The 72,089-nt window shown below is 45.8% G+C and overlaps 2 pseudogenes; one reads left to right on the top strand and one right to left on the bottom strand.

The window, feature by feature from the left end:
• Positions 1 to 15,012: 15,012 nt before the first annotated feature.
• Positions 15,013 to 17,377, bottom strand: LOC106569566 (uncharacterized; annotated as a pseudogene).
• A 34,085-nt stretch (positions 17,378 to 51,462) lies between these two features.
• On the top strand, positions 51,463 to 51,581 carry LOC123726917 (uncharacterized; annotated as a pseudogene).
• The last annotated feature ends 20,508 nt before the right edge of the window (positions 51,582 to 72,089 follow it).

The raw sequence follows: 72,089 nt of genomic DNA, 5'->3' as shown, positions 1-72,089 counted from the left end.
GAATCATTCAGATGTTCATTGGCAAACTTCATATGGGCATATATATGTGCTTTCTTGAGCAGGGGGACCTTGCGTGTGCTGCAGGATTTCAGTCCTTCACGGCGTAGTGTGTTACCAATTGTTTTCTTGGTGACTATGGTCCCAGCTGCCTTGAGATCATTGACAAGATCCTCCCGTGTAGTTCTGGGCTAATTCCTCACCGTTCTCATGATCATTGCAACTCCACGAGGTGAGATCTTGCATGGAATCCCAGGCCGAGGGAGATTGACAGTTCTTTTGTGTTTCTTCCATTTGCGAATAATCGCACCAACTGTTGTCACCTTCTCACCAAGCTGCTTGGCGATGGTCTTGTAGCCCATTCCAGCCTTGTGTAGGTCTACAATCTTGTCCCTGACATCCTTGGAGAGCTCTTTGGTCTTAGCCATGGTGGAGAGTTTGGAATCTGATTGATTGCTTCTGTGGACAGGTGTCTTTTATACAGGTAACAAACTGAGATTAGGAGCACCCCCTTTAAGAGTGTGCTCCTAATCTCAGCTCGTTACCTGTATAAAAGACACCTGGGAGCCAGAAATCTTTCTGATTGAGAGGGGGTCAAATACTTATTTCCCTCATTAAAATGCTAATCAATTTATAACATTTTTGACATGGGTTTTTCTGGATGTTTTTGTTGTTATTCTGTCTCTCACTGTTCAAATAAACCTACCATTACAATTATAGACTGATCATTTCTTTGTCAGTGGGCAAACATACAAAATCAGCAGGGGATCAAATTCTTTTTTCCCTCACTGTATGCAAATTGGAGTCTAGGGTTTCTGGAATAATGGTGTTGATGTGAGCCATGACCAGCCTTTCAAAGCAATTCATGGCTACATACATGAGTGCTACGGGTCGGTTGTCATTTAGGCAGGTTACATTGGTGTTCTTGGGCATAGGGACTATTGTGGTCTGCTTGAAACATATAGGTATTACAGACTCTGTCAGGGAGAGGTTGAAAATGTCAGTGAAGACACTTTCCAGTTGGTCAGCGCATGCTCGTAGTACACGTCCTGGTAATCCGTCTGGCCCAGCGGACTAGTGAATGTTGACCTGTTTAACCTCTTCACTATAGGGGGCAGTATTTTCATGGCCGGATGAAAAACGTACCCAAATTAAACGGCCTACTTCTCGGACCCAGAGTCAATTATTTGCATATTATTAGTAGATTTGGATAGAAAACACTCTGAAGTTTGTAAAACTGTTTGAATGGTGTCTGTGAGTATAACAGAACTCATATACCAGGCAAAAACCTAAGAAAAGTCAACCAGGAAGTGAATGATCTGAGAAATGTAGTTCTTCTTCTGGACCCTTTCGAAACTACAGTATCTGTGCTGTCACGTTGCACTTTCTAAGGCTTCCATTGGCTGTCTAAAGCCTTCAGAAAGTGGATTGAGCCTTCTCCTGTCTCTGGGCAGATAATAGGAGCTCAGTTACTGAGTGGTCTGCCTGAGGACAAAGAGATTGGATATGCGTGTTCCCGTGAACACGCTGTTTTTTCTTTTCCTCCTTGAATGAATACACTATTGTCCGGTTGGAATAGTATCGCAATTTTACGTTAAAAATACCATCAAAATTGATTTTAAACAGCGTTTGACATGCTTCTAAGTACGGTAATGGCAATTTTTTACTTTAGTGACCTGAACGCTCGAACAAAACGGAGGTATTTGGACATAACTATGGATTATTTCGAACAAAAACAACATTTCTTGTGGAAGTAGCAGTCCTGGGAGTGCATTCTGACGAAGATCAGCAAAGGTAATACAATATTTCTAATACTAATTCTGAGTTTCGGTGACCCCGAAGTTGGCGGGTGTCAAAATAGCTAGCCGTGATGACTGAGCTATGTACTCAGAATATTGAAAAATGTGCTTTCTCCGTAAACCTTTTTTAAAATCTGACACAGCGGTTGCATAAAGGAGTAGTCTATCTATAATTCTTAAAATAATTGTTATGTATTTTGTCAACGTTTATGATGAGTATTTTTTGTAAATTCACCGGAAGTTTTTGGTAGGAAATACATTTTCTGCGCCAATATCAAGCGCCAATATAAAATGCTGTTTTGGGATATAAATATGAACTTTATCGAACAAAACATACATGTATTGTGTAACATAATGTCCTAGGAGTGTCATCTCATGAAGATCGTCAAAGGTTAGTGCATAATTTAGCTGTGTTTTCGGTTTCTTTGACATATACCCTTGCTTGGAAAATGGCTGTGTGATTATTTGTGTCTATGTACTCTCCTAACATAATCTAATGTTTTGCTTTTGCTGTAAAGCCTTTTTGAAATCGGACAATGTGGTTAGATTAACGAGAGTCTTATATTTAAAATGGTGTAAAATAGTTGATTGTTTGAGAAAATTGAATTGCGGTATTTTAGTTGTTTTTGTATTTCGCACCATGCGATCCCATTGGCTGTTGGCTATGGGTCCCCTAGATGTAAGAACTTAAATGTCTTACTCACATTGACTAGGGAGAGTGTGATCACACAGTCGTCCGGAAGAGCTGGTGCTCTCATGCATGCTTCTGTGTTGCTTTTCTTGAAGTGCGCATAGAAGTTCTTTAGCTCGTCTGGTAGGCTTGTGTCACTGGGCAGCTCGCTTCTGTTCATCCCTTTTGTAGTCTGTAATAGTTTACAAGCCCTGCCACATCTGACGAGAGTCAGTGTAGTAGGATTCGATCTTAGTCCTGTATTTACGCATTGACTGTTTGATTGTTCGCCGGAGGGCATAGCAGGTTTTCTTATAAGCGTCCAGGTTAGAGTCCCGCTCCTTGAAAGCGGAAGCTCTACTCTTTAGCTCAGTGCGGATGTTGCCTGTAATCCATGGCTTCTGGTTGAGGTATGTACGTACGGTCACTGTGGGGACGACATCGTCGATGCACTTCTTGATGAAGCCGGTGACTGATATGGTGTACTCCTCAATGCCATCGGATGAATCCCGGAACATATTCCAGTCTGTGCTTGCAAAACAGTCCTGTAGCTTAGCATCAGCCTCATTTGACCACTTCCGTATTGAGCGAGTCACTGGTACTTCCTGCTTTAGTTTTTGCTTCTAAGTAGGAATCAGGAGGATAGAGTTATGGTTAGATTTGCCAAATGGATGACGAGGGAGACCTCTGTACACGTCTCTGTGTGTAGAGTAAAGGTGGTCTAGTAGAAATGAGGTAAAACAGATATGTTTGCCTGCATTAAAGTCCCTGGCCACTAGGAGCGCCGATAATTTTCTTGTTTTCTTATACAGCTCGTTGAGTGCAGTCTTCGTGACAGCATCACTTTGTGGCGGTAAATAGACAGCTACAAAACATATAGATAATTCTCTTGGTAAATAGTGAGGTCTACAGCCAATACAATTTACATAATACTTAATACTTAGATGTTGACATACACTTGAGGTCGGAAGTTTACATACACTTACAGTTGAAGTCGGAAGTTTACATACATCTTAGCAAATTGAAAAATGAGTTTTAATGTCTCCAACCTAAGTGTATGTACACTTCTGACTTCAACTGTAGGTCGGAGTCAATTAAACTCATTTTTCAACCACTCCACATATTTCTTGTTAACAAACTATAGTTTTGGCAAGTTGGTTAGGACATCTACTTTGTGCATGACACAAGTCATTTTTCCAACAATTGTTTACAGACAGATTATTTCACTTCTAATTCACTGTGTCACAATTCCAGTGGGTCAGAAGTTTACATACACTAAGTTGACTGTGCCTTTAAACAGCTTGGATTTTTTTTTTTAAATGATGTAATGGCTTTAGAAGCTTCTGATAGGCTAATTGACACCATTTGAGTCAATTGGAGGTGTACCTGTGGATGTATCAAGGCCTACCTTCAAACTCAGTGCCTCTTTGCTTGACATCATGGGAAAATCAAAAGGAATGAGCCAAGACCTCAGGAAAAAAATTGTAGACTTCCACAAGTCTGGTTCACGGGGAAAGCACACATCGCAATAATCTGAGTACAGAGCTCAGAAAACAACATCAGGCAATACAGATACCCGCCATTTTGGAGTCATCTAAAATCATAAATAGCATTATAAATATTCACTTACCTTTGATGATCTTCATCAGAATGCACTCACAGGAATCCCAGTTCCACAATAAATGTTGTTTTGTTCGATAAAGTCCATGATTTATGTCCAAATACCTCCTTTTGTTAGCGCGTTCAGTAAGCTACTCCAAATGATGGAAGAGCGCGGAAAAATGGCACGACAAAAAGTCAAAAAAAGTTATATTTACATTTGTAGAAACATGTCAAATGATGTATAGCGTCAATCTTTAGGGTGTTTTTAACATAAATCTTCCATAATATTCCAACCGGATGATAACAATGACTTCAAAAAACAAACGAAACGCAGCTACCTCTCACGTGATCGCGCGCCACTGAACTCATGTCTTAATTTCAGTCATGTACTTCCAGGTCATGTTATTCTCTCACTATAAACAGTAGAAGCATGAAACAATGTTCTAAGGACTGTTGACATCTAGTGGAAGCCTTAGGAACTGCAAAATGTCCCCTAAGTCACTGTAGTTTGAATAGGGAATCAATTGAAAAAACTACAAGCCTCAGATTTTCAACTTCCTGGTTGGATTTTTCTCATGTTTTTGCCTGCAATATGAGTTCTGTTATACTCACAGACATCATTCAAACAGTTTTAGAAACTTCAGAGTGTTCTCTATCCAAATCTACTTATAATATGCATATCCTACCTTCTGGGCCCGAGTAGCAGGCAGTTTAATTTGGGCATGCTTTTCATCCAGAATTCCGAATGCTGCCCCCTACCCTAGTGAAGTTAAGGACAACAAAGTCAAGGTATTGGATTGGCCATCACAAAGCCCTGACTTCAATCCTATAGAAAATTTGTGGGCAGAACTGAAAAAGCGTTTGCGAGAAAGGAGGCCTACAAACCTGACTCAGTTACACCAACTCTGTCAGGAGGAATGGGCCAAGATTCACGCAACTTATTGTGGGAAGCTTGTGGAAGGCTACCCGAAACGTTTGACCAAGTTAAACAATTTAAAGGCAATGCTACCAAATACTAATTGAGTGTTTGTAAACTTCTGATCCACTGGGAATGTGATAAAATAAATAAAATCTGAAATAAATCATTCTCTCTACTATTATTCTGACATTTCACATTCTTAAAATAAAGTGGTGATCCTAACTGACCTAAGACAATTTTTATTAGGATTAAATGTCAGGAATTGTGAAAAACTGAGTTTAAATGTATTTGGCTAAGGTGTATGTAAACTTCCAACTTCAAATGAATATCAACATATACAAGCAATATAGACAGCATACATGGTTAATATTTGCCATTTACCTCTGCTTGATCACATTTACCAATAAAAGCACAATTCGTTTTTTGGAAACAAAAATCTATTATAATCAAGATATGGGTGAAATAAATCATGTTTATCTTGAACAAATATAAATTAAACAAGGTTTTCAACACTTGATGTTAATTGCTTTGAACTTAACAAATTGGAAGGACAAACATTTTACATATAGTATTTTATGGAAATAATAAATGGGCCCAATTGAACACAAATAAAGGCCTGTCTACACACCACATGAAGGAGAGAGTTTTGCTGTGTGTGTATTGCAAATGTATTTCTTGCACTTGATGCTTGTGTACTGTGTTTTCCTGTCCTTCTTGGGTCCACACACATTGCAGAGCTTCTTCTTGTTGCTACCGGCTGCATTCTAGAACGATGAAAACATTTTGCTAACATCTCACTTACTCACATATATAGTTACAGCAGGCCAAGGTAGGAGAGTCAGACACACACATGCAACAACATCACTCACACTTACTTCCAGTATTGGAGTTGTTGGTTCTGTGGGTCAGGCGGATGGGGCACCCACATCTTGATACCATATTTTGCGGGTTTGGACAGTATGTAGTGCCTGAAGGGGCAGCGGCCCCTAAATGGCATAAGCTGCTCGTCAACACTAACGTTGGGCCCAGGGTTGTAAAACAGGGGAAGGTGGTCCACCCACTTGTCCCACACTGACTTCATTGCAGCTAGCTTGTCTCTCTGCCGCCGATCTGGTCTGTTGTCTTGGATATTAAAGAGGATAATCCTGGAAATAATGTGGAAGTTTTCCAGGGACATTGTTTCACGGAAAAGTTATCTGACAGTTTCTGCATCCCACAGGGATTCTGTGGATTCCCCATTGGATCTGAAAATACCAGGAAGGATAAGAACCCTAAAGTATGCATGTAAATGAGTTTGGTCCATCTCCTTCCATCGCTCTCCAAAAACACGCATTCCCTCCAAATTAGTGCAGTCTAGAATGATTTTCTGGATGGTGTCTGGGATAAACGGTTCAAAAGAAGACTATGTCCTGCACATGAGTAACCGCCATCCGCGTCGGTCCTGGTTGCATCCTTATCACATTGGCAGCCATGCGGGGTGACTCATTCCTTTGGCAAGAAGACCATTCAATTTCACAATTTTTTGACATCCATATTTCTCCTGCAGGCTGCTGATGAGCTGGTTGCTGACGGACTAGTCCTGGGGCTGGCTGCTGATGGCCTGGCCCTGATGGGCTGTCCTCTTCTTCCAACTCACTGTCAGATCTTCATATAATTCTTCATCTTCTAAAGTGGAAGATGCTCCTTCCACACTAGCTTCTCTCTCTGCAATAATTATTTCTAAGGCCCTCTGAGCAGAGATTGTTTTTGCCATACTGATTGTGGTAAAGAGCCACACATGCAAAGCTATTCATTGGGTTAGAATGTGGGAAAATACCTAATTTTTTACAATTCATCAAAAGAATGTATCAAAAGAATGTATTGTAATTACATTGTACAGGTTCCCGCAAGACATTGTGTAGTTTAACACACTACGAAGGGTAAAGAGTGCGAGAAAAGCGAGAGACAGCACCAATAACCGGTCTATGTTGAAACAGCAAGCCCAGGGAGGAGAAAGACAGAGTGAAGGCACACAGCAAACCTTTTTGTTTCATTTTTTTCTTGTTTTCATCTACACACACTTTTCTACACTTTTATTACCCTCGGGTCCAGTGGACCCGAACGCCACCTATGTAATATAAATGTGTAGGGGGTGCACAGTGTGCACTCAATGAAAATGTGTTATTTTACTTGTTCTTCACAGAAAGGCCAATGAGTCTCAGGCATTCCAGGTGAAGCTGGTTGAGAGAATTCCAAGAGTGTGCAAAGCTGTCATCAAGGCAAAGGGTGGCTACCTTCAATAATCTCAAATATAAAATAGATTTTGATTTGTTTAACACTTTCTTGGTTACTACATAATTCCATATGTTACAGTATTTCATAGTTTTGATGTCTTCACTATTCTACAATGGAGAAAATAGTAAAAATAAAGAAACTCTGTAATGAGTAGGTGTCAACATTTGATTGGTGCTGTGTATATATATTTTTTGTTGTTGCATATGTTCATTTTTTACCACAATTAACTAATAATATGCATAATAATGTAGGTCCTTACTACAAAGGATTGTTACCTATAACCAGGACTGACATTCCAAAAATTACATTTTCGGCAAGCAATTATTATTTTGGCAAACAATTATTGTGATTCATCCTATACTGTCCCTAACATCATTACCCCATAGCAACAGTTGTGGGATACATACACACACTCTCCCCACCCCTCCCCCACAAGCAACCACAAGCTCAGTTGTTCAACAGTTGTTCCAACCCCGAGCCCAACTCAAGAGAAGACTTGATGTGTGAATGCGTGTACAGTTGTAGCTGTTTGAGAAGGCATGCCAAACTGAGCAAGAATGGGGAGATTTGATTAACCACTGTCTAGTCCTAGCTGATGGAGCTCAGATACACCCCCCTACCCTGAAACACACACACGCTGGTCCCCTATTGTGACCAGTTTCCCAAGCACCTCAGTGCAGTCAGAATATTAGATTATTTTGTGCCACCTGGGCCACAATAATTTGCCCTCTCTCTGATTGTCTGAGTGTGACCCCCTCCCCATGGGTTACTGCAGCTAGTGTTGCCAGCACTGCCACTACCTGGGTGGGGGTACTCCACTGGAATTCCCACCAGCTAGGTACCTGGTCGTCAAAGTTCTCATTCACAGCTTTGAGAGATTTCTTGTATATTATGCTCGCCTATCAGGAAGCTTTGGCTTTGTTGGACCAACCCTGCCAGGCAGCCTCAGACTCTTGTGGGATGCATAGAGAATGTTTGTATATAAGCACATTTTATTTTCTAAAAGAAAAGGAAGAATGTAAGATTAAGAATGTCACATTCGGTATCCCAGGGGAAAAGTAGATGAGGAAGGCTCTAGGTTGGTTAAGTATCACTGCAGTTCTTCGGTAAAGTAGATGCTTACCTTGGCATAAAAAGTGTGGCTGTAAAAATATTACAGGTAACATTTTGGTATGATATTACATGATCTGTTGAAGTTATTCAGAAAAGTTTGGCCGCCGAGCGCCGCCCGAACAGGGAGAGGAGCCACCTTCGGTGGAAGTCACGGGGATACCAGCAACACTTCAGTTGCCAGTTCACATCCACGAGAGCCAGGATTCAAACCAGCAACCCCAAGATGTTTGCCTCCCCTCCAACCTCTAGGCTACAGTACATACAGCCCCATACTTCAACAAGGTAACAAGAGACCAAGGGTTGAACTAACAACCTTCCAGTTACTGACCTGTCTCTTTAGATTACTTAACACACAGAACCACCTTCGTTATGCTCCACCACCCATTTCACCACACAGATACCTATCCAGTTCACTTGCACCAATTGGACAGACTGGTTTCTAGCCTAGGTCTCCTGCTGGCCACAAGACTGTGTTACCCTGCTGAGCTTAAGCGTAGGCATTAGCTTAGGTAGCTCATATAAGACTTCAGGTCTCAAACAAGTTTAACCACACCTACATCACTTTTCAGTTGCCATCCCATACTGCCTTGGTAGGGGGATTTGCAATTGGGTTCAAATTGTATTTGAAATTAATAACATACTTCAAGCATTTGTTTGAGCCTGACCGGAATGCCAGACTGATGGGTTTTACACTTATGGGACTATTCCATAGTTTCCATTGTGCCAGGCAAGCTCAATCATCAAGTACAGCTTGTTAGAGTATTTAAAATATACTATTTACACAAGGTCTGGTTCCAACCCCTACTGCCATTGTGGTGTTTTACAAATGTTCCATCCTATTTCTCCCGGATAACCTGGTATTTCCCTCCAAAACCGTGCCATTCAAAAGCATTATAAAGCATATACAATGCCTTTGGAAAGTATTCAGAAATTTGACTTTTTCCACATTTGATTAGGTTAGAGCCTTATTCTAAAATGTATTAAATTGTTTTTTTTTCTTCTCATCAATCTGCACACAATACCCCATAATGACAAAGCAAAAACAGGTTTTAGAAATGTAAAAAATGTAAAAAATAGCCTTAGGTCTTCTTGAGTATGACGCTACAAGCTTGTCACACCTGTATTTGGGGAGTTTCTCCCATTTTTTTCTCGGTAGATCCTCTCAAGCTCTGTCAGGTTGGATGGGGAGCGTTGCTGCACAGCTATTTTCAGGTCTCTCCAGAGACGTTCGATGGGGTTCAAGTCCGGCTCTGGCTGGGCCACTCAAGGACATTCAGACCTATCCCGAAGCCATTCCTGCATTGTCTTGGCTGTGAGCTTAGGGGCGTTGTCCTGTTGGAAGGTGAACGTTCGCCCCAGTCTGAGGTCCTGAGTGCTCTGGGGCAGGTTTTCATCATGTCTCTGTACTTTGCTCCGTTCATCTTTCCCTCGATCCTGACTAGTGTCCCAGTCCCTGCCGCTAAAAAATGCTGCTGCTGCCACCACCATGCTTCACCGTAGGGATGGTGCCAGGTTTCCTCCATACGTGGTGCTTGGTATTCAGGCCAAATAGTTTAATCTTGGTTTCATCAGACCAGAGAATCTTGCTTTCATGGTCTGAGAGTCCGTTAGGTGCCTTTTGGCTAACTCCAAACTGGCTGTCATGTGCCAATTCATGAGAAGTGGCTTCCGTCTGGCCACTCTACCATAAAGGACTGATTGGTAGAGTGCTGCAGAGATGGTTTCGCATCTGGAAGGTTCTCCCAACTCCACAGAGGAACTCTAGAGCTCTGTCAGAGTTACAATCTGGTTTTTGGTCACCTCCCTGACCAAGGCCCTTCTCCCCCGATCGCTCAGTTTTGCCAGGCTGCCAGCTCTAGGAAGAGTCTTGGTGGTTCTGATGTAGGCCACTGTGTTCTTGGGGACCTTCAATGCTGCATAATTTTTTTTGTACCCTTCTCCAGATCTGAGCCTCAACACAATCCTGTCTTGGAGCTTGGATGTTGCTCTGACGTGCACTGTCAACTGTGGGACCTTATTTAGAAAGGTGTGTACCTTTCCAAATAATGTCCAATCAATTGAATTTACCACAGGTGGACTCCAATCCAGTTTTAGAAAAATCTCAAGGATTATCAATAGAAACAGGATGCACCTGAACTCAATTTCGAGTCTCATAGCAAAGGGTCTGAATACTTATGTAAAAAAAAAATTCTCAACTGTTTTATTTTTGTCATTATGTGCACCGATACCTTGAATTGCTCAGTTTTCTGTCACTTATGGGCACGATACAAGGAGAGCTCGAAAATTCTAACCCCTTGGGTGCTGCCAGAGTTACATTAGATGTGCCCATCCAAGAAGGCTCAAGGTCATTGGCCACAGATAAAATGACGTCAAATCACGTTATATCTACCGTAGCTTTGATTGGACTGATCATGTCAACATCATACTTTCAAAATTTTAGCTAGCAATCTAGCAGTCATCATCATGAATCAAGTCAACTATCAACTGGCAAATCCTTTTCAAGCCTTGTCATTTGAAGAGAATATTATGAAGAGAAATTATAGATACAAGGTATCGGTGGTCATCGGCCATTGGACATTAACCTCCCTGGGCTGGGTGAGATGTTTGCGTCCCACCCTAGTCAACAGCCAGTGGAATCGCGTGGCGCGAAATACCTCAAAAATGCTATAACTACAATTTCTCAAAGATATGACTATTTTACACCATTTTAAAGATAAGACTCTCGTTAATCTAACCACGTTGTCCGATTTCAAAAAGGCTTTACAGCGAAAGCAAAACATTAGATTGTTAGGAGAGTACCCTGCCAAAAATAATCACACAGCCATTTTCAAAGCAAGCATATATGTTACAAAAACCAAAACCACAGCTAAATGCAGCACTAACCTTTGATCTTCATCAGATGACACTCCTAGGACATTATGTTATACAATACATGCATGTTTTGTTCAATGAAGTTCATATTTATATCAAAAAACAGCTTTTTACATTAGCATGTGATGTTCAGAACCAGCATAGCCACCGAAAACTTCCGGTGAATTTACTAAATTACTCATGATTAACGTTCACAAAATACATAACAATTATTTTAAGAATTATAGATACAGAACTCCTTTATGCAATCGCGGTGTCAGATTTAAAATAGCTTTTCGGCGAAAGCACATTTTGCAATATTCTGAGTACTTAGCTCGGCCATCACGGCTAGCTATTTTGACACCCACCAAGTTTGGGACTCACTAAACTCAGAATTAGTATTAGAAAAATTGGATAACCTTTGCTGTTCTTCATCAGAATGCACTCCCAGGACTTCTACTTCAACAACAAATGTTGTTTTGGTTCCAAATAATCCCTAGTTATATTCAAATAGCTCCGTTTTGTTAGTGCGTTCAGGTCACTATCCGAAGGGTGACGCGCGAGCGCATTTCGTGACAAAATATTTCTAAATATTCCATTACCGTACCGTACTGTTTAAAATCAAGTTTTATGATATTTTTCTCGTGAAATAGCGATAATATTCCAATGGGGCAACGTTGTATTCATTCAAAGGCTGAAAGAAAAAAAATGGAGTAGTCTCATGAACGCGCATCTCAGTGTCACTGTCCCCAGGCTGACCACTCACAAACAGAGTTGCTGTTCTTTGCCCAGAGACAGCAGACACCCCATTCCACTTTGGCGGCTTTAGAGAGCTAATGGAAGCCTTAGAAAATGTCACGTTACAGCACAGATGCTGTATTTTCGATAGAGATGCAACAGAAGGACAACAAATTGTCAGACAGGGCACTTCCTGTATGGAATCTTCTCAGGTTTTGGCCTGCCATATGAGTTCTGTTATACTCACAGACACCATTCAAACAGTTTTAGAAACTTTAGAGTGTTTTCTATCCAAATCTACTAATTATATGCATATTCTCGTTTCTGGGCAAGAGTAGTAACCAGTTTAAATCAGGTACGTTTTTTATCCGGCCGTGCAAATACTGCTGTTAACATTACAGAACAAGTTGGAAATTGCAAATGAGTGGTTTGGAAGAAATCAGTGGCTAACTGCAAGAATTGCAAAGCAATCCCTAGCCTGCTATTCAGTGGAGTGGGTGTGTGGTCCAAGGGTCTCTTTTCCAAACTTAAAAGGATGAACCCTCAAAATTGGCCATGCTGTCAATCCAGCATGACTTTTGCCGTGTTCAAAACAACTGGAAACACGGAACTGGGAAATCTGAGTTTAAGACAACTAGGAATTAAAAAAAAAAAAACAAGCACCGACTAAGAAAATACGTTTTGAACGGTCATCCAACTCGGAATTCCAACTTGGGAACTCTGGCCTCTTTCTAGAGCTCCGACCTGATGATCACTGACGTCATGATACAACCTTGTTTTTTTTCCGAATTCCCAGTTGTCTTGAAAGCACCATAAATCCAGAGCATGCCAGACTTTGATGACCAAGTTTGATGACAAAATTTTCCCACTGTCACGGTTGTCGTAAGGAGTGGACCAAAATGCAGCGGGAATGTGTATGCTCATCTTCCTTTTTTATTTAGGAAAAAATGTGAACACAATAACAAAACAACGACGAAACAGTCTCTACGCTATACAAAGAACAACTACCCACAAATCCCATGACAAAACACCCCTACTAAATAGGACCTTCAATTAGAAGCAATGAGGAGCAGCTGCTTCCAATTGAAGCTCAACCCAATTAACTAAACATAGAAATAGACCAACTAGAATAACATAGAAATAGACTAACATAGAACATTGCCCAACAAACCCCGAAACACTCTAAACAAACACCCCCTGCCACACCCTGACCAAACTACAATAACAAACAGCCCCTTTACTGGTCAGGACATGACAGTACCCCCCCCCAAAGGTGCAGACCCCGGATGCACCTTAAACAAAAAAAAGAATACTAATAATAACCCCAACACAAAAATAATCCCCTAACTAAAGGGAGGGAAGGGAGGGTGGCCACCGTCACCGACGGTTCTTGTGCTACACCCCCCTCTACCCAACCTCCTACTACGGAGGTGGCTCAGGCTCCGGCCTTACTCCCCAACCTAACCTGTCCACCCCCGCTAAATACTTATTACATTTTACCCCTCCTGAAGTCTCTGGGCTATGGCGCATCGCTGAAGCCCTCGGGCTGATGTGCATTGCTGGAGACCTCGGGCTGATGTGCGTTGCTGGAGACCTCGGGCTGATGCGCTGCGCCGTTTCCGGACTGTAGGGCGACTCTGGCTGCGCCGATTCCGGACTGTAGGGCGACTCTGGCTGCGCCGATTCCGGACTGTAGGGCGATTCTCTCGGTTCCGGACTGTAGGGCCGACTCTCTCGGTTCCGGACTGTGGGCCGACTCTCTCGGTTCCGGACTGTGGGCCGACTCTCTCGGTTCCGGACTGTGGGCCGACTCTCTCGGTTCCGGACTGTGGGCCGACTCTCTCGGTTCCGGACTGTGGGCCGACTCTCTCGGTTCAGGACTGTGGGCCGACTCTCTCGGTTCCGGACTGTGGGCCGTCTCTGCTGGCTCTGGACTGTGGGCCGTCTCTCTATGGGGCACTGTCGCCGGACACTCTGGACGGGGAACTGTCGCCGGACGCTCTGGACGGGGGAACTGTCGCCGGACGCTCTGGACGGGGACTACGAAAGGCCTGATGCGTGGGGCTGGCTTAGGAGGCGCCAGACTAGGGACACGCACCACAGGGCTAGTGCGAGGAGCAGGAGCAGGACGAGCTGGACTGGGCTGACGCACTGGAGGCCTGGTGCGTGGGGCTGGTACTGGAGGTACCAGACTGGAGACACGCACCTCAGGGCTAGTGCGGGGAGCGGGAACAGGATACACTGGGCCGTGGAGGCGCACTGGCGGTCTCGAGCGCAGGACTGGCACCACCCGTACTGGCTGGGTGCCCGCTTCCCCCCAGCAAATGCGGGACGCTGGCACCGAGCACACCGGCCTGTGGATGCTCGGCCTCGACGCCGTGTGCATCACCCCATAGCACGGGGCCTGACCAGTACCACGCTGCCTCCGGTAAGCACAGGGAGTTGGCTTAGGGCTCAACCCTGGCCCAGCCAAACTACCCGTGTGCCCCCCCTAAAAAAATTGGGGGCTTCCTCTCAGGCTCCCTTAACTCCTCCATAGCCCTGGATATGCTCATCCTCATCTCCGCCCATGTCCATCCTTCTTCATCATGCTCCTTACCCCGCTGCTTGGTCCTTTGTTGGTGGTGGGTAGTTCTGTCACAGTTGTCGTAAGGATTAGACCAAAACGCAGCGGGAATGTGTATACTCATCATCTTTCTATTCGGCAGAAAGAAGGAAAACCGAAACAAAACACACATATACAAAAACAACGACGAAACAGTCCTGTAAGACAACTAGGCTATACAAAGAACAACTCCCCACAAATCCCATAGAAAAAACACCCCTCTTAAATAAGACCTTCAATTAGAAGCAACGAGGAGCAGCTGCTTCCAATTGAAGGTCAACCCCATTAACTAAACATAGAAATAGAAAGACTAGAACTAACATAGAAATAAACTAACAAGAACATAGCCCAACAAACCCCGAAACACTCTAAACAAACACCCCTCTTAAAACAGAACATAGCCCAACAACCCCGAAACACTCTAATTAAACACACCCCTGCCAATCCTGACCAAACTACAATAACAAATAACCCCTTAACTGGTCAGGACGTGACACCAGCCCATGACAAATCAAGATTTAAAAAAAAATACATTTTAAAATATCATGTACTGAATGATTTGTCATGAGGACAGGTCAAGCCACCCAACCACACCAACAGCCTGTAGTCATCCCCTCAAAATAGCAAAGAAAGAGGAACAGAAGGGATTTTTGGGAACAGATTCTCTTTTACACTTCACACAGATGAACAATTAAAATGAATGTAATTGAAAAGCAGAGTACATAAATGTTAAACATTGACAAAAGCAGTTACACAAACAATTAAAAATGAGAATATCAACATCATATATCATGTTATCAGGTGAGCTCACCCCTGGACAAATCTCTCCCAGGGTGGAGTGAGTGCCTTTTCACCCCCAGATTTCTCCAGTATGAATCTGGCCTGGACCCCAGGAGACATGGTCATACTAGACTCATACACATAGACATCATACCCAGGTATATCTGCCCAATCAGAGCGGCTTTCCTCAGAGAACTTTACAGCCCATTGCCAGGTGTTATGATCCAGGGTGCATTCAGAAGAGTAGAACCCAACCCAGGAGTTATTAAACGTTTTCTTCCAGTCAGTGAAGGACCTCTTTACGTACAGACGAGCGCAGGCCTTTCCATCCTTTACGAAGAGCTGCAGACTGGCGTCATAGCCATTAATATAAGCAGGAATCTCTGTTGGCATCATGAAACTCAGAACTCCTACATATCTTCGTCCCCAATAGTGGCAAATACACACAAGATCATTACCTTCTTGTGGAGCCTGACCTGGAGACCAGGGTTGAGGGGTACTGAGGTGTTATAACTCCCAGAGGCTTTGCCCCTGACCGAGGCCCTGTCTAGTTTGCTTTCACTTCCATTGTTTTTATAAAGCACCACCATTACACCCTGGTCCAATAGCCTCTTGGGGATACCACTCCAGATGATCCTGGCTTTTCCTCTATCTGTGGTTTTCACCTCAAGCTTAATCAATGATTTATCGTCATCCACTCTGGGGTTGTCCATGCCACTCTGGGGTTGAGATGTTGAACAAAGATCTTGCTCCTTAAATAAGATTTTGGGACGTGTAAAGTGAAATACAAGAGCCAGAAGAAGTACCAGACCAGGTGTGTCTCCCCAGGTGTTTTTCAGTCTCTCCAGAATGTTGTGGTTGATCTCTGCATGATATGTTTGTGGAATATCATTTAGGTTATTGTTTGATAGTCTTTGGATTTGTCTAAGGAGGCTGACATTGACACGCTATGTATTGGCTGGATCATAGCCAGTTCCTCTATTTCCATTTGGTGGATAGTGCTGTGTGACATAGACCTTGTCCACAATGTGCTGATTGGTTAGGAACCCTTCGTTCCTAACTCTGAGTATGACCCTGTCCCTATTGTTCTCAGGTAGCTCTGAGTTGTTGAATCCTCGAGTTACATAATAAGGAAGTGCCATAGCGCCATTGTTGTTCTTGCGAACAAGATTCCCTAGTGAGTAGTACCTTCCACATTGACGGGACAGAATAGGTAACAGAGGGGGATTATCAGCATTTCCATTGAAATGAAAGCCATAGTCTCCCCTGGTTGTGTTGAAATTGAGTCTCATGTTGTCGTTGTCGTCAATTTGAATATTGTTGGCTAGCCAGTGAAACAGCATCAGGCCGTGTCGAGGTAGAGGGCGGCCAAATTCTATGTTCCTGAGATCGCTTATTGAAAATAACAATTTTGGGATAACACATACTGAGGTCAGGGACAGAAAAATGATGAAACAACTCACGAAACCCCTTCCCACCATGGCCAACCTATGACAAAACAAAGATTGTCTCAACATTTGCACCTTTAGTAAAAAACGAATAAAATATTACATCTGGATTGATATCTGTAGCTTATTTCTTGTGGTTAACAATACGTTTAACGTTTTAAGACTCCCAAAAAAACTGTTAATCCACTTGATCTGAAATATGTTAGTTCTAAAAAGAATAGAAAATATCTGACTAACTTTAATTTTGGAGTGAACTGTCACTCTACTGGACCAATATGTCCCAATATGTACTCTAAGGTTTTCCAAAATAATATTTGGAAACTTGTAGACATGATCAATACTGTAATGTGATAAGTCTTCAAGTCAAAATAAAACAAATTAGTTAACATAACAAATCTCACTCACCTCCTTGTGCAGCCAACCACCAGAATCTAGTCTTGACTGTGTTTGTTTCTCTCTTTTCTGTCAACAGATCCCAAGATAGAAATTAACTAAAAGGTGCTTCTTGTCGCACACATACACATAACCAGTACACAGGGCAGAAAAAGTAATGGGCGGGGTCTGTCAGATACACAATGCAGATTCAAAATAAGAGTCAGCAAAACATCGCTGTTAGTAGTAATAACAGTACTGTTATTTAGGTTACTTATCCAGTCCAAATAAATCTTCAACATTTGACAGTACCTCATTTGATCCTTCAGAGAATACTGATAAAATAAAGTGTATTTCAAATGGGTCAGGATTTTCTTCTTGCTTAGATAGACAGACAGGGCCCAGACCAGCACACCCCATTTCCTTCCTCTCTTATCTCCCATTGCACATGGAGTGTGTGGTGCTCTACTGAGAACAGAAGTGGTTTCCTCAATATTATCTCATTGTTAATAAAGTTATTTAACTGACATGTCGCATGACTATGCTACATGATACTGACATTTTAGGGTTCTGTGACCTTATTTTTCTTTTCCAGTGCAGCACATTGTGACGGCCCTGAATTTGTCTGAACGTCTCAATGCTTCCTCTCTCTGTCCGCCATTTTATGGTCAGCATGCAGTTATTGCACCTTGCAGTGGTCAGGTGTCCTTGCGGGCCACTTTAAAGTTTACCGTCAATGTTAGCACACTACACCTGTAGGTGTATAGACTGCAGCTGTATTCTGCTGCAGTAATTCATGTTCTCATATACTGCATTATCCTTCTAGTTATATGTAGCCTATTACATACAGCATATGATATAAGTCAGTATTCTATTCACATCTGTGTGAAGCCTTATTTCATTACATTTATCATTGCATACTGTAGTAACGTCATCTGATTAAGCCTTTATACTGCATGCATCTTATAGCAATAATCCCATATGATTGTGTCCTATAACATGTTCCTTACTATTCCTTGTAGAACCACACCCTACAGGTGTTCATTAAAGAACCCTAAAGAGTACCTGTGTGGTTCATGGTGGTGAGGTGACAAGTCAATAAATATCACATCCAAACTGGTCTAGTCGGCAGCCTTGTAGTGATTCAATGTCCAACCCAGCAACCTAGCTTAGCTATCACAACACATGTGTAACCCTGCCATATGTTACAGACAGACAGACTCACTCATTTAATCACTCGCTCACCCACCCAACCATGTCCCTCTGGACTGGCTGCCTATGCAGGTTGGAACACCTAGTGTAAGCCTGTGAGGGAATTCTTCACTTTATTGCCCTGTGATTACCGCTTACTACTCTGAGTTTGTCCAGGGGCTTATTCAACCTCAAGCACCATGATCCAGCTGCATCTTCACCTCCAGATGCCCTGTGGAGAATAGCTCCTTAGGGTGGGACTAAGGCTGTTTGATGCTAATGGAGGTTTCAAGGCAGGGTGGTAGGCTACCTTGGATGTGTTGTACATCCATACATCACATCTCTATTCACTATCAAATGAGTTTATCAAAAACAGATGGTAGCCTATATTTGCATTTGCATAGCGGGGTTTCATACATAAGCCCATTTAGTTTTGCTGCTGGATGAGGTTGTCAAGGCAACAGAGCCAGGAGGTTGAGGCTGTGTTCCATGTGTCAGATAGCTGAGTCTTCTTCCCCTGCTGTCACACCAACATCCACCCTGCCTGCCTGTCTGTCATTCACAGTTTGCCTTCACAGGCTCACACCAACACAACACACATATTGACTGGATTTACACTAAAATAAGTTAAACCAGGATTCCTTGTTTATTGGTTTTCCCCGTCTTAAAAAAAAGAGCTGTAAACAGAGGGACTGGCTCCCCCTACTGCTAGCAACAGGAGTTGAAATGCTGCCTAACTCAATTAGAGGGAACAGCGAAGGCATTGGAGATGTGTTACAGTAGAGCTGGCTACTTCCTTGGCTCATCTGCAGCCACTGCACCTCAAAAGATTATAGAGAACAGGATATGACATCAGATCACCTCATCACACTCTCATTACAATAGCAGGTGCTTAGGGGAAATCGTCTCATTTTGAACACAGATGGACATTTTTACAGAAACAAAATAGGACTAACATTTTCTTTGGTGAGACACTTTGCTCTTGCAGGATTTATTTCCTCTCTTTCCCACTCCGTTGCTCTTGCAGGATAAAAAGTGGTCAGATGAAGCAGATGCTAAGCTGCAGGACTGTTTTGCTAGCACAGACTGGAATATGTTCCGGGATTCTTCCGATGGCATTGGGGAGTACACCACATCAGTCACAGGCTTCATCAATAAGTGCATTGATGACGTCGTCCCCACAGTGACTGCACGTACATACCCCACCCAGAAGCCATGGATTACAGGCAACATCTGCACTGAGCTAAAGAGTAGAGCTGCCACTTTCAAGGAGCGAGACTCTAACCTAGAAAACTATAAGAAATCCTGCTGTGCCCTCCGACGAACAATCAAACAGGCCAAGCGTAACGGGACTAAGATCGAATCGTACTACAACGGCTCCAACGCTTGTCGGATGTGGCAGGGCTTGCAATCTATTACAGACTACAAAGGGAAGCACAGCCGAGAGCTGCCCGCTGACACGAGCCTACCAGACGAGCTAAATTACTTCTATGCTCGCTTCAAGGCTAGTAACACTGAAACATACATGAGTGCATCAGCTGTTCCCGGACGACTGTGGTATCACGCTCTCCGCAGCCGATGTAAGACCTTTAACATCTGGTCAGAAGGTATGCCACCGACCTATTCCTGATCAGGGAAGAGCGGGGGCTGATATCCCAGGGAACACTCAAACGGTGATAGGCCTGTGGCAGAGCAGGGAAGGGTGTTGCGGGCGTATTCCACCCACGCCAGCTGCTGGCTGCAGGTGGTGGGGTTGGCGGAGACCATCCAGCACAGAGTTGTCTCAAGGTCCTGGTTGGCTTGCTCTGACAGGCCATTAGACTGGGGGTGGAACCCAGAGGACAGGCTGGCCGATGACCCAATGAGGGTGCAGAATGCCTACCAGAACTGGGATGAGAACTGAGGCCCGCGGTCGGAGACCATGTCCACGGGCAGTCCATGGATCCGGAAGACGGGCTGCATCATGAGTTGGGCAATCTCCTTGGCAGAGGGTAACTTGGGGAAAGGAATGAAGTGGGCGGCATTGGAAAAGCAATGCACCACGGTCAGGATGGCGGTGTTACCATCAGACGGTTGAAGACCCGTGACAAAGTCCAGGGAGATGTGAGACCAGGGGCAATGAGGGATGGCAGAGGTTGGAGGAGGCCATCCAGAGCTTGTCGAGGTGTCTTGTTCCGTGCACAGACCGTGCAGGCAGCGACAAATGCGGCGATGTCGGGAACCATGGTAGGCCACCAACATCCGGTTATCTGGCCCCCCAATGTTTGGCTGGGACCGCTGCGCCTCCCGTACCTGTTTCCTGATACCCCAGCTGAGTGCCTTCACCAGGCACGAGGTTGGAAGGATGGTTTCGGGCTCCGGGGTGGTAGCCGTGGGGTTATAGCGGCGAGACAGGGCATCCGGCTTGACGTTCTTGGAACCAGCCGGTAGGAGAGGGAAACGTTGAACCGGGTAAACAGCAGGGCACATCTCGCCTGTCTGGAGTTGAGGCGCTTGGCGGTACGGAGGTACTCCAGGTTTTTGTGGTCGGTACACACAATGAACGGATGTTCTGCCCCGTCGAGCCAGTACCTCCATTTCTCCAATGCCATCGTCACCGCGAGAGGCTCCTGATTCCCCACACCATAATTCCTCTCCGTAGCATTGAGGCGGTGGGAGAAGGCGAAGAGATGCAGCTTAAGGTCCATGGCAGAATGTTGGGACAGGACAGCCTCTACTCCGACATCCAAAGCATCGGCCTCCACTACGAACTGATGGGAAGGGTCCGATGAACCAGGATCGGAGCCGTGGTGTTTAAAGTCAGCGACCGTGGACCACGTGAATGGAACCTTGGCAGAGGTGAGGGCAGACAGGGGGGAGGCCATGGTGCTGTAACCCCAGATAAAGCGGTGATAAAAGTTGGCGAACCCCAGGATGCGTTGCAGCTGCACCCTGGACGTAGGCTGAGGCCAATCCACCACCGCGGGAGAAGATGAGGATGTCATCAAGGTAGACAAAGACGAACGGTTCAGCATGTTGTCTAGAACGTCATTCACCAAAGCCTGGAACACGGCAGGGGCGTTGGTGAGACCAAAGGGCATGACCAGATATTCATAGTCGCCACTGGACATGTTGAAGGTGGTCTTCCACTCGTCCCTCTCTCGTATACGCACCAGGTGGTAGGTGTTTTCGTAGATCCAGCTTGGAAAACACCGTGGTCCCCTGGAGCAGCTCGAAGGCCGAGGAAATGAATGGTAGCGGATAACGGTTCTTCACTGTGCACGGGCACAGGATCATGTCCTTCTTCTCCATGAAGAAAAACCCTGCACCAGCGGGAGAGGAGGAGGGACAGATAAATCCTGTAGCTAGGGAGTCCCCAATGTAGTTCTCCATAGCCTTGGTCTCTGGTCCCGACAGCGAGTACAGACGTCCCCGGGGCGGCGTGATACTAGGGAGAAGGTCAATCCCACAGTCATAGGGGCAGTGCGGCGGAAGGGAAGTGGTCCGGGCCTTACTGAACACCTCCCGGAGATCCTGGTACTCCGTGGGAATGGCAGAGAGGTCTCGGCTCCAACTCCGAGGATCCAGGAAGATGTCTCGGGGCAGGTTGCGCCAATTTCAGACTATGGGCATGGCAGAACGGACTCTAGCCCATGATAGCCCACATAGACCAGTCGATGAGTGGATGGTGTCGCTGGAGCCAGGAGAATCCCAACACCACAGGAATCTTGGGGGACTTGATGAGCACGAACTGAATGGTCTCGCTGTGATTCCCTGACACATGTAGGTTGATGGGAGTGGTGGTATGGGTGACCTGACCTATAGAGCGCCCGTCCAGTGCTCTAACATCCATGGGAATGGAGAGGGGCTGAGTGGGGATGTTCAGCTCGGAAGCCAGTGTGGCGTCCAAAAAGCTCTCAACGGCCCCAGAGTCAATGAGAGTACTCGCTCCCTGGTGAGACTGGTCCTTTACCAGGCACAAGGACACAAAATGACCAAAAGTCCCGCAATACAGACAGCTCCTTGTGCTGATCCTGTGTTGCCTTTCCGCTGGCAACAGCCCAGCTCTGCCCAGTTGAATGAGCTCCGGAAACAGTGCCTCTGCCCGCTTCGGTGACTCTCGAGGAAGGTCAGAAAACCTTGGGTGCTCTCGGCCACGGGACCGTCGGGGACTTACAGCATGGCTCAGAGACGAGGTGGAATCCCTGGACATGCGAGTGACGTCGAATTCTCTCTCCATCCGTCGTTCCTGCAATCGGCCAGCAATGCGGATGGTCAAAGCAATGAGGGAGTCAAGATCCGTGGGCAATTCCCAAGCTGCAAGCTCGTCCTTAACCTCCTCCGAGACACCGTGCAGGAACATGTCGAACAATGCTTCCGGGTTCCACACACTCTCCGCTGCCAACGTGCGGAAATCCACCGTATAGTCTGCAACTGTGCAGGCGTCCTGCCGGAGCTCGAATAGCTTCCAGGCAGCTTCTCTCCTGGAGAGCAGGGCATCAAAATCCTTCCTCACCTCCCCCACGAACCCCTCCATGCTCACACATATGGTCGGCTGCTGTTCCCACACAGCGGTAGCCCAGGTGAGAGCCCTTCCAGACCAGAATGATGAGGTAAGCTATTCTAGAGCAATCCGAGGGGAAGGAGGAGGGCTGAAGCTCAAAAATGAGGGCACACAGCTAAAAACGCCCGACAGATGCTCAGCTCTCCATTAAAGCGTTCTGGGGTACGTAATCGGGGCTCCCGAGAAGCTGGAGTGGCCAGTGGGGCGGCGCTACTGAGAGGTGGTGGGGTTGCCACCTTGGCAGGCTGCCCCCCAGCCAACCCGTGGAATTGCTCCTGCAGCATGTCCAACGCCCGGTCATGGTGCTCAGCCAACATTTGGACCCCCTCCATCAGCCCATGAAGCAAATCCTCATGCCTACCAATGGAGGCTCCTTGGGAGGAAATGGCGTTGCACAGTTGGCCCGGGTCTGCTGGGTCAGTCATGGCCAGTTCGTACTATCAGGTATGAAGGTAAGACCCAGATGCAGACCACGTTGAATAAACAATAGTTTAATGATCCAATAGGGGTTAGGCAATAAACAGGTCAAGGCAGGCAGGGGTCAGTAAACCTGAGGTGAAGCAACGGTATCGGACAGCAGGGAGGCTCAGGGTCAGCGTAAGCAGAGGTAAAAAATACAGCGGGGGGCAAAGGTACAGGTCGGTAGGCAAGCTCAGGGTCAGGGGCAGGCAGAGTGGTCAGGCAGGTGGGCTCGGAGTCAGGACAGGCAAGGGTAAAAACCCAGAGGGCGAGAAAAGAGACTGGGAAAAGCAGGAGCTGAGAAACAAAATGCTGGTTGACTTGACAAACAAGACAAACTGGCAACGGACAAACAGAGAACACAGGTATATATACACAGGGGATAATGGAGAAGATGGGCGACACCTGGAGGGGGTGGACACAATCACAAGGACAGGTGAAACAGATCAGGGTTTGACACTACAATCCAATGTATTTTGTAACAAGATACTTTTGAGATCTGTGGGGTTTTTTGTGTGGTAAAATACAAAAAAATAATTATTGCGTTTCATAATTTTTTGGCCCCCTTTCACCCTGCATTGGTATCAAAAGTCTGATGGCACTATGGCGTGATAAGTGTCTGATAAATGACCACAATGTAAATGTAAATGTAAAAAATAACACTCGCAAAGAATGCTGGGTATTATTATAATGAGCTCTTCCCCGAAAGAAGAACATTAATAATAGTCGGTGTGCTTTGCAATTGATCCATTTTACATTTACATTTTGCATTCAACTAAGGTAATAAAAAACATCTACTTGAGAATGGTATTGTAGTGAAGGCATGTACTTGCAAATGTATTTTGTATTTCGAAAATATAAAACACCTGTATGTATTTATATTTCATCTTTATTTTAGTTTGATACATTGGTCTTTAGAGTATCTTGTATTATAAAAATATGCATTTTATTAGATTTCATTTGGACTTATTGCTCAGACCACTGATCAGAGTAAAATACAAAGTATACACATTTGAAAACTAAAACTGTACTCAAAGTATTATATTTGACTGCAAAACGAAGTAAAATAAAATAATTTATGTTTAGTTTTCGTTTTTTTCTTCTTAAATGGGTTTTTCAAGCTTTTTTTCTAATAAGGTTTTTGAACTTCAGAATCTGGCAGATAAAGCCTGCCAGTAGATGACGATGTTTCAAATAGGCCTAGCTTGTGCATCACTATCACTAGCTATAACTAGCAAACAAGGAAGAAATCCGAGGGCGAGCACGAAGTGTGACTGGGCCAAGCTAAAACTGCTTCTGAAGTTGCTGAAACCATTTGCAATCAACACCGACCAACTTGCTGACCAGTGACTGGGCCAAGCTATAGCAGCTTGTGAAGTTGCTGGAGCCGTTCGCAATCCACACGGACCAACTTCAAACTGACGGCCAGTCGCTGTCTAATGTAGTGTCGTGCCTTCTCAACCTTGAAGCACACTTGAAGTCAACTACTGTTGCAAAACAGTTGGCACAGGTCTAGCTTTGCATGCATACTGAATCCTCTGGCAGCCAACTTTGATCCAACCACTGCAGCAGCTTGCCTGATGGACCCAAGTGTGACTCTGGCATTTCGCTCAACAAAGATGGAGCCACTGATGAGGCAAGCAGAGTCTTTTGTACTTCAGCAAATAAGAGAGTACAGCTGTGGAGCAGCAAAACTCCAGGAAGATGTCAGCACGATGAATCCAGCAAGATTCTCGACCACAGTGCTTCAGAAATATAGCTTTCTCGCATCAAAGATTGTCTCTGAGGTCACTGTCCAGCCGACGGGTCAACCTGGCAGGGCATTAAGTGCCCTGTGTGAACTGTGGAAATATCTGGAAGAGGTAAAGGGGGGCATGTGTATCCAAAGCTGTGCCCTGTGGCACTGAATCTGGTTTGTGCCCCTGCATCCCAAGCGATCGTGGAGAGAATATTCTCTGTTTGTGGACAACTGTCATCAGACTTGAGAAAACAAATGACCACCTCTGGAACACGGAGTCTTCTCCATCTTCTTGGGGTGCGGAGGAGTATTGCTGTCTGTAATTAAGCCCTTTTTGGTGGAAAAACGAATTATGTTAGGCTGGAATGAGTTTTTCCCCACAGAAGGGCCAATGTGGCTCCTCAGTGGGCTGGCCTGGCTCAAAGTGGGTGGGCTTATGCCCTCCCAGGCCCCTGCCTAGTCATGGTAAGTCCATAGATTAGGGCCTAATGAATTTATTTTTAATTGATTGAATTCCTTATATGAAATATAACTCAGCAAAATCTTTGAAATTGTTGCATGTTTCATTTATATTTTTGTTCAGTATATTTCTGGCTACTCTAGAAACATCATACACTAAATATCCACTAGATGGTGCTAGAAGAAAACAAATCATTGGCTCTGCATGAAAAGATTAGTCTCTCTTTCAATGTTTTGTTTGCAAGAGCAGTGAACACTGACTCCCTCTCTCACACAATGTTTACCTGCTCTCTCTTCTCTTCTCTCTCTTCTCTCTCTTCTCTCTCTTCTCTCTTTCTCTCTTTCTCTCATGGACTGGGAGTGAGACTGATCTGTATCAGCTGTTACTCATGAGCACTGTATCTTGGTTAGCTCATGTTTTACAATGACAACGCTCTGTTCCAGTACTGTATGTTGGTTAGCTAATGTTTTACAATGACAACGCTCTGTTACCATGTTATGTTTGGTTAGCTAATGTTTTACAATGACAACGCTCTGTTCCAGTACTGTATGTTGGTTAGCTAATGTTTTACAATGACAACGCTCTGTTCCAGTATTGTATGTTGGTTAGCTAATATTTTACAATGACAATGCTCTGTTACCATGTTATGTGTTGGTTAGCTAATTCTTTACAATGACAACGCTCTGTTACCATGTTATGTGTTGGTTTGCCCATGTTTTATAATGACAACGCTCTGTTACCATGTTATGTGTTGGTTAGCTAATGTTTTACAATGACAACGCTCTGTTACCATGTTATGTGTTGGTTAGCTCATGTTTTACAATGACAACGCTCTGTTACCATGTTATGTGTTGGTTAGCTCATGTTTTACAATGACAATGCTCTGTTACCATGTTAGGTGTTGGTTAGCTCATGTTTTACAATGACAACGCTCTGTTCCAGTATTGTATGTTGTTTAGCTAATGTTTTACAATGACAACGCTCTGTTACCATGTTATGTGTTGGTTTGCCCATGTTTTACAATGGCAACGCTCTGTTACCATGTTATGTGTTGGTTAGCCCATGTTTTACAATGACAACGCTCTGTTACCATGTTATGTGTTGGTTAGCCCATGTTTTACAATGACAACGCTCTGTTACCATGTTAGGTGTTGGTTAGCTCATGTTTTACAATGACAACGCTCTGTTCCAGTATTGTATGTTGTTTAGCTAATGTTTTACAATGACAACGCTCTGTTACCATGTTATGTGTTGGTTTGCCCATGTTTTACAATGGCAACGCTCTGTTACCATGTTATGTGTTGGTTAGCCCATGTTTTACAATGACAACGCTCTGTTACCATGTTATGTGTTGGTTAGCCCATGTTTTACAATGACAACGCTCTGTTACCATGTTATGTGTTGGTTAGCCCATGTTTTACAATGACAACGCTCTGTTACCATGTTATGTGTTGGTTAGCTAATGTTTTACAATGACAACGCTCTGTTCCAGTACTGTATGTTGGTTAGCTAATGTTTTACAATGACAACGCTCTGTTCCAGTATTGTATGTTGGTTAGCTAATATTTTACAATGACAATGCTCTGTTACCATGTTATGTGTTGGTTAGCTAATTCTTTACAATGACAACACTCTGTTACCATGTTATGTGTTGGTTTGCCCATGTTTTACAATGACAACGCTCTGTTACCATGTTATGTGTTGGTTAGCCCATGTTTTACAATGACAACGCTCTGTTACCATGTTATGTGTTGGTTAGCTAATGTTTTACAATGACAACGCTCTGTTACCATGTTATGTGTTGGTTAGCTCATGTTTTACAATGATTACGCTCTGTTACCATGTTATGTGTTGGTTAACTAATGTTTTACAATGACAACGCTCTGTTACCATGGTATGTGTTGGTTAGCCCATGTTTTACAATGACAACGCTCTGTTCCAGTACTGTATGTTGGATAGCTAATGTTTTACAATGACAACGCTCTCTTACCATGTTATGTGTTGGTAAGCTAATGTTTTACAATGACAACGCTCTGTTACCATGGTATGTGTTGGTTAGCCCATGTTTTACAATGACAACGCTCTGTTCCAGTACTGTATGTTGGATAGCTAATGTTTTACAATGACAACGCTCTGTTACCATGTTATGTGTTGGTTAGCTAATGTTTTACAATGACAACGCTCTGTTCCAGTACTGTATGTTGGATAGCTAATGTTTTACAATGACAACGCTCTTTTACCATGGTATGTGTTGGTTAGCTAATGTTTTACAATGACAACGCTCTGTTACCATGTTATGTGTTGGTTAGCTAATGTTTTACAATGACAACGCTCTGTTACCATGTTATGTGTTGGTTAGCTCATGTTTTACAATGACAACGCTCTGTTACCATGTTATGTGTTGGTTAGCTCATGTTTTACAATGACAATGCTCTGTTACCATGTTAGGTGTTGGTTAGCTCATGTTTTACAATGACAACGCTCTGTTCCAGTATTGTATGTTGTTTAGCTAATGTTTTACAATGACAACGCTCTGTTACCATGTTATGTGTTGGTTTGCCCATGTTTTACAATGGCAACGCTCTGTTACCATGTTATGTGTTGGTTAGCCCATGTTTTACAATGACAACGCTCTGTTACCATGTTATGTGTTGGTTAGCCCATGTTTTACAATGACAACGCTCTGTTACCATGTTATGTGTTGGTTAGCCCATGTTTTACAATGACAACGCTCTGTTACCATGTTATGTGTTGGTTAGCTAATGTTTTACAATGACAACGCTCTGTTCCAGTACTGTATGTTGGTTAGCTAATGTTTTACAATGACAACGCTCTGTTCCAGTATTGTATGTTGGTTAGCTAATATTTTACAATGACAACGCTCTGTTACCATGTTATGTGTTGGTTAGCTAATTCTTTACAATGACAACGCTCTGTTACCATGTTATGTGTTGGTTTGCCCATGTTTTACAATGACAACGCTCTGTTACCATGTTATGTGTTGGTTAGCCCATGTTTTACAATGACAACGCTCTGTTACCATGTTATGTGTTGGTTAGCTAATGTTTTACAATGACAACGCTCTGTTACCATGTTATGTGTTGGTTAGCTCATGTTTTACAATGATTACGCTCTGTTACCATGTTATGTGTTGGTTAACTAATGTTTTACAATGACAACACTCTGTTACCATGGTATGTGTTGGTTAGCCCATGTTTTACAATGACAACGCTCTGTTCCAGTACTGTATGTTGGATAGCTAATGTTTTACAATGACAACGCTCTCTTACCATGTTATGTGTTGGTAAGCTAATGTTTTACAATGACAACGCTCTGTTACCATGGTATGTGTTGGTTAGCCCATGTTTTACAATGACAACGCTCTGTTCCAGTACTGTATGTTGGATAGCTAATGTTTTACAATGACAACGCTCTGTTACCATGTTATGTGTTGGTTAGCTAATGTTTTACAATGACAACGCTCTGTTCCAGTACTGTATGTTGGATAGCTAATGTTTTACAATGACAACGCTCTGTTCCAGTACTGTATGTTGGATAGCTAATGTTTTACAATGACAACGCTCTGTTACCATGTTATGTGTTGGTTAGCTAATGTTTTACAATGACAACGCTCTGTTACCATGTTATGTGTTGGTTTGCCCATGTTTTACAATGGCAACGCTCTGTTACCATGTTATGTGTTGGTTAGCCCATGTTTTACAATGACAACGCTCTGTTACCATGTTATGTGTTGGTTAGCCCATGTTTTACAATGACAACGCTCTGTTACCATGTTATGTGTTGGTTAGCCCATGTTTTACAATGACAACGCTCTGTTACCATGTTATGTGTTGGTTAGCCCATGTTTTACAATGACAACGCTCTGTTACCATGTTATGTGTTGGTTAGCCCATGTTTTACAATGGCAACGCTCTGTTACCATGTTATGTGTTGGTTAGCCCATGTTTTACAATGACAACGCTCTGTTACCATGTTATGTGTTGGTTAGCCCATGTTTTACAATGACAACGCTCTGTTACCATGTTATGTGTTGGTTAGCCCATGCTTTTACAATGAAACCCTCTATTCCTGCTCTGTTCACCATGCTGATTTACAAACAAACATTCATTGTATGGAGTATGTAACCTTCCTGTATCAGATTTGTCCTTTTTTGACCCAAGACTTAGAAAATAAATGATGTGCACATGACTGAGACATTAATCTCAAGTATATTTATTATGATCATACACTGGGTGTATTGTGTGATTAATGGTGTTGCTATGGGTCACTAACTTCAGTATTGCCATCAGGACGTTATTAACAACTCAGGAGAAATGTGTGTGTGTGTGTGTGTGTGTGTGTGTGTGTGTGTGTGTGTGTGTGTGTGTGTGTGTGTGTGTGTGTGTGTGTGTGTGTGTGTGTGTGTGTGTTAAAAGCTGTCAGGGTGGATCACTAGTCTGTGGTGCTCCTGTCATAGTGTGTTTACATCATTAGGGCTCTATTTAGAGAGAGACAGAGAGAGAGAGAGACCAAATAATGCATGCAGAGCAGAATTAGGCCGATACCCACTAATTATGAAAATCCAGAAAAGAGCCGTTAAATTCTACAACCACCTAAAAGGAAACGATTCCCAAACCTTCCATAACAAAGCCATCACCTACAGAGAGATGAACCTGGAGAAGAGTCCCCTAGAAAGCTGGTCCTGGGACTCTGTTCACAAACACAAACGGACCCTACAGAGCCGCAGGACAGCAACACAATTAGACCCAACCAAATCATGAGAAAACAAAAGCATTATTAATTAACAAAAAAACGGAGCAAACTAGAATGCTATTTGGCCCTAAACAGAGAGTACAAAATGGCAGAATACCTGACCACTGTGACTGACCCATAATTAAGGAAAGCTTTGACTATTGTGGTAGAAAATCTAACCAAGAGAGAGACTTTGTTATTTCTTCAAACAATCAATCTTTATTATCGACTAAGACTTGCAATAATGGAGCTGGTCAACGACCACCCATCGGTAATTGTTGAGAGTCCAACGAGCAGATTTAGGTTACAGCTTAACAGATGTGTAGAATTATACAAAGGTACATTGTGCTATCAAGCAACAGACAGCAAGATTTATATTGCGTCAGGTTTCTGTCTCTAGGTCATTTACTGCTTGTTTATACAGGGGTATCTTCTCAGTTTCACACTCCTTAACACACAGATGCTAATGCAACGAGTTCAGTGTTCATCTGTATATGAGAGAGAAGCTGGAGGGAGGGTTCACCTGGCCCTGGCTGACAGGCCAGCATTTCACAGACACTAATCATTCAATGGATTGCAGGCTGTAGGTTCTGTCACCAAGCCATCATAAATAAATTGCTAGCGCCTAGCCCCAACTCAGTCCCACAGACACAGATGAGACAGTACCGAGAAACCTTGTTCGATGCAAAAACAGTATTATAACATAATCTTGCAATTTTTCTACCATACTATGTATAGACTCAGTGAACATAGCCTTGCTATTGAGAAAGGTTGCCGTAGGCAGAACTGGCTCTCAAGAGAAGACAGGCTATGTGCACACTGCCCATAAAATGAGGTGGAAACTGAGCTGCACTTCCTAACCTCCTGCCAAATGTATGGTGATATTAGAGACACATATTTCCCCTAGATTACACAGACCCACAAAGGATTACAAAACAAACCCAATTTTGATAAACTCCCATATCTACTGGGTGAAATACCACAGTGTGCCATCACAGCAGCAAGATTTGTGATCTGTAGCCACAAGAAAATGTCAACCAGTGAAGAACAGAAACCATTGTAAATACAACCCATATTTATGTTTATTTCTTTTCCATGTTGTACTTTAACTATTTGCACATCGTTACAACACTGTATATAGACATACAATGACATTTGAAATATCTTTATTCTTTTGGAACTTGTGTGAGTGTAGTATTTACTGTTCACTTTTTGTTTATTCCACTTTTGTTTATCCATTTCACTTGATTTGGCAATGTCAAGATATGTTTCCCATGCCAAAAAAGCCCCCCTCTCTCTCTCCCTCTCAATAAAGCCTCTCTCTCTCTCCCAAATTGAAAAAATTGAGAAGGAGAGAGATAATTTCCTTGATTTGAGGCTCCATCTATTCTGTCCAAACCAACCCCAGAATTGGGTAAAATCATTGTGTGTAGAAGACTGATATAGTTATTGATCTCTGAGAGATAATATTATCAGCATGTAACGCCCTGGCCAAAGAGAGGGGTTTTTGTTCTCTATTTTGGTTAGGCCAGGGTGTTACATGGGTGGGCGTTCTATGTTTATTTTTCTATGTTGGTTTGTTTCTTTGGTTGGCCGTGTGTGGCTCCCAATCAGGAACAGCTGTAGTTCGTTGTTGCTGATTGGGAGTCATACATAGGCAGCCTGTTTTTCCTTTGGGGTTTGTGGGTGATTGTTTTCTGTTTAGAGTATTTCCTGACAGGACTGTTTTGCTGTCGTCTTTTGTTTAATTTTGTAAGTGTTCTCTTTTTCAATTAAATTTCAAGATGAACACACATCCTCCGCTGCACCTTGGTCTCATTACTACGACAGCCCTTACACAGCATCAATACATTGAACATTGGCACACCCAATATGTCTGCATGTTATTTGAATTTGCTTTGAAATTGTCCATTATTCTGTTGATGATCTCAGACATCAAACACATAAGAACTCAAACACTTCGAATGACTGTTAGGATCATCGTTTTAATGTGATCGCCCACTGTTTTAATGTGATCGCCCACTGTTCAGTGGAGTGGTTTGAAATGTTGTACAAGCAGCACAGAGTTTGTGTGTGTGTGTGTGTGTGTGTGTGTGTGTGTGTGTGTGTGTGTGTGTGTGTGTGTGTGTGTGTGTGTGTGTGTGTGTGTGTGTGTGTGTGTGTGTTTTGAGAGATATAGGCTACCAGGTGAAAAGTGAAATAGGGAAGTATAGAATGCTGACAGTTGATACAATCAGCTGAAACAACATCAATTCATCTTCTCCTATAGGTTATTAGGTTAAACAACAACAGAACCGCCAAACAAGTAGAAGCTGTATAGCAGACTTTATCAACCATATTTAAAGCATGGACTGGCAAGCTATGATTCTACTCTTAGATTAAAGTAGCTTGAGCACTGAGTACATTTCTGTCAGCTGACCATCAGAGGGAGGGTGTGTGTGTGTGTGTGTGTGTGTGTGTGTGTGTGTGTGTGTGTGTGTGTGTGTGTGTGTGTGTGTGTGTGTGTGTGTGTGTGTGTGTGTGTGAGAGAGAGAGAGTCTGATAATGAGTTGAGGTAATAAGTGGACAGTGCAGCATGATGTGTGATCCAGGCTTATATAACACTGATAAACAACTCATACATTAGCACAGAACTCTCACACACAGACACACACATACACATGGACACACACTCCTAAAACACACCATTTACAACTTAAATTCCTTTCAGGAGGGAAGAAAGAAAGGAAAGAGAGAGGCCTATGAGAAGGGGAAATTAAGAGGGAGGAGAAGCCGAGAGAGATGAGGAGGGAGAGAGAGGAGGAGGTAGAGGGTGGAGGAGAGAGAGGGAGGAGGGGGTAGAGGGAGGAGGAGAGAGAGGGAGGAGGAGGTAGAGGGAGGAGGAGAGAGAGGGAGGAGGAGAGAGAGGAGGATAGTGAGGAAGGAGGAGAGGGAGGAGGAGTGAGGGAGGACGAAACAGAGGGAGGACTAGAGATAGGGAGGAGGAGAGAGAGGAAATAGTAGAGAGGGAGGAGGAGAAAGGAAGGAGGAGAGAGGGGGAGGAGGGGAGAGAGGGAAGAGGAGCGAGAGGGAGGACGAGATAATGAAATAGGAGAGAGAGGGAGGAGGAGAGAGAGAGAGGAGGAGAGAGAGGGAGGAGGAAAGAGAGGAAGGAGGAGAAAGGGAGAGGAAGAGAGAGGGAAGAGAAGAGAGAGTGAGGATGAGAGAGAGGGAATAGGAGAGAGACAGGGGATGAGAGAGAGGGAAGACGAGAGAGGGAGTCCGAGAGAGGGAGGTCGAGAGAAAGGAAGGAGGAGGGATTGGGAGGATGAGAGAGGGAGAACGAGAGAGAGGTAGAACGAGAGAGAGGGAGGAGGAGATTGGGAAGAGGGGAGAGAGGGAAGTAGGAGAGAGAGGGAGAACGAGAGAGAGGGAGAATGAGAGAGAGGGAGGAGGAGAGTGGGAAGAGGGGAGAGAGGGAGGAGGATAGAGAGGGAGGAGGAGAGAGAGATTGGAGGAGAGAGAGGGGAGGAGGAGAGAGGGAGGACGAGAGAGATGGAGGATGAGGGAGAGGGAGGACGAGAAAGAGGGAGGAGGAGAGAGAGGGAGAAATAAATGCCAAAGCTTTTCATGCTGACTGCTGGAGGACTTGAACATTACATTCTGCTCTAGATAGGACTGACTAACACTCTATCTCTTGTTCTCCCTCTCTCTTGTCCTCCTTCTCTCTCCTCTTCCCTCTCTCCTCCTCCCTCTCTTGCGTTCTCCCTCTCTCGTGTCTTCCCTCTCTCTCCTCCTCCCTCTCTCCTCCTTCCTCCCCCTCAACAGGCACACATACAGATGCACACACACACGCACACGACCACACACACACACACACACTCCAGCCTAGATAGCACTGAGTCACTGACTTCCTAATTATGTTATTATCAACACAACGTATTACATCGTCTACTGCATCCTGAGAAATAATGTAGAGTGGGAGAAAGAGATTAGAAGTTGACATCTCTCACAGTACTTGCTCATAAAAGCTCTTTTTCAAATATGTACATTTAATTCCACTAAGATAATACGTATTTAGCGTGTCAGTCACAGGAAGCTAGTCAACAACTGGCCAATCACAGAAATCCTCACAAACCATTACCCAACATCCATAGCAGAAGTGAGACATTGTGCTGAAGGGGAGATGCTAAACACATGCACATAGACATGTACACACACATACATGTGTATACACACACAAACACGCACATGTCTATGTTTTGGTACCTGTCTCTGTGGTGATTTTTTTGGGGGGTTGTCCAAGGGTTGTCCACCGTCTGTTGTTATTGTCTGCCTGTTGTTATTGTGTGTCTGTTGTTAATGTGTGTCTGTTGTTAGTGTGTGTCTGTATGTATATACACTGCTCAAAAAAATAAAGGGAACACTTAAACAACACAATGTAACTCCAAGTCAATCACACTTCTGTGAAATCAAACTGTCCACTTAGGAAGCAACACTGATTGACAATAAATTTCACATGCTGTTGTGCAAATGGAATAGACAACAGGTGGAAATTATAGGCAATTAGCAAGACACCCCCAATAAAGGAGTGGTTCTGCAGGTGGGGACCACAGACCACTTCTCAGTTCCTATGCTTCCTGGCTGATGTTTTGGTCACTTTTGAATGCTGGCGGTGCTTTCACTCTAGTGGTAGCATGAGACGGAGTCTACAACCCACACAAGTGGCTCAGGTAGTGCAGCTCATCCAGGATGGCACATTAATGCGAGCTGTGGCAAGAAGGTTTGCTGTGTCTGTCAGCGTAGTGTCCAGAGCATGGAGGCGCACCCAGGAGACAGGCCAGTACATCAGGAGACGTGGAGGAGGCCGTAGGAGGGCAACAACCCAGCAGCAGGACCGCTACCGCCGCCTTTGTGCAAGGAGGAGCAGGAGAAGCACTGCCAGAGCCCTGCAAAATGACCTCCAGCAGGCCACAAATGTGCATGTGTCTGCTCAAACAGTCAGAAACAGACACCATGAGGGTGGTATGAGGGCCCGACATCCACAGGTGGGGGTTGTGCTTACAGCCCAACACCGTGCAGGACGTTTGGCATTTGCCAGAGAACACCAAGATTGGAAAATTCGCCACTGGCGCTCTGTGCTCTTCACAGATGAAAGCAGGTTCACACTGAGCACGTGACAGACGTGACAGAGTCTGGAGACGCCGTGGAGAACATTCTGCTGCCTGCAACATCCTCCAGCATGACCGGTTTGGCGGTGGGTCAGTCATGGTGTGGGGTGGCATTTCTTTGAGGGGCCGCACAGCCCTCCATGTGCTCGCCAGAGGTAGCCTGACTGTCATTAGGTACCGAGATGAGATCCTCAGACCCCTTGTGAGACCATATGCTGGTGCGGTTGGCCCTGGGTTCCTCCTAATGCAAGACAATGCTAGACCTCATGTGGCTGGAGTGTGTCAGCAGTTCCTGCAAGAGGAAGGCATCGATGCTATGGACTGGCCCGCCCGTTCCCCAGACCTGAATCCAATTGAGCACATCTGGGACATCATGTCTCGCTCCATCCACCAACGCCACGTTGCACCACAGACTGTCCAGGAGTTGGCGGATGCTTTAGTCCAGGTCTGGGAGGAGATCCCTCAGGAGACCATCCGCCACCTCATCAGGAGCATGCCCAGGCGTTGTATGGAGGTCATACAGGCACGTGGAGGCCACACACACTACTGAGCCTCATTTTGACTTGTTTTAAGGACATTACATCAAAGTTGGATCAGCCTGTAGTGTGGTTTTCCACTTTAATTTTGAGTTTGACTCCAAATCCAGACCTCCATGGGTTGATAAATTGGATATCCATTGATAATTTTTGTGTGATTTTGTTGTCAGCACATTCAACTATGTAAAGAAAAAAGTATTTAATAAGATTATTTCTTTCATTCAGATCTAGGATGTGTTGTTTAAGTGTTCCTTTTATTTTTTTGAGCAGTATATGTTGTTAGTGTGTGTCTGTATGTATATATGTTGTCAGTGTGTGTCTGTTGTCAGTGTGTGTCTGTAGGTATATATGTTGTTAGTGTGTGTCTGTATGTATATATGTTGTCAGTGTGTGTCTGTATGTATATATGTTGTCAGTGTGTGTCTGTTGTTAGTGTGTGTCTGTATGTATATATGTTGTTAGTGTGTGTCTGTTGTTAGTGTGTGTCTGTAGGTATATATGTTGTTAGTGTGTCTGTATGTATATATGTTGTCAGTGTGTGTCTGTATGTATATATGTTGTCAGTGTGTGTCTGTATGTATATATGTTGTCAGTGTGTGTCTGTTGTTAGTGTGTGTCTGTATGTATATATGTTGTTAGTGTGTGTCTGTTGTCAGTGTGTGTCTGTATGTGTGTATGTTGTTAGTGTGTGTCTGTTGTCAGTGTGTGTCTGTATGTATATATGTTGTTAGTGTGTGTCTGTATGTATATATGTTGTCAGTGTGTGTCTGTTGTTAGTGTGTGTCTGTATGTATATATGTTGTCAGTGTGTGTCTGTATGTATATATGTTGTCAGTGTGTGTCTGTTGTTAGTGTGTGTCTGTATGTGTGTATGTTGTTAGTGTGTGTCTGTTGTCAGTGTGTGTCTGTATGTGTGTATGTTGTTAGTGTGTGTCTGTTGTCAGTGTGTGTCTGTATGTATATATGTTGTTAGTGTGTGTCTGTATGTATATATGTTGTCAGTGTGTGTCTGTATGTATAAATGTTGTTAGTGTGTGTCTGTTGTCAGTGTGTGTCTGTATGTGTGTATGTTGTTAGTGTGTGTCTGTTGTCAGTGTGTGTCTGTATGTATATATGTTGTCAGTGTGTATCTGTTGTTAGTGTGTGTCTGTATGTATATATGTTGTTAGTGTGTGTCTGTTGTCAGTGTGTGTCTGTATATATATATGTTGTCAGTGTGTATCTGTTGTTAGTGTGTGTCTGTATGTATATATGTTGTCAGTGTGTGTCTGTATGTATATATGTTGTTAGTGTGTGTCTGTTGTCAGTGTGTGTCTGTATGTATATATGTTGTTAGTGTGTGTCTGTATGTATATATGTTGTCAGTGTGTATCTGTTGTTAGTGTGTGTCTGTATGTATATATGTTGTCAGTGTGTGTCTGTATGTATATATGTTGTTAGTGTGTGTCTGTATGTATATATGTTGTTAGTGTGTGTCTGTTGTCAGTGTGTGTCTGTATGTATATATGCTGTCAGTGTGTATCTGTTGTTAGTGTGTGTCTGTATGTGTGTATGTTGTTAGTGTGTGTCTGTTGTCAGTGTGTGTCTGTATGTATATATGTTGTCAGTGAGTGTCTGTATGTATAAATGTTGTCAGTGAGTGTCTGTATGTATATATGTTGTCAGTGAGTGTCTGTATGTATAAATGTTGTTAGTGTGTGTCTGTTGTCAGTGTGTGTCTGTATGTATATATGTTGTCAGTGTGTGTCTGTTTGTATATATGTTGTTAGTGTGTGTCTGTATGTATATATGTTGTCAGTGTGTGTCTGTTGTCAGTGTGTGTCTGTATGTGTGTATGTTGTTAGTGTGTGTCTGTATGTATATATGTCGTCAGTGTGTGTCTGTATGTATATATGTTGTCAGTGTGTGTCTTTATGTATATATGTTGTTAGTGTGTGTCTGTTGTCAGTGTGTGTCTGTATGTGTGTATGTTGTTAGTGTGTGTCTGTATGTATATATGTTGTCAGTGTGTGTCTGTATGTATATATGTTGTCAGTGTGTGTCTGTATGTATATATGTTGTCAGTGTGTGTCTGTTGTTAGTGTGTGTCTGTATGTATATATGTTGTTAGTGTGTGTCTGTTGTCAGTGTGTGTCTGTAGGTATATATGTTGTTAGTGTGTCTGTATGTATATATGTTGTCAGTGTGTGTCTGTATGTATATATGTTGTCAGTGTGTGTCTGTATGTATATATGTTGTCAGTGTGTGTCTGTTGTTAGTGTGTGTCTGTATGTATATATGTTGTTAGTGTGTGTCTGTTGTCAGTGTGTGTCTGTATGTGTGTATGTTGTTAGTGTGTGTCTGTTGTCAGTGTGTGTCTGTATGTATATATGTTGTTAGTGTGTGTCTGTATGTATACATGTTGTCAGTGTGTGTCTGTTGTTAGTGTGTGTCTGTATGTATATATGTTGTCAGTGTGTGTCTGTATGTATATATGTTGTCAGTGTGTGTCTGTTGTTAGTGTGTGTCTGTATGTGTGTATGTTGTTAGTGTGTGTCTGTTGTCAGTGTGTGTCTGTATGTGTGTATGTTGTTAGTGTGTGTCTGTTGTCAGTGTGTGTCTGTATGTATATATGTTGTTAGTGTGTGTCTGTATGTATACATGTTGTCAGTGTGTGTCTGTTGTTAGTGTGTGTCTGTATGTATATATGTTGTCAGTGTGTGTCTGTATGTATATATGTTGTCAGTGTGTGTCTGTTGTTAGTGTGTGTCTGTATGTGTGTATGTTGTTAGTGTGTGTCTGTTGTCAGTGTGTGTCTGTATGTGTGTATGTTGTTAGTGTGTGTCTGTTGTCAGTGTGTGTCTGTATGTATATATGTTGTTAGTGTGTGTCTGTATGTATATATGTTGTCAGTGTGTGTCTGTATGTATAAATGTTGTTAGTGTGTGTCTGTTGTCAGTGTGTGTCTGTATGTGTGTATGTTGTTAGTGTGTGTCTGTTGTCAGTGTGTGTCTGTATGTATATATGTTGTCAGTGTGTATCTGTTGTTAGTGTGTGTCTGTATGTATATATGTTGTTAGTGTGTGTCTGTTGTCAGTGTGTGTCTGTATGTATATATGTTGTCAGTGTGTATCTGTTGTTAGTGTGTGTCTGTATGTATATATGTTGTCAGTGTGTGTCTGTATGTATATATGTTGTTAGTGTGTGTCTGTTGTCAGTGTGTGTCTGTATGTATATATGTTGTTAGTGTGTGTCTGTATGTATATATGTTGTCAGTGTGTGTCTGTATGTATATATGTTGTCAGTGTGTATCTGTTGTTAGTGTGTGTCTGTATGTATATTTGTTGTTAGTGTGTTTCTGTATGTATATATGTTGTCAGTGTGTGTCTGTTGTTAGTGTGTGTCTGTATGTATATATGTTGTCAGTGTGTGTCTGTATGTATATATGTTGTCAGTGTGTGTCTGTTGTTAGTGTGTGTCTGTATGTGTGTATGTTGTTACTGTGTGTCTGTTGTCAGTGTGTGTCTGTATGTGTGTATGTTGTTAGTGTGTGTCTGTTGTCAGTGTGTGTCTGTATGTATATATGTTGTTAGTGTGTGTCTGTATGTATATATGTTGTCAGTGTGTGTCTGTATGTATAAATGTTGTTAGTGTGTGTCTGTTGTCAGTGTGTGTCTGTATGTGTGTATGTTGTTAGTGTGTGTCTGTTGTCAGTGTGTGTCTGTATGTATATATGTTGTCAGTGTGTATCTGTTGTTAGTGTGTGTCTGTATGTATATATGTTGTTAGTGTGTGTCTGTTGTCAGTGTGTGTCTGTATGTATATATGTTGTCAGTGTGTATCTGTTGTTAGTGTGTGTCTGTATGTATATATGTTGTCAGTGTGTGTCTGTATGTATATATGTTGTTAGTGTGTGTCTGTTGTCAGTGTGTGTCTGTATGTATATATGTTGTTAGTGTGTGTCTGTATGTATATATGTTGTCAGTGTGTGTCTGTATGTATATATGTTGTCAGTGTGTATCTGTTGTTAGTGTGTGTCTGTATGTATATATGTTGTCAGTGTGTGTCTGTATGTATATATGTTGTTAGTGTGTGTCTGTATGTATATATGTTGTTAGTGTGTGTCTGTTGTCAGTGTGTGTCTGTATGTATATATGTTGTCAGTGTGTATCTGTTGTTAGTGTGTGTCTGTATGTGTGTATGTTGTTAGTGTGTGTCTGTTGTCAGTGTGTGTCTGTATGTATATATGTTGTCAGTGAGTGTCTGTATGTATAAATGTTGTCAGTGAGTGTCTGTATGTATATATGTTGTCAGTGAGTGTCTGTATGTATAAATGTTGTTAGTGTGTGTCTGTTGTCAGTGTGTGTCTGTATGTATATATGTTGTCAGTGTGTGTCTGTTTGTATATATGTTGTTAGTGTGTGTCTGTATGTATATATGTTGTCAGTGTGTGTCTGTATGTATATATGTTGTCAGTGTGTGTCTGTATGTATATATGTTGTCAGTGAGTGTCTGTATGTATAAATGTTGTCAGTGAGTGTCTGTATGTATATATGTTGTCAGTGTGTGTCTGTATGTATATATGTTGTCAGTGTGTGTCTGTATGTATATATGTTGTTAGTGTGTGTCTGTTGTCAGTGTGTGTCTGTAGGTATATATGTTGTTAGTGTGTCTGTATGTATATATGTTGTCAGTGTGTGTCTGTATGTATGTATGTTGTCAGTGTGTGTCTGTATGTATATATGTTGTCAGTGTGTGTCTGTTGTTAGTGTGTGTCTGTATGTATATATGTTGTCAGTGTGTGTCTGTATGTGTGTATGTTGTTAGTGTGTGTCTGTATGTATATATGTTGTCAGTGTGTGTCTGTATATATATATGTTGTCAGTGTGTGTCTGTATGTATATATGTTGTCAGTGTGTGTCTGTATGTATATATGTTGTCAGTGTGTGTCTGTATGTATATATGTTGTTAGTGTGTGTCTGTATGTATATATGTTGTTAGTGTGTGTATGTTGTCAGTGTGTGTCTGTATGTGTGTATGTTGTTAGTGTGTGTCTGTATGTGTGTATGTTGTTAATGTGTGCATGTTGTTAATGTGTGCATGTTGTTAATGTGTGTATGTTGTTAATGTGTGTATGTTGTTAATGTGTGTATGTTGTTAATGTGTGTATGTTGTTAATGTGTGTCAGTTGTTAATATGTGCATGTTGTTAATGTGTGTATGTTGTTAATGTGTGCGTGTTGTTAATGTGTGTATGTTGTTAATGTGTGTATGTTGTTAATGTGTGTATGTTGTTAATGTGTGTCAGTTGTTAGTGTGTGTCTGTTATTAGTGTGTGTCTGTTGTTGGTGTGTGTCTGTTATTAGTGTGTGCATGTTGTTTGTGTTTGAGTGTTATTAGTGTGTGTCTGTTGTTTGTGTGTGTCTGTTGTTGGTGTGTGTCTGTTGTTGGTGTGTGTCTGTTATTAGTGTGTGCATGTTGTTTGTGTTTGAGTGTTATTAGTGTGTGTCTGTTGTTTGTGTGTGCATGTTGTTGGTGTGTGTCTGTTGTTGGTGTTTGTCTGTTATTAGTGCGTGCATGTTGTTGGTGTGTGTCTGTTATTAATGTGTGTCTGTTGTTTGTGTGTGTCTGTTGTTGGTGTGTGTCTGTTGTTGGTGTGTGTCTGTTATTAGTGCGTGCATGTTGTTGGTGTGTGTCTGTTATTAGTGTGTGTCTGTTGTTTGTGTGTGTCTGTTATTAGTGCGTGCATGTTGTTGGTGTGTGTCTGTTATTAGTGTGTGTCTGTTGTTTGTGTGTGTCTGTTATTAGTGTGTGCATGTTGTTTGTGTGTGTCTGTTATTAGTGTGTGTCTGTTGTTTGTGTGTGTCTGTTATTAGTGTGTGCATGTTGTTTGTGTGTGTCTGTTATTAGTGTGTGTCTGTTGTTTGTGTGTGTCTGTTATTAGTGTGTGCATGTTGTTGGTGTGTGTCTGTTATTAGTGTGTGTCTGTTGATAGTGTATCTCGGGCCTATTTGCCATGCCCTTCCACGCACGTGTTCAGAGAATGGGGACATCACGTGGAGATTAACAAACAATCAGATTGGCCTGAATGAGCAGTGGCCTGTGTGTTTTTCCAACCCGCATCATGCTTCCGTGCAAATTATGTTATACAAACCAGTCCATCGTAATGACTTACAATAGACATGTAAAAAAGGATGTTAATGGTTTATGTGACACCTGATAGAATTTGCATTTATGTTAATTAATGTTTCTTCTAACGGCACAAACTGTCTTGGAGGTTCACGATAGCCGCCCCCTGCCAAGTCGGCATCACCCTGGAGTCCAGGAAGTCTGTGTGGCATCTGCTTTTCTCTCTGGGTGTTGTCAGAACATCTGTTGTTGTGTTGTGAGGTCGTAGCGATGGCCTCTATCCTGCTCCTCTCAGCACTTCTACAATAAAATCCTTTCTTTTTTTCGCGCTGAATCTTCAGTCTTTTCATGGCTATTCTGAAGAATAGAGAACAGTTGTGTCCTGTCAGCTGGTTTGTCATGAGTAGGCCTTGGTCTTCCAGGTAGTCAATGAGGAAGGTTGCACTGTGTTTTAAAATTAAATGGTCCATCTGTGGGATTTGAATCCTTTTTAGTAAAAACAATACTGTATATACTAAACACACATTGAACAACACTATTAGAGCTGTGTGTGTGTGTGTGTGTGTGTGTGTGTGTGTGTGTGTGTGTGTGTGTGTGTGTGTGTGTGTGTGTGTGTGTGTGTGTGTGTGTGTGTGTGTGTGTGTGTGTGTGTGACCCATTAGGTCAGTGTGTGTTTATGCAGAGAAACTGCTCTTCCTATAGACTGGATGGTGTTTAGTTTAATTGACTCATCCATTCATCTCTGCAATTTATCCCTGAGTCTCTCTCTCTCTCTCTCTCTCTCTCTCTCTCTCTCTCTCTCTCTCTCTCTCTCTCTCTCGCTTGCTCTCTCTCTCTCTCTCTCTCTCTCTCTCTCTCTCTGTCTCTCGCTCTCTCTCTCGCTCTCTCGCTTGCTCTCTCTCTTGCTCTCTCTCTCTCTCTGTCTCTCGCTCTCTCTCTATCTCTCGCTCTCTTGCTTGGTCTCTCTCTTGCTCTCTCTATCTCTTTCTCTCTCACTCTCGCTCTCTCGCTTGCTCTCTCTTGCTCTCTCTCTCTCTTTCTCTCTCTCTCTGTCTCTATCTCTCGCTCTCTCGCTTGCTCTCTCTCTTGCTCTCTCTCTCTCCCTATCTCCCTCTCTCTCTCCCTATCTTCCTCTCTCTCTCTCTCTCTCTCTCTCTCTCCCTCTCTCTCTCCCTCTCTCTCTCTCTCCCTATCTCCCTATCTCTCTCCCTATCTCTCCCTATCTCCCCATCTCCCTCTCTCTTTATGTGTGATAGCAGGCATAATAATGATTGTATACTGTCTATGTCTACTCTCTGGCTAAAGAATATCACTATCATGAGGTTATGGCTAAATAATAATAAACAGACAAATGCAGTTTGTTTTCTACTGAAGTGAAATTTAAATGATCTATGACAGGATGTATTACAGCGCATAGGTTTGAGGTTAGCTATTGCTTTAATAATGTAATAACGATGGTAATATTAATGTAGTTACACATTTGTTGCATACTGTACCAGTAGTCACTTATATCCCACTGTATGACAGACATAGAACGAGCAATATTATGTTCTGATCCTCTTATTCAAAAGAATGAACAGAACAAAACTTATAGTTTTGAAATTACAGTGAATGAATCTTTAAGTGTTTAAAATCAAAGATGAATGTATATAGTACATTAGGTATATGCAGATATGTGTAAATACATACATTAGAGCTGTGTGTTGGTTGGTCAGCATCCAGCTGTCAATCAAAGAGAGTGTCAGGTGACGGTGACACACAGCAAAGACCCAGCCAATCAATATGGGGCATTGTAGTTGTCACACCCTGATCTGTTTCACCTGTCCTCGTTATTGTCTCCACCCCTTCCAGATGTCGCTTGTTTTCCCCAGTGTATTTATCCCTGTGCTTCCTGTCTCTCTTTGCCAGTTCGTCTTGTATGTCCTAGCCTACCAGTGTTTTTCCCATTTTCCTGCTTTGCCTTTTCTCCTTTTTCTAGTCCTCCCGGTTTTGACCCTTGCCTGTTCTGGACTCTGTACCCGCCTGCCTGACCATTCTGCCTGCCCTGACCTCGAGCCTGCCTGCCACTCTGTACCTCCTGGACTCTGATCTGGTTATGACCTTTTGACTGTCCATGACCATTCTCTTGCCTATTCCCTTTGGATATATTAAACATCTTAAACTCCAACTATCTGCCTCCTGTGTCTGCATTTGGGTCTCGCCTAGTGTCATGACAGTAGTAGAACGACAGAGAACATTTGGAATGACACACACACACACGCACACACACATACACTCGCTCTCTCTCACACCCACATGCGCACAGACAGACACACACACACACACTCCCCCACACACACACACACACACACACTCTTTCACACACACACTCTCTTTCCCACACACACACACACACACACACACACACACACGCAAACACACTCTCTCACACACACACACACACTCTCTCTCTCACACACACACACACACACTCTAACACACACACTCTAACACACACACACACATACGCACTGCCCCCCATCAACTTGTCTGACGCATGCAAACCATTGCAATTGTCTTGTTTGCCGACAGCAGTTCCAACCCACACATCTCCACGTGTTTCTGCCTGCAGTATTTAGACACGTTTTCCTTCAGGCATTCAGAACTACAACCCCATGGAGCAGGTCTTAACAGGAACTCAACACTGGTGGGTTTTTGTAGACGTCATTGTGACTGTGATTGTGAGACACACACACACACACACACACACACACACACACACACACACACACACACACACACACACACTGTCACTTGCGTTGTCAGTGATGACCTCTGTCTGTTCTGAAGGACATATAGAGGACTACACAGACTGATGGATCTGTATTGAACGAGCAGTTATGTGGGTGGGGTTTTTTCTTAGCCAATAATACGTTTACCTAGTGAGAAAATCCAGATGTGTTGAAGACAATGAAACGCAGTAGGTTAGCTACAGCGTGTCTGTTGCTGCCAGGCAGCTTTACAAAGAAGACAGCCAATCAATAAACTGCATGTAGACACACAGTCAGGGTGTTTTACAGGGGTGGTGAATATCGAGTATCACTCTGATGCACAAGAACACACACAACACAAAAGTCCATACTCTTACAGTAATGATGATGACAGGGAGACCCTCTCAACTGTCAGCCTTTCATCCGCTCCCTCTTTTCCCTCCTCTACTACCTCTTTTCTTCTTCCTCTCCTCCCTCCATCCCTCGCTCCACTTCTCCATCCCGTTTGCTTATTCAGTCGCTTCCTGGGGGAGAGGAAAATTCCTCACTTATCAGCTCCAACCAGACGCACACGTGTGTGTGTGTGTGTGTGTGTGTGTGTGTGTGTGTGTGTGTGTGTGTGTGTGTGTGTGTGTGTGTGTGTGTGTGTGTGTGTGTGTGTGTGTGTGTGTTTAAGAGAGAGAGAAGATAATCCCTCAACCAGGTCATTCAAGATTGATGTCTATCCATGTCCTGAGTGACTCTTAATCAGAACTTGAATCTTTGATTTTATTTTACATTTTAATCCAATAGCAAACCTTAACCCTTATCTTAACCATTCATAACCCTATCCCAAACCTTAACCCTTATCTTAACCATTCATAACCCTATCCCAAACCTTAACCATTGTCTTAACCATTCATAACCCTATCCCAAACCTTAACCCTTACCTTAACCATTCATAACCCTATCCCAAACCTTAACTCTTATCTTAACCATTCAGAATGAGAGCCTAAACTTAACCTTTAACTTTGACATTTTACTTTTGGAGAAATAGATGGATACAGAGCAGCAGGAGCAGCAAAAACACTTTGAAATGTGGCATCTGGAGAACCTGAATGAGCTTGTTGAACCAACCTCAGGGCACTGACAGAACCGCTCTAGGTGGGCGTGGATGGGTGTATTTGTGCTTGCGCAGGGGTGTGTGTGAGTGTATGTGTGCGTGTGTGTGTGTGTTGCAGATCATGGGTTTACAGAAATACTGTTGGTGTTGGAGGAGACAGGAGGAAACAGAACAGTCTGGTGGTTATCAGGAAAGTTATGTTCCCTAACCTGGAAATTATTATGATCATGAACATTTCAGAATGTCCTGGTTAATGTGGTAAATGAGATGAAGATCGGGTGGAAACACTGATGAACACATTTGTGCCTGTGTGTGTATTAGAATGCAGGGTAGTTATGAGTCATATAACGTCTCTGGGCCTGTCTCTCTTCGTTAGTCTCAGTCCTGCACATTCTGTTCACCACACACTCCTGTCCTACTGTATAATGTGCCTCTCATTCTGTTGAGTGGCAGTTTGTGTGTCAGGACCAGTGTATGCCACAGGCGGCTGGTTGCACCTTAATTGGGGAGGGCGGGCTCATTGTAATGGCTGGAACAAAGTCAATGGAAATGGTATCAAACACATCAAACACATGGTTTATGTGTTTAATACCATTCCATTTACTCCATTACAGCCATTATTATGAGCCGTCCTCAGCAGCCTCCTGTGGTGTACAGTGTATGTCTAGTAGAACTGTTTCTGTGTGGGGGGAGGGGGTACCTAGTTGAATTAAAACATGGTCAGCAGTAGAAGGCGTTCAACTACACTTTGTAAGTTACAACATATGTCATACAATATATTACACTTCCTTATTTGAGAAACTGTAGCTACACTGGCACATGCAGTGAGTGAGTGCTCTTACAAGGACACATCTGATTGGGTAGTTCCTTGTGTCACACGTGTACATGGAATCTCATCAGCTGAAGGGCTTGACAACCACGACGATGACATACAGTTTTTAACAATCACTTCGGCACTAATTTCAGAACCTTGTGGTCATTTTTCAAAACTCTAGACACAAAACTCAAAACGGTCATGTTCAAAACATTGCATTGTGCCTTCATATCTTTAAAGAAACCTTGCACTTGCAGAATCATAGGTTCAAATAACTCATTTATCATGAAATACCATAGAAACATTAGTTTAGATCACCCACACACAAGATACCGATAGTTTCACTGTGTAGTTGTTCGTACAATCATTAAATATTGTAGTACAACATATGTGATATATGTTTCATTATGGTACTACACGTAAATACATCACTGTAAAAGGACTAGTAGAGAGAATATTACAGCCACAGTGGAATTATTGAACAAGATATGAAATGTATTGATGAAATACAATAAAATCACAACATAGGTTTCTTTGTGTCTCAGTTGGTAGAGCATGGTGTTTGCAACGCCAGCATGGTGTGTGCAACGCCAGGATTGTGGGTTCGATTCCCACGGGGGGCCAGTACAAAAAAATAAAAATTGAAAATGCATGAAATGAGATGTATGCATTCACTACTGTAAGTCGCTCTGGATAAGAGCGTCTGCTAAATGACTAAAATGTAAATGTAAAATGTTTGAATCAAAGCAAAAATAATTAGCTACAAAAAAAGAAAACAACTACAGTAAAACGTCAACTGCAGTGTTCCTCACCTGGCTTACTGTAAGAACCAGAACAAAGAATTGATTTCTGTACTTCTATATTTCCATCAACCCTGTCTTGTGGATTTGGCCACAGGTTCTCATCCACATCACAATGGATGTTTTCATTAGCCAAACATCTGGGGAATAATCTTTGGGCATGGTGAATCCAGGCTGACACTGGTCTGCTGTGTTGTCATTGCATGGTGAATCCAGGCCTGACACTGGTCTGCTGTGTTGTTATTGCATGGTGAATCCAGGCCTGACACTGGTCTGCCGTGTTGTCATTGCATGGTGAATCCAGGCCTGACACTGGTCTGCTGTGTTGTCATTGCATGGTGAATCCAGGCTGACACTGGTCTGCCGTGTTGTCATTGCATGGTGAATCCAGGCTGACACTGGTCTGCTGTGTTGTCATTGCATGGTGAATCCAGGCTGACACTGGTCTGCTGTGTTGTTATTGCATGGTGAATCCAGGCTGACACTGGTCTGCCGTGTTTTCATTGCATGGTGAATCCAGGCTGACACTGGTCTGCTGTGTTGTCATTGCATGGTGAATCCAGGCTGACACTGGTCTGCTGTGTTGTTATTGCATGGTGAATCCAGGCTGACACTGGTCTGCTGTGTTGTCATTGCATGGTGAATCCAGGCTGACACTGGTCTGCTGTGTTGTCATTGCATGGTGAATCCAGGCTGACACTGGTCTGCTGTGTTGTCATTGCATGGTGAATCCAGGCTGACACTGGTCTGCCGTGATGTCATTGCATGGTGAATCCAGGCTGACACTGGTCTGCCATGATGTCATTGCATGCGTCATCCATAGCCTGGAGAAGGGTGGCTTGTTCGTGAGGGCGCCTATCATATACCTTCCACCTCCATGTGGAGAAAAAATTCTTCAATCAGGTTAAGGAAAGGAGAGTATGGGGGTAAGTACAGGGTGGTAAATTGTGGATGGGCCTGAAACCATGCTTGCACCATTTGAGCATGGTGGAACCTGACATTATCCCACACAATGACATAGGTCACGCCATCAGCTCCACAGACCTGACTTAGCTCATCAAGGAGGGTTACATTCGAACAGCGAATCATGTGGCTGCCTGCAAGTCAATATATAGAGTATATAGAGTAGAGAGCTTTAGATGTTGTTCCACCAAACATTACAACAGGCAAGATGAATAATCTAAGCAACTTTGACCGTGGTATGATTGTTGATGCCACACATGGTGATTCCAGCATCTCAGAAACAGCTGCCTTCCTGGGATTTTTACGCACTACAGTCTCTAGAGTTTACAGAGAATGGTGCGATAAACAAAACACATTCAGTGAGCGGCATTTCTGTGGGCAAAAACACCTTGTTAATGAGAGAGGTCAGAGGAGAATGTCCAGACTCGTTCAAGCTAACAGAAAGGCCACAAATGCTCAAATAACAGCTGTTAAAACAGTGGTGTGCAGAAGGGCATCTCTTAACGTACAACACCATGAATAATTCAGGCTGTTGTGGAGTCAAAAGGGGGTCCTACCCAGTACTAGATAGGTGTACCTAATAAAGTGGCCTGTGAGTGTACAGTAATGTCAAATCTGAAAACATGGTCTGGAAAAGTGGTACATGGGACCATAGAAACATTGTCTGATAAAGAATGATGATGAAATATTACATCCATAGATAATGTAGTCCAATTGGTTGATGTTCCATGGTAATTGGTGTGAATGGATCTCATTATCCTGACATGTTCATGATCTGGAATATTGTTTGTAAGTTTCCATAAAATGATGCATTAAGAGTAATGCAACAGTTACTCATCATTTTGAGCAGTTGTACCAATTGATAGTTAGATCATTGTAATGAAATGAATAGACAGTCATCTCAGATGTAATGTGTGAATTGCACTTTGAAATGGTAATACTTTGATGTTAAGTTGTCATTTTAAACAGATGATTTTAGTTCAATGAACAAATGATCTGAGCTTTATGTGTATTGTATCCAAGCAATTGGAAAAAGTGTTGAGTTTTGAAAAATGTGCATTTTGATCCTTAGTTGTGAGTTTTGTGTCTAGAGTTTTGAAAAATGACATCAAGGTTCCGAAATCAGTGCCAAAGTGATTGTAAACAACTGTAATATGGGATAGCTTTCGGCAGTATAGAACTGCCTGTTTGGATAGTTATTGGATGTTTATGTGTGTGTGTGTGTGTGTGTGTGTGTGTGTGTGTGTGTGTGTGTGTGTGTGTGTGTGTGTGTGTGTGTGTGCGTTAATGCCTAAACTTAACCTTAAACACTTTAACAAATTTGATGTTTTGAACGTAGATGAACGTCTAATTCTTACGTGAGACCGTGAGAGCTGGTAGCAGCGAATGTGCCTGCTTGCATGCATGCGTACATATGTGTGTTGAGCGGACAGTTACGCTACAGCAAGCAAGGGGCAAGCACCACTGGTCCTCCCCTGACCATGGCATCCTAGATTTGATGTGATGTTGTAATTGAGGTAGTACACAGATATCCCCAGGGACTTCTAGGCGCTCATTACCCAAGTCAACAGACATCCCTGCTGAATATATCTCTGGTATTCTCCTGTGTGGCCTGAGGGGGGCAGTGCTAGTTCAATCTCTCTGGCCTGTTACCAAACCCTGTGTTGTTTTGTAATATGTTCATGAGTTTTGTGTGGAGAGCTGTGTGTGTAGACATAGTCTTAGTTTTCCTGAGGAAGGCAGTGGTATTCTCCTCAACATTAACTTCCTCCTTTAGGCTGACTCTTGTAATGGGACCCATATCACATGGGCCCATTGTTTTTGTTTCTCCGTCCAACAGAAAGTAAATGCACTCTCCTGAACATTCACAATCAATAAATTGTTAGAATACGTGTCCCTGAAACTGACTTACAGCGACCCAACTTCCTAAAGGGCGAGCAGAGGCGACTTAAGGTTGGAATATACGCTATCCTCTCTGCTCCCCTTGAGCTCAGCCGTTACAACACACAACTGTGTGTACCTTCGTGTGTGTGTGTGTGTGTGTGTGTGTGCTTGAGTGTGTCAAAAAGAGAAATGAAAAACTCTGCCCATTATGGTTGCCATAGAAACCAGTGGCTGCTGCATCTGGCAAATTATTGGGTACTATTGGAGGGAGAAAGGGTATGAGCGAGAGAAAGACAGAGAGGAGAGAGAGAGCAAGAGAGAGAGCGAGAGAGAGAATGAGAGAGTGCGATAGAGAGAGGAGAGAGAGAGAGGAGAGAGAGCAAAGAGAGCGCGAGAGAGAGAGAGCAGGTAAAGATTGTGTGAGAGGGAGGCAGAGCTAACTGATCTTGCAAACGTTGAGAAATAAAAAGAGAAAATGGAGCATAAATTCTAAATTGCCATCCGTATTATTCTTTTATATTTTTTATTTTACCTTTCTTTAAGCAGAGAGAACATTGAGATCAGGGTCTCTTTCACAAGGGAATCCTGCATAAACAATTTCATAAGACAATCTAAAATCTAATCCAATACAAAACGGAAGGAAAATAAATATTCAAGAAAACTAATTACATTCCTCAATAAGAAGGTCCCCAATCAATATTTTACATTGGCTGAGTGGCACCAGAAGACACAATTGTAATGTATTTTGTAGGTGGTTCCAGTAATGAGATGCTTTAAAACTAAAGCGGATTTATTTAGTTTGGTGGAGGGCCAGGCCGGGCACCTGAAAGCTGATTTTGGTTGTCAGTCGAACCGTGTTTCCTTCTACACATTGGTGCTGCAGACTTCCGGGTTAATCGAGCAGTGTGATAAGAAGTAGCACGGGCAGGCGGGTCATGTTTCGGAGGACGTATGACTCGACCTTCACCTCTCCCGAGCCCATTGGGGAGTTACAGCGATGAGCCAAGATCTTAATTCTGGGAGAAAATGGGGTAAAAAAAAGAAATGCTTGTGGCCGTACTACCCAGAACACACCTGATCTCACCTGATCTTGGTAGCTAAGCAGGGTTGGGCCTGGTTAGTACTTGGACGGGAGACCACCTGAGAATACCAGGTGCTGTAAGCTATAAAAATATGTATATAGAAATTGCACATTGTGTCCTGTCTGACAGATTATTCTCAAACCACTTGCAAAAAGCCCAATCTAGGAATATTTCAGTCAGCCTTTGAACAAGAATGTAATGGTCAACAGTGTCAAAAGCCTTGGAAAGATCTATTAACAAAGGTAGCTCAATGTTTTTTATGATCTAAGCAATTTAACACATCTATATCAGGTTGAAGGCAAGACCCAGATGCAGACTGTGTCGGAGTAACAATGTTTATTACGGCAACAGGGCAGGCAAACGACAGGTCAAGGCAGGTAGGGGTCAATAACCAGAGTGGTGGGGGAAAGGTACAGGACGGCAGGCAGGCTCAGGGGCGGGTCAGGCAGAGGCCGGTAATCCAGAGGTGGGGTAAAGGTACAGGACGGCAGGCAGGCTCAGGGGCGGGTCAGGCAGAGGTCGGTAATCCAGAGGTGGGGTAAAGGTACAGGACGGCAGGCAGGCAGGCTCAGGGTCAGGGCAGAGTGGTCAGGCAGGCAGGCTCAGAGATGGGACAGGCAAGGGTCTGAACCAGGAGGCTGAGAAACAGAGAGACTGACGCGCCGCAGGCACTGAGACAAAAAAATGCTGGTTGGCTTGACAAACAAGACAAACTCGCAACAGACAAGCAGAGAATGCATATCAGTGTCCTGGTCGTGTTTTCACACCACCCACCTCGAGGGATGTGTGTGTAAGGGTGTGAATATGTTGTTCTTCAAGTAACCTACGTCTCGCTGAACAGGTTGGGGGGAGTGGAGAGATACAGTGTGTCCTTCATATGACCTGTATGTTACAGAACAGTTGGGGGCAGTCAGTGTTCATGTGTGTTTGTGAGAGGCAAGGAGAGAGAGAGAGAGAGAGAGAGAGAGAGAGAGAGAGAGAGAGAGAGAGAGAGAGAGGGTGGAGACACCAATAGGTGAATAAGGGAAGGAGGACAGAGGAGGGTCTTTGCAAGTGCAAAATCAAAGAAGAAGAAGAATCGAATAAGATTTTTTTTGATATGGCCCTTTATCCATACCTTATTTCTCATCCTCTTTATTCCCTTTTTTCTCTCTCCCCTTCCCTATCTCTCTCTACCTGTTTATGTTATAAAAGGTAGGGGAAAGGAAGAGGTCAAGAGAAAACTATTGTTCTTTTCCAGTGACCTGAGCAATGAGCCATGCTCAACCAATGTACAGCAGTTTAACATAATGACAGATACTGGCTTATGATGCGGCCACTTCAGGAAGCCAAGCGTTAGGAACATTATCATTGGTCCAGCCCACTATTTTCAGGTCAGTATAAGCAATCCCACAGACTAGACATAAATCATTCCAATAAGTGGTGGGTGTGTGTGTGTGTGTGTGTGTGTGTGTGTGTGTGTGTGTGTGTGTGTGTGTGTGTGTGTGTGTGTGTGTGTGTGTGTGTGTGTGTGTGTGTGTGTGTGTGTGTGTTTCGTATCTGTCTTCATTAGGGAGTCATTTCCCTTATTGAGTATGATGGCCGGGGAGTTTAGAGCTGGTTGTTTATCAGGGGACATTATTAAGCCATTAACACACACACACACGCACGCACGCACGCACGCACGCACACGCACACGCACACGCACACGCACACACACACACACACACACACACAGACACACATACAGACACAGAGCTGGGGCTGAGTATAAATGGAGAAGAAAAGTAAACCTTTCCTCTCCTAGGTACTGCAGTGGAGGAGAGAAGAAGATATGAGATCAGTAGTATGACAAGAACAACTGGCTTTCTGGCTTGCTCTCCTTTTCTCAGTGTGTATGTGTCTATTTCCTATCTCTCTGTCGCCTCTATCCCCTGTGTCCCCTTCCTTCTTTCTCTCTCTCTCTCTCTCTCTCCCTCCCATCCCCCTTTCTCTCTCTCCTCAGGCTGACATTGCATATGGAAATCGTTTTTTCTTTTTTCCTCCAACCCTAAACGCTACATATGCTGTTCTGACGTCTTTCTGTTGAAACTGTGTGAGTAGAGATACGTTCAGCCCAGAGTGAGAGAAGGAGAGAGAAGGAGAGAGACATTATACATCTCTGACAGTGACTGTGGGGTTGGAGATAAGAGAGGGACCACTCTATCTATTCTTCCTCTGTCAGAGTGATGTATGCCCTGCTTTCTACCTCACGTGAAATATTAGGGGACGTGTGTGTGTGAGATCTGAACACACGTTCAGTAATGTCTCAGCTCTTATCACCACTCACTCCATAGACACACACAGCTACACATGGACAGAGACGGGTACAAACAAGTTATTGTGGTAGAAGACTAATGGCTGCTGTGGCTGTGTAATAATGGTTAGAGGTTGGAGGAGCAAAGAGAGACATTACGAGATGGTGAGAGAAAGAGAGTTAAAAAAGGAATGCAGAGAGAGGAGAAAGAGTTGACGGGAGGGAACGTGACAGAGCAAGAAAGAGAGAGAGGAGAAAGAGAGAGAGGAGAAAGAGTTGACGAGAGGGAACGTGACAGAGCTAGAAAGAGAGAGAGGAGAAAGAGAGAGAGGAGAAAGAGAGAGAGGAGAAAGAGAGAGAGGAGAAAGAAAGAGAGGAGAAAGAGAGAGAGAAAGAGAGGGAGATCGAAAGAGGCAACAGTTTTCCTCAGATAATTTAGACCGTTGTGATTTATGACTTGAAGACTTCCATATTTCAAAGCTCCATATGAAGTCTTCATTTAGCTGAAACAGTATTTTCTTTACGATGCGCTATGAATCACAGCACCATAACATAAGTGCTGAGGTCATTAAATCTTTCAGTGACATTTTTGTGTGGACCACCTGTGTGTAAGGCATCTAATAAACTGATTAATAGTCACTTATATCCCCCCATAGTGCAATAAGCCTTCAAAACTGTTCATAACACTTTATAAATGCATTATATGCATATTGGCAGCAGTGTGAACCTCTCTATCAGGGTTGTGACTGCTGCTTTATCCCATGAGAGTGTTTGCAACACTGACTGAATCAAATCAAATGTTATTTGTCACATGCACCGAATACAACAGGTGTAGACCTTACAGTGAAATGCTTACTTACAAGCCCTTAACCTACAATGCAGTTTTCAGAAAATACAACAACAAAAAAGTAAGAGATAAGAATAACAAATAATTAAAGAGCAGCAGTAAATAACAATAGCGGGGCTATATACAGTGGGTTCTGGTACAGAGTCAATGTGGAGGCTATATACAGGGGATAGGGTGGTCATAGACTGAAGCTAACAGACTACTTGTCAGATTATCTGTCCTTGAGGCAGTTTTAAATGGCCAATCCACCTGTCACTCAAATGGCCTTACCAATCACACCTGCCCTCTAGAACCACCCATCACTCAGCTCTCTTCACCTAAGGCACACACACACACGCACAAACACACACAAAAGCACATGTAAACTCCTCCCCCTTTCCCCCATGCAACTTCATCCAATTTTGCACAACTGTTATTGATGCTGAAGCTATATGACAGAGTAGTACAACATCCAAGCCTTCTCATCAGTCTGGTTCAGCTACAGTCTACAGATACACAGCTGGGGTTGTCTAGCCTGTTGGGGCTAGGGGGCAGTATTTTCACGGCTGGATAAAAAAACGTACCCGATTTAATCTGGTTACTAATCCTACCCAGTAACTAGAATATGCATATACTTATTATATATGTATAGAAAACACCCTAAAGTTTCTAAAACTGTTTGAATGGTGTCTGTGAGTATAACAGAACTCATTTGGCAGGCAAAACCCTGAGACATTTTCTGACAGGAAGTGGATACCTGATGTGTTGAATTACCTTTAAGCCTATGCCATTGAAACACACATGGGTTGATTAATGTTTGGGCACTTCCTATTGCTTCCACTAGATGTCACCAGCCTTTACAAAGTGTTTTGAGTCTTTTACTGTGAGATCTGACCGAACAAGAGCCTTGGAACGGTGATGGCCGATTAGACTCTGGCGCGCGAGTTCATGTTGGGTACCCTCGTTCCAATACGTTATAAAAGAGAATGCATTCGTCCACCTTGAATATTATTCATGTTCTGGTTAAAAAAGGCACTAATGATTTATGCTATACAACGTTTGACATGTTTGAACGAACGTAAATATATTTTTTCCCCTCGTTCATGACGAGAAGTCCGGCTGGCTTAGATCATGTGCTAACAACACGGAGCTTTTTGGAGATAAATGATGAGCTTTTTTGAACAAAACTACATTCGTTATGGACCTGGGATTCCTGGAAGTGACATCTGATGAAGAGAATCAAAGGTAATGGATTATTTACATAGTATTTTCGATTTTAGATCTCTCCAACATGGCCGTTTGTCTGTATAGCAAAGCGTATTTTTCTGGGCGCAGTGCTCAGATTATTGCAAAGTGTGATTTCCCAGTAAGGTTATTTTTAAATCTGGCAAGTTGATTGCGTTCAAGAGATGTAAATCTATAATTCTTTAAATGACAATATAATATTTTACCAATGTTTTCTAATTTTAATTATTTAATTTGTGGTGCTGACTTGACTGCTGGTTATTGGAGGGAAACGATTTCCTGAACATCAACGCCATAGTAAAACGCTGTTTTTGGATATAAATATGAACTTGATAGAACTAAAATGCATTTATTGTCTAACATAATGTCCTAGGAGTGTCATCTGATGGAGATTGTTAAAGGTTAGTGCATCATTTTAGCTGGTTTTATGGTTTTGGTGACGCCTGTCTTTGAATTGACAAAACATTACACACAGCTATTGTCAATGTACTCTCCTAACATAATCTAACTTTATGCTTTCGCCGTAAAACCTTTTTGAAATCGGACAACGTGGTTAGATTAAGGAGATGTTTATCTTTCAAAGGGTGTAAGATAGTTGTATGTTTGAAAAATTAGAATTTTGACATTTATTTGGTTTCAAATTTGCCGCTCTTGAAATGCACCTGCTGTTGATAGGGTGCACCACGGGTGGCACGCTAGCGTCCCACATAGCCCCAAGAAGCTAGGTACCTTCCCATCCCTAGATATTCTACCATCTCCACTTTCTCCATCCCTTAGACATCATACATCTAATTCCCTTACTGGTGGCCCGCGGCCCACAAGTTTTTATTTAATTATTTATTGTTGAACATAAAAGACTGTAAAAGTTATTTTTATTTTGCAGTCTACAAATTATTTGTAATTATGTTCTGGGCCCCTAACCATTACGCTCAAAAAAATTAATCCTGCAGTTGAATCTAGTTGATGATCCCTGATGATCCCACTCTCTCCATCCCTTAAACATCCTACCGTCTGCACTCTCTCCATCCCTTAAACATCCTACCGTCTGCACTCTCTCCATCCCTTAAACATCCTACCGTCTGCAATCTCTCCATCCCTTAAACATCCTATCGTCTGCACTCTCTCCATCCCTTAAATATTCTACCATCTGCACTCTATCCATCCCTTAAACATCCTACAATCTGCATTCTCCATCCCTTAAACATCTTACCGTCTGCACTCTCTCCATCCCTTAAACATCCTATCGTCTGCACTCTCTCCATCCCTTAAACATCCTACCGTCTACACTCTCTCCATCCCTTAAACATCCTACCATCTGCACTCTCTCCATCCCTTAAACATCCTACCATCTGCACTCTATCCATCCCTTAAATATTCTACCATCTGCACTCTATCTATCCCTTAAATATTCTACCATCTGCACTCTATCCATCCCTTAAACATCCTACCATCTGCACTCTATCCATCCCTTAAACATTCTACCATGTGCACTCTATCCATTCCTTAAACATCCTACCATCTGCACTCTATCCATCCCTTAAATATCCTACCTTTTGCAGTCTCTCACTGGGAATGTGTAGTCTCTCATTTAGAAAAGACTGGAGGAGGAAAACTCCTCCATCTTAGTGAGGAGTGGAGGAGAATGACAATGTTTTCTCTACCTGTCAGCTGATGCCTTCTCTCGCTTCCCTGCAGTGATGGGGAAGTGAGTGAGAGGGGGATGGATGGAGAGAAAGATACCTTGGTGTCTCTAGTCCCTTCTGGGGCCCGAGAGAACGTGTGATACACACACAGTCACACAGACACACAGACACACACACAGACACACATACACAGACCCACAGAACCACAGAACCACATACACAGACACACACACACACACAGACACTGTTCCCATCTAACTCATGTTTTCTGATTTCATTTCAAAGGTCACAGATGTGCATCATAAACAGACTACAAGACAATTTACTTGTTTTACATCAAGAATTAGTCCTGAGGTTATGGAGACAGGACAGTGTGTGTGTGTGTGTGTGTGTGTGTGTGTGTGTGTGTGTGTGTGTGTGTGTGTGTGTGTGTGTGTGTGTGTGTGTGTGTGTGTGTGTGTGTGTGTGTGTGTGTGTGTGTGTGTGTGTGTGTGTGTGTGTGTGTGTGCTGCTGACATCTCCAGCCCTCAGAAGGTGAAATGGATGTTAGAGAGACCTGTAGGAAATGTGGGCGTTCAGCACCATGTGGCAGTGGACAGCGACAGTTTGGCATGAGCTTCTATCTGAACATCTGTTTTAGTCAAAAGTCCATACAATTGGCAAACCCCTGGAGTCCTGGACAATGGGTTGTGATATCCTGACCTGAAATATGTTTCCCTTATTTGTTTTCTACCTTTTATAAGAAGCAGAGTAATTCCACAGCGAGAGTAACAGTATTTATTGTGCTACAAAGAGAACAGCAAACATCCAGGTTCTCTCCAATATACTTCTGATGCTCTCTCTCTCTCTCTCTCTCTCTCTCTCTCTCTCTCTCTCTCTCTCTCTCTCTCAATGGTTCCAAAAGTGTTCTCCTATGGGGACAGCTGAAGAACCCTTTTAATAAGGGTGGTCAGTCTGACTGCGTTCTTAGTGGGAAGGAGTGGGGCTTGAGGTGTGGGTTGGAGGACAGACGCCTAGCTTCTCACCTTGGTGTGACTTTATATGTTAAACAATACTATTTATCATCTGTGTGTGAGAAAGAGAGAGAGAGGAGGGGTCAGACTGGTGGACTCTGGCTTACTGGTGTTCTTCCATGCCGTCCCTGGGAGGGGTGCGTCACTTGAGTGGGTTGAGTCACTGACGTGGTCTTCCTGTCTGGGTTGATGCCCCTCCTTGGGCTGTGCCGTGGCAGAGATCTTTGTGGGCTATACTCTGCCTTGTCCCGGGATGGTAAGTTGGTGGTTGGAGATATCCCTCCAGTGGTGTGGAGGCTGTGCTTTGGCAAAGTGGGTGGGGTTATATCCTACCTGTTTGGCCCTGTCCGGGGGTTTCATCGGATGGGGCCACAGTGTCTCCTGACCCCTCCTGTCTCAGCCTCCAGTATTTATGCTGCAGTAGTTTATGTGTCGGGGGGCTAGGGTCAGTCTGTCACATCTGGAGTATTTCTCTTGTCTTTTCCGGTGTCCTGTGTGAATTTAAATATGCTCTCTCTCATTCTCTCTTTCTCCTTCTTTCTTTCTCTCTCTCGGAGGACCTGAGCCCTAGGACCATGCCTCAGGACTACCTGGCTTGATGACTCCTTGCTGTCCCCAGTTCACCTGGCCATGCTGCTGCTCCAGTTCCAACTGTTCTGCCTGCAGCTATGGAACCCTGACCTGTTCACCGGACGTGCTACCTGTCCCAGACCTGTTGTCCCAGACCTGCTGGAACCCTGACCTATTCACCGGACGTGCTACCTGTCCCAGACCTGCTGTTTTTAACTCTCTAGAGACAGCAGGAGCGGTAGAGATACTCTCAAAGATCGGCTATGAAAAAGCCAACTGACACTTACTCTTGTGTTACTGACTTGTTGCACCCTCGACAACTACTATGATTATTATTATTTGACAATGCTGGTCATTTATGAACATTTGAACATCTAGGCCATGTGCTGTTATAATCTCCACCCGGCACAGCCAGAAGAGCACTGGCCACCCCTCATAGCCTGGTTCCTCTCTAGGTTTCTTCCTAGGTTTTGGCCTTTCTAGGGAGTTTTTCCTAGCCACCGTGCTTCTACACCTGCATTGCTTGCTGTTTGGGGTTTTAGGCTGGGTTTCTGTACAGCACTTTGAGATATCAGCTGATGTAAGAAGGGCTATATAAATACATTTGGTTTGATTTGATTTGACTCAGATAATGGCTTTCCAACATCTGTGAGCCCTGAAGGGAGCCAGCCACAGACACTGTCTGAAACCAACACTACACACACAAACAGACTGTGTGTGTTTTGGATTGGTAGCAGTGAGAAAAAAAGAGGCATCAGCTAGAGGTCTGTTAAATCAGCAGTCGTGTTTCTGTCCGAGGGCTGTTATTGGTCATCAGAATCATATTACTGGTCCTTTGCATATAAAAAGAAAGCTGTCACAGTGAATAGCTTCTGCCCAAAGGCGTATTACACCCCTGGTGTGTGTGTGTGTGTGTGTGTGTGTGTGTGTGTGTGTGTGTGTGTGTGTGTGTGTGTGTGTGTGTGTGTGTGTGTGTGTGTGTGTGTGTGTGTGTGTGTGTGTGTGTGTGTGTGTGTGCGCGCATTACTTCCATTATGAGGGAAACCGAGTGGACTCCTAATGTTAAAGAGATCTGTCACATTTATTGTGTGATTAATATTATTATTATAGTGATGTGGGATTTGTGTTGTACTTTTGTTTTGACACACTGTACACCCTTGTACTTGAGGCAGGGGCTATTAGGTGTAGGATCTTCAGACTAGTCCCCATGACGTCGATTGTAAATTCTTGTCAGAGATAGTTAATGTGTGTGTGTGTCGCAGCTTCCTCACTGGTTCTGTAAAAGCTTCCATACACCTCTCTTTCATACATCTGTCTGATCCATGTATGGATTCACCCATCCTTCTCGCCCCATCCATCTTTCGCTGTCTTTCCATCAATCCCTATGTTGCTTCTCCATTCCTCTCTTTATCTCTTCATTTTCTCTCTCACTCCATCTCTGTCTAATCCTGTCATCACTCTCTCTATTGCTTTTCTTTCTGTTCTTCCATTTTTCATCTCTCTCTCTCTCTCCTCATGCATCTGTTGCTTTTTTCACTGCTATGCTCGTCCTTGCTCCGTGTCCTCTATCACTTTCTCTGAGAATCCATCTAACGGTGAACACAAGAATGCACGCTCACACACGCTCACACCCACACACACACTTACACCCACACACACGCACACACGCTCACACCCACACACACGCTCACACGCTCACACATGCTCACACCCACACACACGCTCACACGCTCACACACGCTCACACCCACACACATGCTCACACGCTCACACACGCTCACACCCACACACACGCTCACACACGCTCACACGCTCACACACGCTCACACCCACACACGCTCACACGCTCACACACGCTCACACCCACACACACGCTCACACGCTCACACACGCTCACACCCACACACACACACACGCTCACACACGCTCACACCCACACACACGCTCACACACGCTCACACGCTCAAACGCTCACACCCACACACACGCTCACACGCTCACACACGCTCACACCCACACACACGCTCACACGCTCACACCCACACACACACTTACACGCTCACACCCTATAACACACTTACACCCACACACACGCTCACACCCGCACACACGCTCACACCCACACACACGCTCACACCCACACACACACTAACACCCACACACACGCTCACACCCACACACAAGCTCACACGCTCACAGGCTCACACCCACACACACACTTACACCCACACACACGCTCACACCCGCACACACGCTCACACCCACACACACGCTCACACTTACACCCACACACACACTCACACCCACACACACGCTCACACGCTCACAACCACACACACGCTCACACGTTCACACCCACACACCCACACACACGCTCACACGCTCACACCCACATACACGCTCACACCCACACACCCACACACACGCTCACACCCACACACACGCTCACACGCTCACACCCACACACACGCTCACACCCACACACACGCTCACACCCACACACCCGCACACATGCTCACACCCACACACGCTCACACCCACACACACGCTCACACGCTCACACCCACACACACGCTCACACCCACACACACGCTCACACCCACACACCCGCACACATGCTCACACCCACACACGCTCACACCCACACACACGTTCACACAGTCACACCCACACACACGCTCACACGCTCACACCCACACACACGAGCACACCCACACACCCGCTCACACCCACACACACGCTCACACCCACACACACGCTCACACCCACACACCCACACACACGCTCACATGCTCACACCCACACACACGCTCACACGCTCACACCCAAACACACGCTCACACCCACACACATGCTCACACCCACACACACGCTCACACCCACACACACGCTCACACCCGCACACACGCTCACACCCACACATATGCTCACACGCTCACACCCACACACACGCTCACACCCACAAACACGCTCACACCCACACACCCACACACACGCTCACACGCTCACACCCAAACACACGCTCCCACCCACACAAACGCTCACACCCACACACCCACACACACGCTCACACACTCACACTGCACACACGCTCACTCCCACACACAAGCTCACACCCACACACACGCTTACACGCTCACACCCACACACACACTTACACCCACACACACGCTCACACCCGCACACACGCTCACACCCACACACGCTCACACCCACACACACACTTACACCCACACACACGCTCACACCCACACACATGCTCACACGCTCACACCCACACACACTTACACCCACACACACGCTCACACCCACACACACGCTCACACGCTCACACCCACACACACGCTCACATGTTCACACCCACACACCCACACACACGCTCACACGCTCACACCCACACACACGCTCACACGCTCACACCCACATACACGCTCACACCCACACACCCACACACACGCTCACACCCACACACACGCTCACACGCTCACACCCACACACACGCTCACACCCACACACGCTCACACCCACACCCCACACATGCTCACACCCACACACGCTCACACCCACACACACGCTCACACGCTCACACCCACACACACGCTCACACCCACACACACGCTCACACCCACACACCCGCACACATGCTCACACCCACACACGCTCACACCCACACACGTTCACACAGTCACACCCACACACACGCTCACACTCCACACCACACGAGCACACCCACACACCCCGCTCACACCCACACACGCTCACACCCACACACACGCTCACACCCACACACCCACACACACGCTCACATGCTCACACCCACACACACGCTCACACGCTCACACCCAAACACACGCTCACACCCACACACATGCTCACACCCACACACACGCTCACACCCCCACACACGCTCACACCCACACACACGCCACACATATGCTCACACGCTCACACCCACACACACGCTCACACCCACAAACACGCTCACACCCACACACACGCTCACGCTCACACCCAAACACACGCTCCCACCCACACAAACGCTCACACCCACACACCCACACACACGCCACACACTCACACCGCACACACGCTCACTCCCACACACAAGCTCACACCCACACACACGCTCACACCCACACACACTCACACCCACACACACGCTCACACCCGCACACACGCTCACACCCACACACACGCTCACACCCACACACACACTTACACCCACACACACGCTCACACCCACACACATGCTCACACGCTCACACCCACACACACACTTACACCCACACACACGCTCACACCCACACACACGCTCACACCCACACACACGCTCACATGTTCACACCCACACACCCACACACACGCTCACACGCTCACACCCACACACACGCTCACACCCACACACCCACACACACACTCACACCCACACACACGCTCACACGCTCACAACCACACACACGCTCACACCCACACACACGCTCACACCCACACACCCGCACACATGCTCACACCCACAAACACGCTCACACCCACACAAACACGCTCACACCCACACACACACTCACACACACTTACAACCACACACACGCTCACACCCACACACAAACTCACACCCACACACAAACTCACACCCACACACGCTCACACCCACACACACGCTCACACCCACACACACACTTACACCCACACTCAAGCTCACACACACTTACACCCACACACACGCTCACACCCACACACACTCTCACACACGCTCACACCCAGACACACACGTACACGCTCACACCCTATAACACACTTACACCCACACACACGCTCACACCCACACACACGCTCACACCCACACACACGCTCACACCCACACACACACTTACACCCACACACACGCTCACACCCACACACAAGCTCACAAGCTCACACCCACACACACACTTACACCCAAAAACACGCTCACACCCGCACACACGCTCACACCCACACACAAGCTCACACCCACAGACATGCTCACACGCTCACACCCACGCACACACTTACACCCACACACAAGCTCACACCCACACACACGCTCACACGCTCACACCCACACACACGCTCACACGTTCACACACACACACCCACACACATGCTCACACGCTCACACCCACACACACGCTCACACCCACACACCCACACACACTCACACCCACACACACGCTCACACGCTCACACCCACACACACGCTCACACCCACACACACGCTCACACCCACACACCCGCACACATGCTCACACCCACACACGCTCACATCCACACACACGCTCACACCCGCTCACACGCTCACACCCACACACCCACACACGCTCACACACTCACACCCACACACACGCTCAAACCCACACACACGCTCACACGCTCAGACCCACACACACGCTCACACGCTCACACACACACACTCACACCCACAAACACGCTCACACCCACACAAACACACTCACACCCACACACACGCTCACACACACTTACACCCACACACACGCTCACACCCACACACAAACTCACACCCACACACGCTCACACCCACCCACACGCTCACACCCACACACACACTTACACCCACACACACGCTCACACACACTTACACGCTCACACACACACTTACACCCACACACACTCTCACACCCACACACACCCACACACCCACACACACGCTCACACCCACACACACGCTCACACGCTCACCCCCAGACACACGCTCACACGCTAACACCCACACACACGCTCACTCCCGCACACACGCTCACATGCTCACACCCACACACGCTCACACCCACACACACGCTCACACCCACACTCAAGCTCACACGCTCACACCCACACACACGCTCACACGCTCACACCCGAACACACGCTCACACCCACACACACGCTCACACCCGACCACACGCTCACACCCACACAAACGCTCACACGCTCACACCCACACACACGCTCACACGCTCACACCCGCACACACGCTCACACCCACACACACGCTCACACGCTCACACCCGCACACACGCGCACACCCACACACACGCTCACACCCACACACACCCACACACCCACACACACACTTACACCCACACACACACTCACACCCACACACACGCTCACACGCTCACACCCACACACACACTTACACCCACACACACGCTCACACCCGCACACACGCTCACACCCACACACACGCTCACATGCTCACACCCACACACACACTTACACCCACACACATGCTCACACCCACACACACGCTCAAACGCTCACACCCACACACATGCTAACATGTTCACACCCACACACCCACACACATGCTCACACGCTCACAACCACACACACGCTCACACCCACACACACGCTCACACCCACACACCCGCACACATGCTCACACCCACAAACATGCTCACACCCACACAAACACGCTCACACCCACACACACGCTCACACACGCTCACACCCACACACACACTTACACGCTCACACCCTATAACACACTTACACCCACACACACGCTCACACCCGCACACACGCTCACACCTACACACACGCTCACACCCACACACACACTTACACCCACACACACGCTCACACCCACACACCCACACACACGCTCACACCCACACACACGCTCACACGCTCACACCCACACACACGCTCACACGCTCACACCCACACACACGAGCACACCCACACACCCGCTCACACCCACACACACGCTCACACCCACACACACGCTCACACCCACACACCCACACACACGCTCACATGCTCACACCCACACACACGCTCACACGCTCACAACCAAACACACGCTCACACCCACACACATGCTCACACCCACACACACGCTCACACCCACACACACGCTCACACCCGCACACACGCTCACACCCACACACACGCTCACAACCACAAACACGCTCACACCCACACACCCACACACACGCTCACACGCTCACACCCAAACACACGCTCCCACCCAAACACACGCTCACACCCACACACATGCTCACACCAACACACCCACACACACGCTCACACACTCACACCGCACACACGCTCACACCCACACACACGCTCACACCCACACACACCCACACGCTCACACCCGCTCACATGCTCACACCCACACACACGCTCACACGCTCACACCCACACACACGCTCACACCCACACACCCGCTCACACCCACACACACGTTCACACCCACACAAACACGCTCACACCCACACACACGCTCACACACACTTACACCCACACACATGCTCACACACACACACAAACTCACACCCACACACACTCACACCCACACACACGCTCACACCCACACACACACTTACACCAACACACATGCTCACACACACTTACACCCACACACACGCTCACACACACACACACGCTCACACACGCTCACACCCACACACACACTTACACGCTCACACCCACACACACATTTACACCCACACACACGCTCACACCCGCACACACACTCACACCCACGCTCACACCCACACACACGCACACACGCTCACACCCGCACACACGCTCACACCCACACACACGCTCACACCCACACACATGCTCACACGCTCACACCCACACACACACTTACACCCACACACACGCTCACATCCAAAAACACGCTCACACGCTCACACCCACACACACGCTCACATGTTCACACCCACACACCCACACACACGCTCACACGCTCACACCCACACACACGCTCACACCCACACACCCGCATACATGCTCACACCCACAAACACGCTCACACCCACACAAACACGCTCACACCCACACACACACTCACACACACTTACACCCACACACACGCTCACACCAACACACACGCTCACAACCACACACGCTCACACCCACACACACGCTCACACCCACACACACGCTCACACCCACACACACACTTACACCCACAAACAAGCTCACACACACTTACACCCACATACACGCTCACACCCACACACACTCTCACACACGCTCACACCCACACACACACTGACACGCTCACACCCTATAACACACTTACACCCACACACACGCTCACACCCGCACACACGCTCACACCCACACACACGCTCACACCCACACACACACTTACACCCACACACGCTCACACCCACACACACGCTCACACGCTCACACCCACAGACACACTTACACCCACACACACGCTCACACCCGCACACACGCTCACACCCACACACAAGCTCACACCCACACACATGCTCACACGCTCACACCCACGCACACACTTACACACACTTACACCCACACACACGCTCACACCCACAGACACACTTACACCCACACACACGCTCACACCAACACACACGCTCACAACCACACACGCTCACACCCACACACACGCTCACACCCACACACCCGCTCACACCCACACACACGCACACCCACACACACGCTCACACCCACACACACGCTCACACGCTCACAACCACACACACACTTACACCCACACACACGCTCACACCCGCTCACACCCACACACACACTTACACCCACACACACGCTCACACACACTTACACGCTCACACCCACACACACACTTACACCCACACACACGCTCACACCCACACACACCCACACACACGCTCACACCCACACACACGCTCACACGCTCACCCCCAGACACACGCTCACACACTAACACCCACACACACGCTCACACCCGCACACACGCTCACACGCTCACACCCACACACGCTCACACCCACACACACGCTCACACCCACACTCACGCTCAAACGCTCACACCCACACACACGCTCACATGCTCACACCCGAACACACGCTCACACCCACACACACGCTCACACCCGACCACACGCTCACAGCCACACAAACGCTCACACGCTCACACCCACACACACACTCACATGCTCACACCCGCCACACCCACACACACGCCACACCCACACACAGCTCAAACCCACACACACGCTCACACCCACACACACCCCACACCCACACACACACTACACCCACACACACGCCACACCCACACACACGCTCACACACTAACACCCACACACACACTTACACCCACACACACGCTCACACCCGCACACACGCTCACACCCACACACACGCTCACACCCACACACACGCTCACACGCTCACACCCGCACACACGCGCACACCCACACACCCACACACACGCGCACACCCACACACACGCTCACACCCAAACACACCCACACACCCACACACACATACACCCACACACACGCTCACACCCACACACACGCTCACATGCTCACACCCACACACACACTTACACCCACACACATGCTCACACCCACACACACACTTACACCCACACACACGCTCACACACACTTACACGCTCACACCCACACACACACTTATACCCACACACACGCTCACACCCACACACACCCACACACCCACACACAAGCTCACACCCACACACACGCTCACACGCTCACCCCCAGACACACGCTCACACGCTCACACCCACACACACGCTCACACCCGCACACACGCTCACACTCTCACACCCACACACGCTCACACCCACACACACGCTCACACCCACACTCACGCTCACACCCACACACACGCTCACACCCGAACACACGCTCACACCCACACACACGTTCACACCCGACCACACGCTCACACCCACACAAACGCTCACACGCTCACACCCACACACACGCTCACACGCTCACACCCGCACACACGCACACACCAACACACACGCTCACACGCTCACACCCGCACACACGCGCACACCCACACACCCACACACACGCTCACACCCACACACACGCTCACACCCACACACACCCACACACCCACACACACACTTACACCCACACACACGCTCACACGCTCACACCCACACACACGCTCACACGCTCACACCCGACACACGCTCACACCCACACACACGCTCACACCCGACCACACGCTCACAGCCACACAAACGCTCACACGCTCACACCCACACACACACTCACACGCTCACACCTGCGCACACCCACACACACGCTCACACCCACACACACGCTCACACCCACACACACGCTCACACCCACACACACCCACACACCAACACACACACTTACACCCACACACACGCTCACACCCACACACACGCTCACACGCTCACACCCGCACACACGCACACACCAACACACACGCTCACACCCGCACACACGCGCACACCCACACACACCCACACACGCTCACACCCACACACACGCTCACACCCACACCCACACACCCACACACAAGCTCACACCCACACACACGCTCACACGCTCACCCCAGACACACGCTCACACGCTCACACCCACACACACGCTCACACCCGCACACAGCTCACACTCTCACACCCACACACGCTCACACCCACACACACGCTCACACCCGCACACACGCTCACACCCACACACACGCTCACACCCACACACACACTTACACCCACACACAGCTCACACCCACACACGCTGACACGCCACACCCACACACACACTTACACCCACACACACGCCACACCCACACCCCGCACACACACTTACACGCTCACACCCACACACATTTCACACCCACACACACGCTCACACCCGACACACGCTCACACCCACACACACGCTCACCAACACACACTACACCCCACACACGCTCACACCCGCACACACGCTCACACGCTCACACCCACACACACTTACACCCACACACACACTACACCCACACACACGCTCACACCCACACACACGCTCACACCCACACACACGCTCACACCCACCACAGCTCACACCACACAAGCTCACGCTCACACCCACACACAGCTCACACGCTCACACCCAAACACACCCACACACCACACACACACTACACACACACCGTCACACCCACACACACGCTACATGCTCACACCCACACACACACTTACACACACACATGCTCACACCCACATACACACTTCACACCCACACACACGCTCACACACACTCACACCCCACACACACACACACACACTCACACACCCGCGCACACCCACACACACGCTCACACCCACACACACGCTCAAACCCACACACACGCTCACACCCACACACCCCACACACCCACACACACACTTACACCCACACACACGCTCACACCCACACACAGCGTCACACACTAACACCCACACACACCTACACCCACACACACGCTCACACCCGCACACGCTCACACCCACACACACGCTCACACCCACACACACGCATCGCTCACACGCCACACGCACACCCACACACACCACACACACGCCGCACACCCACACACACGCTCACACCCAAACACACCCACACCCCACACACACTCACACCCACACACACACTCACACCCACACACAGCTCACATGCTCACACCCACACACACACTTACACCCACACACATGCTCACACCCACACACACCACCCACACACACGCTCACACACACCTCACGCTCACCCACACACACATTATACCCACACACACGCTCACACCCACACACCACACAAGCTCACACCACACACCACTCCACACGCCCCACCACGCTCTACGCTCACACACACACACGCTCACACCCGCACACACGCTCACACTCACGCTCACACCCACACACACGCTCACACCCACACACACGCTCACATGCTCACACCAACACACGCTCACACCCACACACACGCACACCCGACCACACGCTCACAGCCACTAACGCTCACACGCTCACACCCACACACACCACACGCTCACCTCACGCACACCCACACACACGCTCCACACCCACACACACGCTCCACACCCACACACACCCACACACACACCACACCCACACACACGTCACACACACACACGCTCACACACTAACACCACACACACTACACCCACACACACGCTCACACCCGCACACACGCTCACACCCACACACACGCCTCCCCCACACACGCTCACATGCTCACACCCGCCACACGCGCACACCCCCACCGCACACACGCCGCACCCACACACACACGCTCACACACACACACCACCCCACACACCCACACACATCTTACACCCCACACACGCTCACACCCACACACACGGCTCACATGCTCACACCCACACACACACTTACACCCACACGCTATCACACCCACACACACACTTACACCCACACACGCTCCACACACACACGCGCACACCCACACACACACTTATACCCACACACGCTCACACCCACACACACCACACACACCCACACAAGCTCACACCCACACACACGCTCACGCGTCACACCCACACACACGCTCACGCTCACCCACACACACGAGTCCCACACACCCGGCTCACACCCACACACACGCTCACACCCACACACGCTCACCCCACACACACGCTCACACCCACACACGCACACACACGCTCACACCCGCACACACGCTCACACCCACACACACGCTCACAACCACAAACAAGCTCACACCCACACACTCACGCTAACATGTCACACCACACACCCACACACAGCACACCCACACACACGCTCACACACACACACGCTCACACCCACATACCTCACACACGCTCACACCCACACACGCACACGCTCACACCCGCACACACGCCACACCACACACCACGCTCACACGCTCACACCGCACACACGCGCCACACACACCACACACACGCTCACACCCACACACACGTCTCACACCCACACACACCCACACACCCCACACACACCTCACACCCACACACAGCTCACACCCACACACACGCTCACACCCACACACACGCTCACACCCCGCACACACGCTCACACTCTCACACCCACACACGCCACACCCACACACACGCTCACACCCACACTCACGCTCACACCCACACACAGCTCACACCCAACACACGCTCACACCCACACACGCTTCACACACGACCACACGCTCACACCCACAAACGCCTCACGCTCACACCCACACACCG

Source organism: Salmo salar, chromosome ssa14 (assembly GCF_905237065.1).
Source record: "Salmo salar chromosome ssa14, Ssal_v3.1, whole genome shotgun sequence".
Lineage (NCBI taxonomy): Eukaryota > Metazoa > Chordata > Actinopteri > Salmoniformes > Salmonidae > Salmo > Salmo salar.
The sequence above is the reverse complement of the archived record's forward strand: the minus strand, read 5'-3'. Positions and strand labels throughout refer to the sequence as shown.